The sequence below is a fragment of the Periplaneta americana genome, chromosome 14 (genome assembly GCF_040183065.1).
Source record: "Periplaneta americana isolate PAMFEO1 chromosome 14, P.americana_PAMFEO1_priV1, whole genome shotgun sequence".
Classification (NCBI taxonomy): Eukaryota; Metazoa; Arthropoda; class Insecta; order Blattodea; family Blattidae; genus Periplaneta; species Periplaneta americana.
Genome location: NC_091130.1, coordinates 137738620 through 137810708, shown reverse-complemented (window position 1 = coordinate 137810708; position 72089 = coordinate 137738620).

The window sequence follows — 72089 nt, the reverse complement described above, 5'->3', positions numbered from 1 at the left end:
TTCATAAAATATATTAGTTGCATTTGAATTATTCATTACTATAAAGAAATTTAATTACCAACTTAGATTCCAACATACTGTACATACCAAGTGCCAACGACAGATCCGCTGTCGTGATGAAGTTGCTCTTTCAAGACCGAGATAGTTATATATTTCGTCCAGTAATTAAAACAAAAGACGGAACGACTTGCGTCACAGCAGAATTTCTCAGAAGCTGAAATTCCCCCTTCGTGTGAAAGAGATCTCTAGGCCTTCGTGATCTCCTCTTATGCCATCGTATTTATATAAAATGCAGGATTCAAAGACTCATAAGACGTAAGTTTCCTTGGATTTTAATCTTACAGTCTTGTTACTCGGAGAGGTTTTTATTGAAATACAAATAAATCCAAGGCAATAATTTTGAAGTTAGACAAGTAGGCCATTTTCTCCTTCTTTGTAAGCCACTGAAACGATGAAACTAACCTCGAGCAAAACAGCAAAATTTAAAAGGAGAAAATTGCAGTTTTATTTTCAATTTTGAGGTTACATTTCAGCTTTCATTATGTAAGTCCATGAACATGTTGAGGCAATGTGTAAAAAATTTATAATCGTCATCATCACCATCATATTTCAAAGGTTAAACCATCAAGCCTTGTTCGGTCTCATGAATTTAATTTAAAAATTGTTTTTCCCGGCGCTCTCTCGGGCATTCTTCGAACGTGTTCCTGCCATCCATTTCTATATTCCTGTAATTAATTTGGTCTATGAAAAGTGTAAACTCCATTATGTTATATGAGAATTTGAGAGGTAAACTCGGTGAAACGTTTGGATTTAAATTGAACGATCGTGGAGAAGTGCTTGACAGAAAAAATTTTTTTCGTGTTTAGTGATGGAGGAAAAATTGTTACTAAACATAGAGCAGCACTTAATTTGGAGCATGTGAATGCACTCACAGGTTTAAAATCATGAATGATGCAGTATGAACTAGGTGATTCATCATCATCATCATCATTATCATCATCGTCCTTGCAGGTATTAGGCCTAGTGGCCTGTTACGATCTCCGTCCATCTTTTCAGGGGACGTCCCAAACATCGTCTTCCATGTGGTATATAGCGGAGAATTTGTCTTGGGAGTCTGGAACGGTCCATTCTATTGACATGGTTAAGCCATTTTTGTCTATAGTGTTTGGGATGTTCATAAATAGGTGTAATTTTCAATTCTTTTGTAATTAGTTCATTCCTTTTGTGGTCAAGCAAGCTGTAGCCGGCAGTCCTCCTTAGAAATCTCATTTCCGCAGTTGTTAGGCGCTGAACATCTGAGTTTCGGACAGTCCAGGCTTCACTACCATACATGAGGACAGGTCTTGCTAGAACTTTATATGCTTTTAACCTGATATGTTTTTGGGTTTTCGTGGTTGTGAAAACCTGGTTGATGGTTCTTAGGGCTCCATTAAAATATTGAATATTTTCAGATATATCAGTAACAGGTAAATATGTCAAATCATAACCTAAATATTTAAATGAGTTTACCTGTTCTAACGTATGGGTTCCAATGCAAATTTTACTCCTAACTGGCTGTTTACCTTGTAACGCCATAATTTTTGGTTTGTTTGGGGAAATTTTCATTTTGAGATTTTGTGCTGTTATATTCAGGTGATGTATTGAGTATTGCAGCTCGTCTTCATTTGTATCAAAAAGAACCTGATCGTCTGCATATAATAATGTATCTAGAGTACAATTTCGGAAGAGCGAGATGTTTCTCTTATGCTGTATCTTCTTTTTATATTGCTTGTATTATTTTATTTCTATTTCTCTTGTTTGGTTTGTAATTATATTCTTTATTCTGTATATTTAAATTTAAATAAACAAATTTAAATAAATTAAATTTAAATAAAATAAATTTCCATGAATTGTTAGTCGCCAAAGTCTGATGATGGAATTGAGTCTTCATACTTTTTGTTATTTAGGTTTGTCTCAAAAATTCCCGGAGGAATTGACACAATAAATTATAAGCCTCATAATAATATGTTAGTAAGTAATTAAAATAATTGTTTTGTAATATAACGATACAGTATATACAGATGTACAAAATTTAATACTTATGCTTATCACCATACACAAGTTAAATTTAACAATAGCCTAATTGTGTATTACAGTACATTAAAAAAAATTTCAACTCGATCAAAACTCGATTAATCGATTAAATTCAAATAGTTCCTGGATTATATATTTTGATCGATAGACAGCACTACTTAAAACCATGGGACATGTCAAAAAACTTATTTGACAAAACTTGTTTTCATTGATTTGATGTGTATCAATGTAATATATTTCCTTCAACCTTAGTGTGGTTGTTGTTTTCACAATATCGGCGTTTTCACATTCATAGAAAATGTAAAGCTCTTGTTAAGTCGCGATACGGATTTTGTTGTGGGCGCGCGGAAGAAACTGATCAGAGTATGTTCAATTCATTCCAGTAATCGGATAATTCCGCTAATCCGATTTAGCGTTGTAGCAGGAGCTGCGAATGGCGGATTTGCCTCAATTATGAAAGGAAGAAAGTTACGCCATCACAGTTGAAATTCAGATCTTCGTAAGTATCTTTGTTTCTCGAAGTAATATTTTACTTATTGATCGGTCATACTATAGAGTATTAATACAATTTTTCTGTTCAATTGTTCTTGATTACGTATTTGTAGCAGTGGTTCCTAAAGAGCGATTCTCGACCTCCGGGAGATCATGTAAATATCTGAGGGAGTGTTGCTAGGTGATTTACAAAATCAAACAAAAACATGTTATTATCGCTCATGTATTTTTTATTTAGAAACATAAGCAACGTTCAACATATGAATAAAGAAATATTTCAGTTGCAATGTGTAAAACAGAAAAGAAATGCACCGTGATAGAAAATGAGGCTATACAACTCTTCGATGAATGAAAGGGAGTGATATCCGGAGAGCGCGGTGGCCAGGTGATTGGTTCATCCATCTCCCAGGAAAATGTCTGCCCAGAATTTCCAAACATTATTAGACCAATGTGAAAATGCTTCGTCTTGTTGCAAAATCATGGCTGTCTGCAACTCCACCTGACGGAGTAGGTACTATTCAAGCATGTCGCATTAAATTGCCCCTGTAATGCTCTGCTCAAGAAAGAAAAATGGTCCTATCACACGATCGTGTAACAGACGACACCAAACGTTCAAGTTCTTTTCTTTCGGGATATGTCAAGGATTGTTTCTACCAAACTCCTGTTCAAGATCTTTTAAAATCATTTTGCAGACGGATAATTAAAGCTGTGCAAACTGATGTTCATATATTGTAGCGTGTATGGAGAAAAGTGGAATATCGTCTTGATATCCTGATGGCAACTAGATGGGCATACGTTGAGGTGGACTGAATGGAAACAAAACTTTGAGAGATATAGAAAGTTTTTCAAAAAACAGCATTGCTCTATACAAGGCATGAGCACTATGTTCCCACATGGGCACTGTTATATATCACGGCGCGTAGAAGATATTCAGACGAGTTGCATGCATCCCGATCCAAGCGTTCTGGTATCAAGTCGTATAAGGAATACGTCATTGCTATTATCGGCACGCGTGCCATAATGAGTCAATTATGAACGATATTCGATGTAGTAACAACCTGTTTATGGTGCTAGAATGGCGTAAAGGTAGATTATATTCTTGCCGCTTTTCTATCATTTGTTTGATTGTAAATATTATATTAATACACGATCTTCCTTTGCAAAATCGGCATTGTTCTTCTTGGAGTAAGCTATATTCTCTGCTATTGATTGTAATTTCTTTTTTATTATATTTCTATATATTTTATATAAGACATTCAACAAAGATGTTCCTCTATAATAGCAGCATTTAGTTTCATTTGTTTATTTTGATATTTATTTACTTATTTATTTATTTAAATATTTATTTATTTGTTTATTTATTTATTTATTTACTTATTTACTCACATATTTATTTACGTATTTATTTATTTATTCACTTATTTATTTATTCACTTATTTATTTGTTTATTTATTCACTTATTTATTAATTCACTTATTAACTTATTTACTGTATTTATTTATATAATTTATTTAATTAAATTTATTTTATCTATCTATCTATCTATCTATCTATCTATCTATCTATCTATCTATCTATCTATCTATCTATCTATCTATCTATCTATCTATCTATCTATCTATCTATCTATCTATCTATCTATCTATCTATCTATCTATCTATCTATCTATCTATCTATCTATCTATCTATCTATCTATCTATCTATCTATCTATCTATCTATCTATCTATCTATCTATCTACCTATCTACCTATCTACCTATCTACCTAGCTACCTAGCTACCTATCTACCTATCTACCTATCTACCTATCTACCTATCTATCTATCTATCTATCTATCTATCTATCTATCTATCTATCTATCTATCTATCTATCTATCTATCTATCTATCTATCTATCTATCTATCTATCTATCTATTCTGGTGGAGTTACGGCCATCAGGCCTTCTCTACCGCATCACCCTTCTTACGTATTTAGTAATAGATATTATCTTTGCAAACATTGAATGATATCATAATCTTTACATGACACTAAATGTAGGAAGTTCCTGCGAACATTTCGTCGTATCGCTCATTGTCTTTGCTTAGCACTGTCTGTGCTGTTTGAAAAGAGTAATTACGGACGTCTTTATTCTCAGAGTTCCGTTGCTAAAACCCCGCACGGAGATATAGAGAAAAGAATGCCTTGAATCGCGGAGTAAGGCTGCCGTGACGAAAACCATTAGCTAAAGTAAATGGAAGAGTTCGGGTTTCCTGTAGTAATTTTCTTTCACTTCTTTTCGGAAATAGGTGGGTCGATACTTTCGCAGGTGATACTTAACAGAGCCCGCAGTTAGAGACGACGTGATGCTACTGCTAAATGAAGTCTATGTCTTATTGAATTCGTAATCTTGGTAGATGTCCTTACATACACATATAATATAACATTACCAGGAAACATTAGGAGAAAGGGTAACGACAGAAGGTACTAGTACATTGAAGCCTCAATTTTAAGCAGGGGAAATGTCTTGTTTACACTTTCCTTATAAGGCAGCTAGGGGGTGGATAGTGAGTGAACGAAGGTGAGGTATTCGTGTACAGTTGTCTCTTGGTAGTAGTCGGGTGTTTCGTATTGAGCGCAACCACGCTCAAAAGAAAAAAAATAAATTCGTACTCGATGGAAACTAAGTTCGCAATTTGGGTTCTGTCCAGGTAAAACTACTCAGGATGCAATTGATGAATTATTGAGAAGTATATATACATCCTTTGAAAATAGAAATTATACATATATATATATATATATATATATATATATATATATATATATATATATATGCTATATTTAATGATTTAAGTAAGGCATTTGATTCCATTCCATATGATGTATTGTTAATGAAACTTGCATTCTATGGCATAAGAGGGATAGAACAAACATTTTTCCGTTCATATTTGCTTGGACGTTCCCATATTGTTGATGTAAATGGAAAAAGAAGTGCTGTAGCTCCAATTAAGTGTGGTGTTCCTCAGGGCTCTATTCTTGGTCCATTCTTGTTTCTTATTATGATAAATGACTTGCCATACAATGTGTCGGCTAAAACTATAATGTATGCTGACGATACAACTTTTGTTATCACACATAATAATACTGCTGTGTTAGATTTTATGAAGCAAGCTGTATTTGTTGAAATAAGAAAGTGGTTTTCAATTAATGGATTTATTGTTAATGATGGAAAAAACTAATGTGTTAACGCTAAGTTTGAAACAAACCCAAAATAATGTGATAAATGAATCTGTAAAGATGCTGGGTATGTATCTGGATCCTAAACTAAGGTGGAACAGCCATGTCAGTTATTTATGTAAAAGAATTTCTAGAGTAATTTATCTCTTGAGAAGTATCATGTACAAGATTCCCAACCATTATTTAAAACAAGTTTACTATGCACTATTTGAAAGTGTTATTAGATATGGATTACTTTTATATGGAAATAGTTCTGATCTTCCAAACATTCTGTTACTGCAGAAAAAGGCAGTTCGTATTTTAACAATGTCACCACCCAGACTATCATGTAGATCTCTTTTCAAAAATGAAAAGATTATGGCAATCTACAGTCTATATATTTTTGAACTTTTAATGTATGTAAACAAGAATATTACTAATTATACAAGTATAGCTGATCTGCATCGCTATGAAACCAGAAATAATAATCAATTAAACGTACCACATGCCAGGTTGCAAAAAAACACAATCAAGCTATGTAATTACTGCAATAAAAGTATATAATAAGATAGCAACAAATATAAAGACACTTAATGAAACACAATTTAAACTTCAGCTTAAGAAATGGCTACAAAATAATCCCTTTTATAATATGAATGAATTTTTTGAAAATGATGTAGTATTTTAGTTAAATTTTATTATTTTTTACTCTTTTAATATTTTAAATATTGACATATTGTTTTTTTATATTAACACATTGACGAGGCCTCTTGTATTATTGTACTTTCAGGCAAATAAAGAATATGAATATATGTATTGTATTGTATTGTATTGTATTGTATTTATTAACATTCCATGGTATTCATACATGCTTACAGCTAGAATATGGAACAAGTCAAAAAACTTAATACTATTATAAAATCTTAATTTATAGTCACAGTCTAGATGAAACATATACAGACGAGATTTACAATATAGTCTACTAGTACAACACATAGTTTTAGTATCAATTTCATGAAGTGTTATTGAAAGTCATGAATTCACCTACAGAATAGAAGGCGTGAGAAATGAGGTATTTCTTTAATTTGGCCCTAAATAATTTCATGTTTTGAGTTTAATTTTTTATATCGATAGGGAGGCTATTAAAAATGTTTACTGCCATATAACGCACTCCTTTTTGATAGCACGATAGACTTGCCGATGGAGTATGAAACTCATTTTTTTGACGTGTATTTATGCTATGAACTGTTGAATTAGTTACAAAGTTTTCACGATTACATACGAGGAAGACTATTAATGAAAAGATATACTGACAAGCCATGGGCACTATTTGTAGTTTTTTGAAAATAGTCCTACACGATTCCCTAGATTTGGCACCTACTATTATTCTAATTACTCTTTTTTGTAATAGAAATATATTGTTACTATCTGTGGAATTTCCCCAAAATATTATTCCAATACTCATTACCGAGTGGAAGTATGCAAAGTATATTGTTTTTAAGGTATTGATATTTACTATCTTTTGCATAGATCTAATAGCAAAACAAGCTGAATTTAGTTTGGGGGTAATTTCTTTAATATGATTTTTCCAATTTAACACATTATCGATTTTTAAGCCAAGAAATTTGGTTGTTGTTGTTTCTACTAGGGATCTATTGTTAATTATTGCGCTAGAAATTTGCGACGTTGAATTTGGACAGGATTTAAATTGAATTATGTTACTTTTTGTTACAATTTAATACTAATTTATTGACTGAGAACCAGTCACATATTTTGGAGAGAATTTCCTCTGTTGAAGATTGGAATCAATACTAAAGAAGGTGAAAGTGTGGCAAGTTTAGCTATAGAACTGTCCATACTAGAGAGAACAATATTAGCGAAGTGGAAGAGGAGTATTACTGGCAACAGTGATTTCGATACTATTTCCAGGTATTTTCTTGAAAATAGAAAAACAGTAGAGAGACTAACTATAAGCAATGGACGGATTATGTTCTTCCTTCGCCGTCTCAAAAGCATGAGTATGTACTGTGATATATAAAGGAAGTATATTTTATGCGGTGGCACAAGCAATAATTAACTTTATTTCTTTTAAAACATACCGATTTATTACATTCTTACGATCTAATTTACGAAATTGCCTCGATTCTCTGTTGTTAGAATTACGATACACAATGAGAACCTGAAGTAGTGAACATTGTTTTTGTGGACCCTGTAAGGTGGCTGAACTCTGTGTCGATGTGTTCTCTCTTAGAATCTAAGGGCCGTATTCATAGACATTTTTAGCGCGGGCTTCCGGTGGATGATCAGCGAAACTAACATTTTTCATATTCATAAACCAATGTTAGCGATATGAATAATTCGTCCCTCCTCTGGCGAAGTCGGGGCTAGTTCAGTACGCTCGTAGCGGGGCTAGCGAAATGTCTATGAATAGCACCATAATTGCCTAAAATCAAACTGCCTACAATTGTGGTCTCACTGTACATGATTATAATATACAAGGTGTTTCAAAAGTAACGCGGAATTGCAATTAAAATTGAATGATGGGATTTTGGACAAAAAGCTCAAGATACGTCAATCATTGTATTTAGAAAGAAATATTCTATTCTTGTGTGAATTCTCACGACATCGAAATAGTAATATACGTTACAAGAGCGGTATGTTGACGTTTTCATGGTCCAGGAAAAGACTGAAAAAGCGAAAGGTAGTTGAGCTTTTTTAATTTCCGAGAACATGAAAACAAACATACCGCTCGTGTATCGTACATTATTTCGTGCGAAGATCGTTTATTAGGCCTACATACCTGAAGGATGAATTTCTAATTAGTTGCAATGAAATCTCCTTCTTGGTTTCTGTTTAATGACGGCAACTTCGGAAAACCAAAATATCTTTCTTCAACATTGTTGCTATAAAATGTTTTCTGTGTTACTTATTTATTTACTTATTCATTTATTTACTTATTTATTTATCTATTTATTTAGCTATTTATTTAATTAATTATTTATTAATTTTATTATTTATTTATTTCTTGTTTGTTTGTTTGTTTGTTCTTTCGTTCGTTTGTTCGTTCGTTCGTTCATTCATAACACAGTAAAAGATGTGATTGGAAATCATCCTTATATTTTCTTAACGAGAATATATGAAATTGATAGCAAATACTTAACAGAATAAATTCATGTCTGCTACAGGCAATAAAAATACGGTTTTAAAGAAGCAAAAGCAAATATTGCAACATACAAAGCATTGCTCGACACCCTATTTTGTATTACAGTGAACTTGGCCACTGACAGCTGTAAATATAGATAGACTATCTGAGATGTTTGCATCTGACATATCAGAATGAGGTTAGAGATGAAATTCTGTAGAAGAAAGTGACTGTTACTGCAGGAATAAGAAATAAAATGGAAAATAGATGTTCTATTGGCGTCACCATGCTTAATGGATGGAAGAAAGATGGCCCAGGAACATTTTTTTGCCGTCACCGTCTGAAAGAAACAAATGTTATTAGTTTAAGTGATGAATCGAATTACTAAAATATATCGATGGTTGAGAGCCAGACTGCTCTTAGTCCAAATTTTTATAAAAAGGAGATTTTATTTCATCGTGTTCCATGTCCTTATCTGCTTATAACAATCGAACATAATTGTAAATATTCCTCCCCATAAGTTTGCTATGAGGCTAAATTACAAGCTATTTCATGTCGAGATTTTAAAGTCAGAAACTTAAAATAGCTGTCCAGAAAGAAAGTAGTAAAATAGACTTGGAACAGTCTGAATCTCCGCCATCGATATTATAAAATATGGCAAGCTACAGTGTGGATAATTGGACGACAGGAACATTTGGAAGTGACTAATCCATAAAGGGAGGAAGTCAAAGAAAGAAAAGAATTAAGAGGCGTTACTTATATTTTTTTCATAGGTGCAATAGTTCATTTCATTCAGTAATAATAATAATAATAATAATAATAATAATAATAATAATAATAATAATAATAGTAACAAGACACAAAAATAACTATAATAGACCATATGAGAAGCTCGGGCGTAAAACATGGTACCTGACATTTCAGTCAAAAATTAGGTATGTATGTATAATATGGTATCTTACATTCTGCGTCTAATGCAATAATTAATTTTGCAACATCTCAACAGATGACAGAAAAATCCAAATTTTACTTTTCTGGTAACTATACAAACTGCTGCATTTATAAATTTTTACTATCTACCTAATAACTTCATATTTACAAAGGTATACATTGTAACAATTTTGTAATAATAATAATAATAATAATAATAATAATAATAATAATAATAATAATAATAATATATGTATATACATATATATACTCTTACATCGAATAATAATAATACTTTAGTATTAGAATGTCAGAACACATACCATTTGTAACTGTATGCCCACGTTCATTAACAAAATAAGGAAAAGAAACGACATAATTACAGTAATTACAAAACATGTCACAGAAATGACTTCTATGAAAATAATGATTACATTAAAATAAACAATATTCGGATAAAGCTTTAGAAAATAATATGTTCTATTTAATATAAATATAACCCCCTTATGAATAAAACTCTTTACCAAGAAACGAAGGTAATAATATACTTAAATATAACTGAAGTATTTTATTTAGAGAGAAGTCAAAATGAAAGTTTTATAGGTTAACTTGATAACAATCTAGAGTAAATCGAGAATCAAACGAATTAAAATGAAGTACGGTATCACAAATTAACAATAATATTGTTATATATAAACTTATTTATATATCTATTTAAAATATACAGTATGTTAAATATATTAATATATATTATTTTAATGTACCGAAGTACATATGATATTTCCATGCAGATATTCTGTGTCACCATACGATGAAAGAGTAATGGAACGGAGAAAAATTCTCTCCGGCGCCGGGATTTGAACCCGGGTTTTCAGCTCTACGTGCTGACGCTTTATCCACTAAGCCACACCGGATTCCACCCCGGCGTCGGAAGAATCGTCTCAGTTTTAAGTTCCAACTCTTGGGTTCCCTCTAGTGGCCGCCCTCTGCACTACGTCATAGATATCTATGAACCTAGGACCGAAGTCCACACATGTGCTGAGGTGCACTCGTAATGAGTGACTAGTTGGCCGGGATCCGACGGAGTAAGCGCCGTCTTAAATCACTAAGTGATTTACGCATATCATATATATATATTATTTTAATGTACCGAAGTACATATGATTTTCCATTCTCCCGGCGCCGGAGAGAATTTTTCTCCGTTCCATTACTCTTTCATCGTATAATGACACAGAATATCTGCATGGAAAATCATATATACTTCGGTACATTAAAATAATATATATGATATGCGTAAATCACTTAGTGATTTAAGACGGCGCTTATTCCGTCGGATACCGGCCAACTAGTCACTCATTACGAGTGCACCTCAGCACATGTGTGGACGTCGGTCCTAGGTTCATCGATATCTATGACGTAGTGCAGAGGGCGGCCACTAAAGGGAACCCAAGAGTTGGAACTTAAAACTGAGACGATTCTTCCAACGCCCGGGTGGAATCCGGTGTGGCTTAGTGGATAAAGCGTCAGCACGTAGAGCTGAAAACCCGGGTTCAAATCCCGGCGCCGCAGAGAATTTTTCTCCGTTCCATTACTCTTTCATCGTATAATATATTAATACTAACTTAAATCATGTATTCTAAATATCTATTTTAAATTTGGATCTATAGCTTATAATTTTTAAATATAGTTACCGGTACTTCAAAATCATGTCATTACAAATGTTTAGTTCATAATTAAGGCTTTATTTTTTGTCAGTAAATGTGACATATTTTGCCATTTCGACTAAAACTACTTATTTCTACTTGTAAGGATTTTTTTTAAAGGAATTTAATAATGTATATTTAAAAATTTGTTCCAGCTGAATTTCGTTTTCGACATCGCAATGACTTCACGTAGTCCAACTGTTTCAGCTTCAGTGCTAGTAGACTACGCAAACCGGAAAAAGTAAACAACCCCTAGCCCGTTCCCCACCTCCCTCCAACACTCCGCTATCAGTCAACCTGTATCTCCCCGGCCTGCTCCTGAACGTCGAAGTCTATTTATAACTTCATTCTTAAGCGCCTTCCCTTTACGAAATCTTCTCGTGATCAATGGATAATAGTCTCTTTGAAATTAATCTTTTCTTCTTTGCTTCAAATTATATCCGAATTCTGTAGAAAATGTGCTCTTAATGAAACACAAGTTTCAGAATTCTACATCTATTCACGTATGTTTAAACTCATTTTAGTGCAAATCTTTCGTATCAGATCACAATATCAGTTTTAGTTTTCTCTTGTTACAATAGAGCAGCCATGGCGAGAACGTGACTCGCGAGACATTGTCGTTCGTAGTGATAGCTGTGCATTTCGCTTGCTTCTAACCTCCGCCAACTCCCACTCTCTCACTCACTGGAGTCAAACTCCGTTCCATTTGTATTTGTCTCTGACCTGTGAGTGGAATATGTCTCTCTGAAACCATGTACGAAAGTTCCAAGTAGGATGGGAGGACGCATTTTTTTGCTGTCAATATGATGAGAATATAAAATGTATGATTTGTTCACAAGTACTACGGGTTGTATAACATGAAACGTCATTATACTACATGTTACTGATGAAACATTAAAAGGTTAAGTGTTATTGTTGTTGTTATCATCATCATCATCATCTCTGCACGTCGACCCTTTTTCAGCAGATGTACCTACGAATAATGCGGTTAGCTCTTCAATTTTAACTCACTGATTTACTATGTGATGTCAAATTAAAGCTAGATGTAAGGACTAGACAAATGTTGAACTTTCAAATCTTTGCCAAAAAATAAATATCCGAAGCTTCGTTCTTTCGCTTGCTGTGTTGAAGCCATGTTCGCTACAACTTACGTTTGTGAAAAATTATTTTCAACAATTAAAATAGTAAAAACCAAATTTAGATCACGACTGACAGACAAATACCTTTATGATCAACTACGACTGGCAGTAAGTGACATAATTCCTGATTTTGAAACTTTGTTGCAGAGACATTCTGAAGACAGTTAATTTTAGGTTGTGATATTGTTCATTTCTTTCTTCATTACACGTACTAAACATTAGTTTGTAGCCTTGTACTGTATAAAGTTATATGTAAGTACGTGACGTAAGGAAAATGACAATCCGTTAATAAGTCAGACAATTGTTTCACTTCCCCTTCGGGTATCCGCCTCCCTCCATAGGTGCTATGCACGTTGCAGGTTACACAGTGGTTCGGCACACGATTACATTTTCGCCACCTCTGCAATAGAGGAATCAAAGCTTCAGCAGCTAACATAAATAGACAGTTTTTCTTTCCCAAAATATACACATGAAAGTGTTGTTTGAAACTCAATATTATATAATGTTAACCCGTAAAATCAATATTATACACAACAAACAAGAACACTATGAAAAATTGATACTTTTTTTAATATACGGTAAAATCAAACAATGTTCATCAAACAATATCTGATTGCATTCGGCAAGTCCGAGTTATTGAGTTGGCGTTTGCAAATGGTTTATCCTTTGAAGATGAAATGTGTGGGCGTTCTGGTGGAGAAGGGATGACAGAGCTGCCCCATTCTCTTCAGTATTGTGTGGTATGGTACAAATCAATCGTTTTGAATACACAGCGTTGTATAATTAACGACTCGATGTTTTGTTAATATCCAGATCGCTTCGTGATGAGGTTAACGACAATAGTACGCTTCTGACAGATCTAGTCAATGGAAATCTCGCTAACGTCAGAACACAAGCGGAATATCCTGTACAGTGTGTGATCTCACTTTCATTTCTCGTTATACAGGGTGTTTGAGAATCCAGTACACAAATTGGGAGGTAAACACTTTTTGCTAGACAACATGGCGTCGGCGATTAACCGATATGCCACTACGCGATTATCAAATCGTATTAGTAAAATAAAAATCCTTAGAACATTCATTAGTTCTAAATTCAGAATACAGTAGAACTTGGTTATAGCGACCTCGTTTTGTGCGACACCTCGCCTATAACGTCAAATATTCTGTGGTCCCAACTAATTCCCCATAAGACGTATGCTTTTCTCCCTTGCTTAATACGACAAACGTATATGTGTCTACCTCACATATAACGTCAGTTTCAACCTCAGTTTGGAATAAAATTTTCTAAGAACCAAAGTATTTTAAGAAATATTTGCTGAAATCTGGCAAATCCTTTACTGTTCCCTTCTATCATAGACCTCTGGAATGCAGGCAGATTCCCCATCCCATTGTAACCTGCCCGAATTCATGTGGTATTCATGGTAGCCTACGTGCATGCGGTCAGTTTCGACAGGAAGTTTTCACTGAGTGCACGCATTTTAACGCAGTATTGCCACTAAAAGAAGTGAGTGACACTTTAGAAGCCATTAGAATTGTGAACATTTCTATGAAGCTAGAGGAGGGAGTATGAAGCTAGGAGAAGGAAAAGTGAAATTGCAACTGAAATAATGAACATAGAATTTAATTTAGAAAGTGTATATTGGGCAAATAGGAGACAACAGAGTAAAATGACCAGTGGCGGCTCGTGATAAAATATTATGTGTGTTCACAATTTTGTGGTTCAAAAATCGAAAAGAATTTGAAATTGTACGTTTAGTCTAATATGAACTGTCATGATTCCAAACGACATATAATAATAATAATAATAATAATAATAATAATAATAATAATAATAATAATAGTAATAATAATAATAATAATAATAATAATAATGAAACTCAGTCTTTCTATTTCCAAAATTTCCTGGTAAGCCAGTTTACCCAGTTCTTTACTGTTCCAAATTTAATTGAACAGAGTTCATTGTTTACGTTTGTTAATAATGAATACATACCACAGTCCCGTTATTTACAAACGCGTGTGTTCAGTAATATATTTTGATTCACAACACACTGATACACTATAGCCTATACCAGTACTGTAATCCCATTCGCATAGATTGAGTACTATAAATACATGCCAGTAAATATTATTTTTAAATATTATACACTATCATACAGATACTTAAATTCATACCACCACCACAGTCAGCCAGCACGTGTTTGAAAGCCAAATTATGCTATTATGCCGACACTGAAGTATAGTAATTCACAAACTACACTCTCGTAGCAGCACTGTACATACACATCTACGTAAAGTAAACGTTCCTACAGTCAGATGCTGACATCTACAGGCTTTTAAATTTCCTCCTCGAGATATAGCACGTGAACGATAGGCACCGATGCACCTGATATCTGTAGGATAGATACTCATCATGTTCACTTAACGCTTTGTGCTCTTGACGAGTCATAAGCGGCCAGCTAAAAACAATTTTCTCCCGCGCATGCGTGAAATTCCTGTAACCATCTCGAAAAGAGCACGGCTTGTACGTGAACGGATATTGCCAAGTTTACATAAGAAGTTTATGCAAGATGCGGGAAGTTTAAAATACTAGATTCTGATATTATACATCCCCACTACGTCAATACGGTATCAAATAATAAAACTAGTCGTGCATTAATGGAAACAAGGTGTTCACGTGCTCTTGTGCTCTTATTGACGCACCGCCACTGAAAATGACTGATTACTTCACTCCTCAGTAAATAAGTTTGGTGAATAATGAACAAACTGTTTTAATACAGAATACTGTATTTATAATATTGTACATGTATTTTAGTGTGTTCGTGGTATGCTTAAAAGTGAATACATAAATCTAAAATAAGCCTAATTATGTTTATTATTTTTCATTTTCCACCTCACTATATTGATAATATGAATCTCGGTTACTACGACACTCGTTTATAACAACATAATTTTCAAGGTCCCTTGGATGTCGTTATAACCAAGTTCTACTGTAATTCTTCAATGTGTACTGCGTTTACAAGCAAACAAAATCACAACTACGCATCAACGATTGGTTTATTCTTTTCAAAACCCACCTGGAGTTATCACGAGTCCACACCTGTGGAGTAACGGTTAGTGCATCTGACCTCGAAACAAGGTGACCCGGGTTCGATTTCCGGTCGGGGCGAGTTACCTAGTTGAGGTTTTTTTCTGGAGTTTTCCCCCAACCCAATATGAGCAAATGCTGGGTAACTTTCGGTGCTGGACCCCGGAATCATTTCACCGGCATTATCACCTTCATCTCATTCAGAACACTAAATAATATAAGATGTTGATAAAACGTCGTAACATAACCTACTAAAATAAAAAAGTTATCATGAATTCTGAGGACTAAAAATAAACAGTGATATAATTCCATAACTATACATGTAACGAACTTCCTATTAAGCCCTAAACTGTAGATATATCTACATTTATAAATGTTTTGTATACACCGTGTTCTAAAAGCCACAATGGGGTTTCAGAGAATTATATTTGTTGAATGAATCGAGGTACAAAAGTAATATTGGTACCAGATGAAAATAAAACTCTCAACGTTTTTCGTCTGTAAGTTTGAGGTACTAAGGAAACAAAAGAAGGTAACAATCGAACAAGTGCAATGTATTTTGTGTCTGGAAAATTTGAACCTGTGACTTGTGTACGACGTGAATTTCGTGTTTTTTTTTTTTTAACGAAAAACCATCACACGAGAATAACTTCCGTCGTTGAGATAGACAGTTAAAGGAGACTGGAAGCCTATTGGAGAAAAAGCGTACTGGAAAACTGTCGACAAATTATGAAACGGTAGAAGCCATTCAAAGAGTCCAAAGAAATCAGTTCATATCATAGAGCCAATTGGCTAGTATATATCCATCGATTCATAGAGTCATTCAACCTAAGAGCCAACAGGCTAGTCTCTGATATTGAGACAACTCATCCTGCCTAAGGTTTTTCCGTGGTTTTCCTAAGGCGCTAAGACATGTCGGGATGAGCCCTAAAAGAAATAGGCCACGGACCTGCACTCATATCCCCATGAATCTCCCTAATTACTCTAAATTAATTAACAATTACATCTCTCCCCCTCTTCGTAATTGAGCCATCATATAGCCAAATGGCTGGTCTCTAAATTGAGACGATTCAACAAGGCTCATGACAACAATCACCTCCTACATAATAGCCAAATTGGCTAGTCTCTTATATATGAGACAACTCATCCTGCCTAAGGTATTCCGTGGTTTTCCTAAGGAGTAAGACAAATGTCGGGATGAGCCCTATAAGAAATGGGCCACGGACCTATATGCCCTTCCCCATATTTATTATAAACGACGTATGCCCTAGTTCAGAACCTATAAATTGTCTATTAAATATACGAGGTCACTCAATTAGTCGCAATTTGAAAGGACAGGGACCTCTCAAATTGCAGATTTAGATTTCTCGGCGCTTCTTCCGACGGCCTTCACATGCCTTGTCATCGAACAACAGATGACAGCGTCTCGCCATCCTAACGGCAAACACCAGCCATCTCCTCCTCGCCCCGTTGCGTGATCACTTGATCAAATCTCAGTCCCCCTCGCGTATGTGGTACCTAAGAGGTTACGTCCAATTTCGGCTTCCCCTTCAAAATTTTCTAGAGCTCCTTCAGCAGAGCAGCGTAGCCCGGAGTGAGACTAGTGGCCAACAGGCTTGGAGCTCACATATTTAGTTTTGTACAGCCCCCAACCCCTTGCAAGGACGCGTTTTGCGTACCTTTTAAATTTGTCCTCCCAATTCTCTTTCGATTTTTCGAGTTCATAATTGTGTCCGACGGTTAGGACTAAATCAACAGTTCGTAGAGCTATGAAAAACCCTCTTTTTCTGACTCATATAAATTTCAATAATTGGTTACTTAACAGTAAAAAGGTGCAATGTGCCAAATTTATCAATAGTATTTTATTAATAAAATAACTTTCGTTCTTGAACAATTATAAGAATAGGTTATATTTTTTTTAGAAATGAAGTGATAGTGCTAACGACAAATTTTCATCAATCTTCATCAATAATTTGATAATACTACTATTGAATAAGGTTGCAATCTTGTGTGTGGGTATTTTTTTTGTTTTCGTATGTTGGTATGATGTACTTCTTGTGTTCTCGTGTTTGTGTTGTATTCTTCTGTTTTTTTTTGTGATTATGTTTTGTCTTTGTTATTATGTTGTCTATTATGTTGGGGTTGTATCCGTTTTCTTGTGCTATGTATTTGATTGTGTTTAGCTCTTCTTTGTAGTCATGTTGGTTCATTGGTATGTTGAGTATTCTGTGTACCATTGTTCGGAATGCAGCCTGTTTGTATTGCGTGGGTGATGTGTTGTGTGTGTTGTTGTTGTGGGTTTTCTGTAGACTTCGAACACAGACACTCTTTGACTCCACATTACACTGCACAAACACAGCCTCACAGGAAACACAAACAAAAGGCGCCAAGACCAACAACAACCAGTTCTGAAGAAGGTCAATAGCAGGCTGAAACATGTTAACGAGGTAATGTAACGTTTAACACAAGGAATTCAAATAATACGTTTTACGAAGTAATAAATGCAATTTAAATATGATTAAATCAGGAGTGAATTTCTACATACGTAAAAATTATTTCCGTTAGATAAAAAAAAAACAGACATTTTAACCGAAATTGAAGGATCTTCCGCAAGTTTAAAATGTGGAATCATGGACGGAATTCTTTACACTTGCGATATGCAGACTTTATGAACGTTTATTCATTCGGTGGTTGTGTTTGTTCAGTAAATTAGTTCCTTCGCTCTAGTTTTAAAGTAAAATGATTGCCAGGAAAGAGAGATTGAAAAAGAGACAGACTTCTAGTTAATCAAACCGAGGTCTTTGAAATGTAGAACATCTAAGAGCAAAAAAATATATATATAATATAATTTTTAATGAACCGAAACTGTGTTAACTATCAAAAGAAGAGTAAGCATTAGTTAAAATCATAGTTTTTGAATGTCTTTCTTTTGTGTATCGTTTGAAAGCACGACCGAGTTATCTTTACCATCTACAAAAGTTGCGTACCGGTATAACATTATTAAACATCGCTGTATGGAGATAAACTCATAATTAGTGATGGAGGAAAGAAATTAAATACCTATATATTGATATTGCAATATATTGCAAATCTAATTTCGATAAACGATATATATCGTAGAAAATATATCGATATATCGAACGATTTTCGATATATCGCTATTCTGTAAGCAAATTGCATTTTCAGGCGTACATTTACTGTATTACAATAAAATTACTTAAATTTTAATATTCCTTTTTACCATTGAAATTAACATAAGTCAAAAGTAGAAATTTAAAATTATAACAATAAACAATTCATTTTCAATTCTATATAATAATAATTAATAATTTATTTATTTAATCTGGCAGAGCTAAGGCCAGTAGGCCTTCTCTTCCGCCCAGCCAGACTCTAATTCTAATTAAATACATTTGCTTACATAGTTATTACATTAATATCTAGATCATAAAACAACATGAAAGTAAATAATGAAAATTGGATAACTAATATTAGTGTGATAGTAATAAACATTGCACAGTGTTTCCTAGAGACATAAAAGCTGGCCAAAAATACTAAAAGCCACTTTAACACTTTTTTACCAATTTTTGGTACCAACTGAAAGATAATATCATATTAACAATACATCAGGTGTACTTGCTTATCTTAGGACAGTGTTTCTCAGCTGATGGCTCGCGTTCTGCTGGGTATACTTGAACAGTGAAGTGATAGACCCAGTTTTTTTCGTCCATAATAAAAGGCGCTTAATTTAACACGTATATATTAGTATTCACTGAATTAATCTGTGCATTAAGTATTACAAACATTTTACGATTATATTCATGACTATTTAATAGTAACTTTTTAATGGTTGTTACACGTTGAAGAAACTTCACTGTTTATTATATTTATTACGGAGGCACTTAATAAATAATAAATTGTAAGTGACCATGTACACAATACAGATTCAGAAACACTTTTAGCACTTTAGTAGGGTAAAGAATGTTCATTGATCACTGTTACTAGTATTGGTACTGTCCTCCCCTCCGAAAGTTCTGACTGCACTTGCAGTAGGCCTGAGCCGTCCCTTGTTTGTTTCAGAACTCAATAGGTTTATGACTTCCACATGTGGTATCCTTTTCTTGTATTTTGTTCGGTTCTCTTGGCAGAAGGATATTATAAAAGGATCAGAGGTGGCAAGGAGTCGATTGAATACATCCCGATTAGTGATGTAGGTCCTAACCAAAATCAAAATTATGGTGGAGGCAAGGAAGCTTAAATGATATAGTGGGAAATAGTTAAGTGAACTCTACATAGGTGAGTATTTGATATTGGAACGCGATTCAATTATTCTAATTTTATATAGGATTCAATCCAGAACACAGAAGAAATGCTCTTTTCTACCTAACAACGTAACCATTTTTAAATGCAAGTAAACAGAACTTGTAATAATTTTTAAATGTAAGTAAACGGTACATAGAATATTACAAGTTTTAACAAACTTCACAGTTGATTTGATACAATCCTTGTATAGTAAGTTCCCATTGCAAGTTATTGTTACACTCCAACATTCCAAATATCAATAGTGATGCTTATAGGAATATACTTTTTATGCACTAAAAGATATGTAATAAAAAAACAGAATGTCAGCACTAGGTTGTGCATAGAAATCATAGACGTAAACAAATGTCACATCGGTATTAAATCCTTGTTTCTCTTTCCATTTCAGAATATAGAAATAAAAGTTTTGATGCCATTTTGAGGTCTGACGGTTCCCTTTCAGGGTGGGAGTTGCTCCTGTCTTGGAGAACATTAATAACAAACCTCCCATCTGTCTCACGTTCGCACACGCTGCATTTTGAATTTTGTGCTGTATATTAAACAGTTTGAATTCGAATTCCAGTCCAGCCAATTAGAACGAGGTATTGAGTGAGGTTGCAAAATTATGTAACTGTCCACCTTCAGTAGCGCCATCTCTCGGGAACTATCGGAGTTTTCTAGTGTGGATTTTGTTGTTGTTGATAATGATAATAATTCCACAAAAAAAAAAAATTGATAAATTTATGAGAAAACCGATATACTATACGGTATATTGAATCAAAATTTCGATATCAATATATCGCTATATCGAAACGAAAATATAGGTATTTCGTAAAAACCAATATATCGTTCCCATCTCTACTCATAATGATATGCTGATGTAGGCAAAACTTGAGGCTCAGGGCCCCTGAGGCTTATCAAGCTACTTGTATGTGAATGAAACATGGCTGTAGGGGCTGAGGCAGGATGGACTAACTGTCGGCGTCGGATTCAGGAATGCCATCCAGGCCATCTGTCGAACTTGGACAATCATATACAGGTAAATCATTTTATTTTTAATAACATTTCTAATATTAACCTAGCTATATATTTGGATTAATGGTTGAGAACCGGAAAAACCGTTTGCTACCCTCTTCCACAACTGGAATTCGATGATACTAGAGTAAAATACAAACAAATTACTTTACCAGGTATACGAGGAAAGAAAAGTTGTTCAACCATTTACGTAAACTAGGAAATATCGCGATTTTCAGTTTGATAATTTTCATTAGGTTTTTGTTTAATCAAAATACAGTACTATATTAGCAATAAGTGTTTTTACTCACGAAGTAAGCTAGCCATTCGGACGTATTCATTATGCAGTGTATATTATACTGTCTACAGCACATTAGCGTACACTATAGAGAATGAAGTTAAATTAAAAAATAATCATAATATGGATATTTAAACACATTTTTGAAAATGGTGGCCTTTCACTTCGATATAGGGTTGAGTTCTTTTGTACATATTGTCGCACTATAGACTATTGTACCTAATTCCAATTACTAGCTTCGTCCTTCGTACTAGTAACTCATATTGAAATAATTCTGTAGGCCTACCTACTCTATAAAAGAGTACCTTACGTACTGCAAATCCAGTCTTCACTTGTGCCCGATCCGCACAGATAAAATTACTCAGACATACTATCTACTGTCCGTCCAAGTGGTTACGTCGCAGCGAGCGTCGTATAAAGGAAGGAAATCACGTTACAATTAATTAACGAGGCCCTTTTATTTAAGTTATTTTAAACAGTTGTATAATATTACGTACACTTCTAATTCTTAACAGAAATTAATGTTTTCAGAAAAGAACTAAGACAGCCCAGCCACTAGTCTTTACAAAGGGGCGAGCAGAAGCGAGTGGAGGAAACCGGGATGCGACTTGGGCAAACGGACAGTACCTGTGCGAAAATATGATTCAATATTGAAAGCACTTTCGTCACTGCTAAACGCGAACACATTTCTGGAACGTACTATACTCACTTAGTACTGCTTACTATGACTTTATACGCGAAATTGGTTCTGTGTGGTGAACGGTTGGAAGTTTACTAATAGAGGGGGTGGGAGTGAAGTACATTAAAAAATTCAGGTACAATAAAAATTGAAGTAAAAATAAAATGATGTCCCTGTATAAGGGTGCACAACGGCCAAAATATGCCGAAGTGTACGTTTCCAGTATTCAACAGACCAGGCACGGTAGATATGCAGTTAAGTGGATGTATCAACTCAGTGAAAGCTCCTGTGGAGTAACGGTTAGCACGTCTAGCTGCGAAACCAGGTGGCTCGGGTTCAATTCCCGGTCGGGACAAGTTATCTGGTTGAGGTTTTTTCCGGGGTTTTCCCTCAACCCAATGTGAGTAAATGCTGGGTAACTTACGGTGTTGGACCCCGGACTCATTTCACCGACATTATCACCTTCATCTCATTCAGACGCTAAATAACCAAAGCTGTTGATAAAGCGTCGTAAAATAACCTACTAAATAAACTCATTGAAAGCTACTGACGGTAGGCTCAATTTACATAAGAATCTGAGATCACATCTCATCTTCTCTCTACTATAGGGTGATCCTTTGGGTACGGATAAAATGAAAGCATTGTGAAACATTTACTACTTAACTTTATTTGTTGAAACAGTGCATACAACACTGAAAGATGGGAGATTCCTCAGAGCTCAACATGACCCCCATTGCGCACCCTGCAACGGTGATGCAATTCAGCCTATGTCCGTTGTAACGGAAGAGGGATAATTTGTTGAAAAGCTTGGGTAATTTTTACTCTCAGATTATCAATGTTCCTGGGTTTCTGTGAATAGACAATGTCTTTAACAAAAACACCACGAAGAAGTCAGGAATGGTTAGATCTGAGGAATTTGGGGACCAAGCCAAGAGATAGCTACTTCTCGTACTGGGTTTCGCCTGCGACCTCCTGCATGTTTTTTTTTTTTTTTAACAGAACCTGTTTCTACAAATGTTCGATACCACAACATTATGGAATCGTATTTAGGTACATTACGCACACCATATTCACGACGAAATTCCCTTTGCACTCTTTTAACACTCTCAAATTTAGCATACCAAAGAACACATTGTGCCCGCTGTTGATTTGTAATAGCCATTTCAATCATCTACGATTTTCATTTGTCCTTTCAGATTATGCATTGTTTATATCACATTTTCCACCGTCGTTGAAGTCCACGATTTTCGAAACGGGGTAAGAGAATTCCAGTTACTAATAATTAATAATCGTTGAGAAATGCTACAAAAGTTTGCCGAATAGATAACTTTCTTTGCGGAAAACGTTGACGGTACATCCTTCTTGTCACACTTGAATTACGACCACTTTTCTCCATAAATTATTAACTTATCATGATAAGTTAAACTGCCATTCGCTCGGCAGGAAACCAATGGACAGGGAATTTAACTAAGCTGATCTGTACACGTGTGCAGAGTACGTCAGCTGCAAGAATCCTGCTGAACGTTGCCACGTCTCTCACGCCAGAATAGTAACAAATTTAAGCATGCATTATTATTTAATTTTACAAAACGTAATGGAACACACAAATATTTATTTACAGTAATATTAACTCTTTGCTAGATGTACCTACTGATCTAATTATTTTCGTAACTTTACTGACGATATGAGCAGTATGACGCAAATAAAATAAGGACAGAAATACTTTTTTTTCTGGAAAAACTACAAAGTTTGGTCATTTTTTGATCCTGTAGACCGTACCCGACGACTGTGAAAAGGACGGCACATGTACCCCTTACTTACTTACTGGCTTTTAAGGAATCCGGAGGTTCAATGCCGCCCTCACATAAGCCAGCCATTGGTCCCTATCCTGAGCAAGATTAATCCAGTCTCTATCATCATATCCCAACTCCCTCAAATCCATTTTAATATTATCTTCCCATCTACGTCTGGCCCTCCCTAAAGGTCTTTCTCCCTCCGGCCTCCCAACTAACACTCTATATGCATTTCTGGATTCGCCCATACGTGCTACATGCCCTGACCATCTCAAACTTCTGGATTTAATGTTCCTAATTATGTCAGGTGAAGAATACAATGCGTGCAGTTATGTGTTGTGTAACTTTCTCCATTCTCCTGTAACTTCATCCCTCTTAGCCCTATGTAGTTTCCTAAGAACCTTATTCTCAAACACCCTTAACCTGTGTTCCTCTCTCGAAGTGAGAGTCCAAGTTTCACAACCATACAGAACAACCGGTAATGTAACTGTTTTATAAATTCTGACTTTCAGATTTTTTGACAACAGACTGGATGATAGAAGCTTATCAACCGAATAATAACAGACATTTCCCATATTTATTCTGTGTTTAATTTCCTCCCGAGTATCATTTATATTTGTTACTGTTGCTCCAAGATATTTGAACTTCTCCATCTCTTCAAAAAATAAATCTCCAATTTTTATGGTTCCATTTCGTACAATATTCTGGTCACGAGACATAATCATATACTTAGTCTTTTCGGGATTTACTTTCAACCCTATCGCTTTACTTGCTTCAAGTAGAATTTGCTCGTTTTCTCTAATCGTTTGTGGACTTTCTCCTAACATTTTGACGTCATCCTCATAGACAAGCAGCTGATATAACCCATTTAATTCCAAACCCTCTCTGTTATCCTGGACTTTCCTAATGGCATACTCTAGAGCAAAATTAAAAAGTAAAGATGATAATGCATTGCCTTGCTTTAGGCCACAGTGAACATATACCTCTTACACCCTGTATTTCTTCAAGACTCAAAATTCTAACTTAGTCCAGAATAGATTCTTCTTTGCTTTATCATTGGCAAACGACAGTGTATAATCTGTACCAGAGATACGTTTCACTTCACCCAGGTTTTTGTACGAGTTTCCACAAATCTGATGCCCTCTAAAACCTGCCATCTGGTTAAGTGTCCATTATTCCACCACTTTAATACGGCGCTGGTCATAATACTCGAAGCGTCGATCAGAATAGAATGCTGAATAGTTTTCAGTGAATAAATATTTTAACTCTAATTAGGAACTCGATACTTGTCATGTTTGACAGAACACTTGATAGTTGCCACTTCATTCATATTGACGAAAAAAATCTAATCAATATTTGTGACAGAGTGTGGTGTTATATTCAGTACAAGAGAAATCAATGACCTTGGAGTATTAATAATTTTGACTGTGGAGTTGTGTAATGAAATGACTCCCTGAGCGTTACTGGACGGGGTAGTTTCGCTGTAATTAGCTCTCCAACCCCTCGATGCCAATAACAGGCTGTTAAACTGTTTCTGAGCCGCTCACGATATTGACAACACACGCTCACTGCGTAATTTTATCGAACTACCGGGAGCAAGCTCTACGAAAAAAACTCGCACTTTATAGGTGTAACGACGCTTTGTTGCTTGCCAACAACAAACTAATTTTGTATTGCTGTTATCTCCATTGGTGTCCTCATCTGTGACTAAAACGGCAAAGCTTCCAGCTACAAGTTAAGCGCGATCAGGATCGATTCCTGGTAGAGTACTAGATTTAATCTCATACCATGGATCCTGTCACCAACGCTTTGTCATTAAATTGAACCTCAAAATCAGCTATATTTCGCTAAAAACGTAGGATCAAATAGGGATGTTGTGACTAGACCTCGGATTTTTAGGCAATTCAATAATAACTTTTATGCACCTAAAATAGGTTCCGAATTTATCACAATAGGCACTAAAACATAGATTTACTTACTTACTTACTTATTTACTTACTTACTTACTTACTTACTTACTTACTTACTTACTTACTTACTTACTTACTTACTTACTTACTTACTTACTGGCTTTTAAGGAACCAGGAGGTTCATTGCCGTCCTCACATAACCCCGCCATTGGTCCCTATCCTGACCAAGATTAATCCAGTCTCTATCAGCATATCCCACCTCCCTCCAATCCATTTTAATGTTATCTTCCAATCTACGTCTCGGCCTCCCTAAAGGTCTTTTTTCCTCAGGCCTCCCAACTAACTCTCTATATGCATTTCTGGATTCGCCCATACGAGCTACAACTTCTGGACTTCTGGACTTAAATTTCCTATTTATGTCAGGTGAAGAATACAATGCTTGCAGTTCTGTGTTGTGTAACTTTCTCCATTCTTCTGTAACTTCATCCATCTTAGCCCAAGTATTTTTCTAAGCATCGTATTCTCAAACACCCTTAACCAATGTTCCTCTCTGAAAGTGAGAGTCCAAGTTTCACAACCATAAAGAACAACCGGTAATATAACTGTTTTATAAATTAAAACATAGATTTAGGCACCTAAAATATAATTTCAAGCTGATAAAAATACTATTATATGCAACTAAAATGTAATTTCTATGCACACAAACTACAGAATCTATAAAAATACGATTAATTAGTGAGTATATTTTGGTACGTAATTTTTAATAAATTCATTGGTTTCATTGCACTAAGGCTGCTAATACATAAGTGCTGAAATTACTATAAAATTAATTTACAATTAACACATTATTCATAATTGACATTATATTCTGTAGGTGAATTCATGACAATCAACCACGCTTCATGAAATTGCTACTAAAACTTTGTGTTGTACTAGTAGACTATATTGTAAACCTCTTCTGTATATATTCAACTAGACTGTGACTATAAATTAAGACTTTATAGTAGTATTAAGTTTTTTTTTACTTGTTCCATATTCTAGCTGTGAAGCAATGTATGAATACCGGTACCATGTAATGTTAATAAATACAATACAATAACAATAGTTCAAAAATTAATATGTAATACATTTGCGTTAAGTTCATAACAGATCCTCGAACCTATTATAATACAGTTACCACACTTGTATCGTAATATACTATTTTGCACAATAATGTTCGTTTTACATACTTACAAATATTGGAAATAAGTAAATTACTTACAGCACAACTCTGTTCTACGTAAATTCTCTACAAATTGATATACAATCACTTGTAAACTAAAATTGAACGTGAAGTTTCTACAATTTGTGCTATGCATAGACATTTCGCTAGTCCGCGCTACGAGCGTGCTAAACTAGCCCCGGCTATCGACTAATTACTTGTACGGGATTGATATCATATCACTAACACTGACTGGTTTATGAATACCAAAAACGTTAGTTCGTTGATCATCCACCAGAAGCCCGCGCTAAGAATGTCTATGAATATGAGCCTCTATATTAAATGTTATGGGATAAAGACTGTCATTCTCTTTATTTATAGAAAAAAGATTCAGACTTTTCAATTTCGTATATTACAATTGCTTTTTATTTATTTCAACAATGCATACAAATAAAAGACAGTCGTATCCAACAAATAAAACAAAAGAATATAAAATCACGGTCACCTAGAAAATTACACATTGTCATGAACAAAATGACAAACGTTCAGTTCAAAACTAATACATAACTAAAACACACAATAAATAAAATAAAGATATAATTTATGATTGTGCAAAAAAATAATATGGAATGCACTGGCATTAAGCGCATAACGGAGTCTCGGGAATAAAAAACTGTGCAAGCGCCTCGTTTTTTCAAACTTTCCCTCGTCTCTATTACAGAGCACTTACCATCCTAGTACTCAATATATTATAATCCAATTATTATATTATATGACTCTAAGCATTAAAAAACAATTAACTACCACAATAAACAACTTACGTAATAGCATAACAACCACATGTCATTCTTGTTTCTAGGTAATTTTTCCTTTCAAAAGAATTGATGTTAATACTTCATTAATACGTCTCAATACAATGTTTTAATAATCTGTCTATTTAATTAATGACAATCGTCCAAAAATTAGTGTATAATAAATTTGCGTTAAGTGCATAACAGATTGTGGAAAAGGTCGTTTATTTCAAACTTTTCCTCGAACCTGCTATTACCAAAGCTCGGAACTTGGGGACTTGTGTCTTTGAACGTGGCTAAGCGACCGGACTTCAATGTCAACAAACTCCCGCTTCCAGCACAGAGGTACTGTAAGGTCTGCTATAAAAGTGGTTCCTGGCTGGAACAACATATTGATAATATTATGGTAGGTTGAAACAAGTAATTTTATAGCATATATATAAATAAACATACAAAATAGATCAAATTTACAGTTCTGCTCTGCATATTTTATTACAGTGTATGACTACATACATTCGAATATTTTTCGAACCCATACCTTCTTCGTCTGTTAGTTAAACATGATTTGAAACGAAAGAAACTTATTTCCACGTCACATGAAGTGACGGGAGCAAAATTAATTTTTTTATTTTATTTATTTCAACTAGCTACCTACTGAATACAAATTACATTTATAAAACAAAAATGTTTCTAGCCACTACCTTAAGAGCCAGGCTCGTGTACGGTGTGGTCTTAGTCAATAATATAACATAAAATTTACAAGGACACTTTACTAAATACAGTAAGTAACTCAATTCAAACCAATAAATACAACACAAAAGCAAGAATAAAGAAGAAAGAGGAAAAGAGAGATAAATACACATTTAATATAAATTGACAATTCGACAGAAGCCAGTGATATTCAATAAAAACAAGAATATAGTAGACAGAAATAAAAGGTAAAAAAAAAAATACATTTGTTAATATTATATTATATCGTGGATAATTTTACAAATTTATTTTTTAAAAGGTTCCATTTTTAAAAATTTCAAATTTGGAAAATGGTTTGTAATTGTATTATAAAGTCTTAGGCCGAAATAAAGCTTTGAATGTTTTCACTTTCACTGTTTCCTGTTCGATTTTCAGTAGTTGCTAGCTGATCTCGTATCTGAGAAAGATAAGTATCCTAAATTTGTCTCGAAAATAGTTTTCAATCTGTGTCACTACTAGGGAAGGTTCCACTACGACTTGATCCATGGCTATGGACAAATTTTCCAGCGATTTAAGGGACTGCAATGTATTTCAATGAATGCCCGTTTCCAATCTCTAGTTTGTGTTTGACACAAGTTACAAAATATAAACTCTCCATTCGAAGAAAATAATGTATCTCCTCAGAATTCCTCCACGAAATTCTGTACCTAAATTTTAAGAAATATATTTTCAAACGTATACAATACCCATTCGAATAATACGTATTTTCTTATTTTCAAACAGACCGTTTATCTCTAATTAATTATCTGAATGTCATTGGCTTCGACACGACACAGTTTCCTCGTCCGTCTTCCTGTCATTCGATGTGACCACTTTCTTAGTACACACGACTGTCCCTGAGCACTTGCAGCGTGAGCTTTGTGTACGTTGTACCTGTAACCTTACTCATGCACACGACACACAAGTCCCCAAGTTCCGAGCTTTGGTTATTACACACATACATAACATGGTGATTACGAAGTATATGAGGAAGTTCAATGTCTTTCTACGGAAGGATCTACACGGCGTGCTGACATCATAATAATTGACCGAGATAAAAAAAACTGGTCTCATTCTTGACCCCACTGCAAGGTTCGAAATTAATGAAGATCAACCAAAGCAGATACATGAAGAGAAACGCGCTATTTACCTTCCATGCTGTGATGATCTCAGTCATAAATATAATATTCAAGATTGGAATGTCATTGGACTTATGTTTGGTGCGCGAGGAATAATTCCCAAATTTACATTGGAGACCCTCAGAAAATTAAAGGTTCCTGATACGACTCTTCAGGAAATTGCATCAACCATTTTAAAATCTTCACTGAACATCATCAATCGCCATCTCTATTCATCTTTATAATATTCAATGTATATTATTTATTTTCAATAAATTTTTATCGTTTTGATAGCCGCCACATCTTATCGCAGAATATTCTTTTTTTAAATTTCATTGTGTATCTTTAACATTAATTCGCATTTTCTATTTTGTTCATTTGAATTGATTAGGATGCCGATATTTTAAATCCAAGATTTGGACGGCTATCATTTCGATTATATTCTCTCTACTATATTACATAACTCCAAGCATTAAAAAAACAATTAACTATCACAATATACAATTTACGTAACAGCATAACAACCACATATCATTCTTGTTTCTAGGTAATTTTTCCTTGCGAATGAATTGATATTAATTATTCATTAATCCTTAATATAATGTTTTAATACTCTATCTATTTAAATTATGACTATCGTCAAAAAATTAGTATATAATACTTTTGCGTTAAGTGCATAACAGATTGTCGGAAAAGCTTTTTTTTTTCAAACTTTTCCTCGAACCTCTTGTAACACATTTACCACACTTGTATTGCAATATTCTATTGTGCGAGATCGTGCGTATTTGCTTGGTTTCCGCACAAAACCAATCCGCGGAAAGTCTAAAATTCCACATTCTGTATTCACAACCTAACACACATAACAATTTCCCTCTTCTTACCGCTTAAGTGACATATTGATTTTACTGCTTTAGGCTTTTAACATATTATTCTTAGGGACGTTCAATATAGTAATAATTATAAATTGGAAACTTACCACTGCAATTTCACCTAAATTGCACTCTTAATTATTGTTTTTAAATGTTTGCAAAAATTAAGTGAACTCTACAACTCTACGAAAGTTACTGCATTCGTGATCCAAGTAACATTAAGGAAGTCGTGAAAAGATCAACAAGATTCCAGACTCATCATAGACTGGGGGGAAAAAAAGACAGACGTATATCACGGCCTGCTGGAGTATAGTAAACATAGAAAACATTTTAAAGCAACAATGTTGAAGATAGATATTTTTGTTTTGCAAATTTGCCGTCATTGAACAGAAACCAAGATGGAGAGTTCATTGCAACTAATTAGAAATTCCTCTTTCATGTATGTAATAAACGATCTTCGCACAAAATAATGTACGATACACGAGCGGTATGTTTTCTTTCAATTCTCGGAAATTAAAAAAGCTTAACTACGTTTCGCTTTTTCAAACTTTTCCTCGAACATGAAACCTTCAACATTCCGCTCTTGTAACCCATATTACTATTTCATACCTATTTGTTAAATCTCAGCTGCTCCTCAGAATATTTCAACACAGATTTTGTACATTTTTATCACACATTTCTGCATTATTCATACTATTCTCTCAATTTAAATTCTCTCTGAATAACCAGTGCAACTGTAAATTGTATTCGGCGATCTGTATTCATAAATACTAACTGACGCGTGTTCGTGGAATATTATACTTGCAGTTAGGGAATTAATGCGTGTGATAAAATTGTGGGCAACAACCTAGACCTTGGGCAAGCGCCGAATACATTAAATGTATGTTATTTCCCCTCAGAGATATCCTACAACATGCTAACATATGTACATTTAGAAGCCATTTTTTATGGTAGGCCTGTCTATACATGCCTATAGATGCTTCATCTCCACATTATTGACCTCTATAAAATATTGTATATCGATGAACTATTAATGGCTGAACCTGGAATATATACGTTCCATATTTAATGGTAACAGTGTATATGCAGTAGAATTTCACGTGGACGTTTTATGTGTGGGCCTGTGGATTTTTCTGTTTGTGATTTTGAAAGTGTGTTATTTTTAGTTTGCCTTTACGATGTAATATACCTCTAATATTATGCCTACTGAATGTGATTTTTTTTGTAATAAAGTATATCAACTCTTACAATCTTCACGGTCTATATTTGAATTACCTGAGGGAAAGAACGTTGTAAGAGGCAAAACTTAAATTGTTCAGGAAAGATAAAAAAAAAACTATTTTGACAACATTTTATTGACACATATTTTCAATGTCTTTTCTTTGGACTATATAGACCTTCTGTAACAATATAGAGGCATGCAATAGTAATATGCGTTACAAGAGCGGAATGTTGAAGTTTTCATGTTCGAGGAAAAGTTTGAAAAAGCGAAACGTAGTTGAGCTTTTTCAATTTCCGAGAATTGAAAGAAAACATACCGCTCGTGTATCGTACATTATTTTGTGCGAAGACCGTTTATTACATACCTGAAAGAGGAATGTCTAATTAGCTGCAATGAAATCTCCATCTTGGTTTCTGTTCAATGACGGCAAATTTGCAAAACAAAAATATCTATCTTCAACATTGTTGCTTTAAAATGTTTTCTGTGTTTACTATACTCCAGCAGGCCGTGATATACGTCTCTCTTTTTTTTCCCCCCAGTCTATGATGAGTCTGGAATGTCGTTGATTTTTGCACGGCTTCCTTAATGTTACTTGCATCACGAATGCAGTAACTTTAGTGGAGTTGTAGAGTTTACTTAATTTTTGCAAATATTTAAAAACAATAATTAAGAGTGCAATTTAAGTGAAATTGCAGTGGTAAGTTTCCAATTTATAATTATTACTATATTGAACGTCTCTAAAAATAATATGTTAAAAGCCTAAAGCAATAAAATCAATATGTCACTTAGGCGATAAGAAGGGGGAAATTGTTATGTGTGTTAGGTTGTGAATACTGAATGTGGACTTTTAGACTTTCCGCGGATTGGTTTTGTGCGGGAACCCAGCAAATACGCACGATATCGCACAATAGTAATATATGTTACAAGAGCGGTATGTTGACGTTTTCATGGTCGAGGAAAAGATTGAAAAAGCGAAACGTAGTTGAGCTTTTTTAATTTTCGAGAACATGAAAACAAACATACCGCTCGGTATCGTACATTATTTTGTGCGAAGATCGTTTATTACATACCTGAAAGACGAATTTCTAATTAGATACAATGAAATCTCCATGTTGGTTTCTGTTTAATGACGCCAACTTCGGAAAACCAAAATATCTTTCTTCAACATTGTTGCTGTAAAATGTTTTCTGTGTTTACTATACTCTAGCAGGTCGTGATATACGTCTGTCTTTCCCCCCCCCCCCCAGTCTATAAATGCGAACTTAAAACAAACGGTAAGGTTATGTAATGATTTATTTTTCATTTTAATATTTTAACAATATTATTTATATAACATATTGCAGTAAGAACATCGGCATCTGGAATCTCGCTGATTTTTTCACGGCTTCCTTGATGTTATTTGTATCAGGAATGCAATAAGTTTCCTGGAGTAGTAGACTTTACTTAATTTTTGCAAATATTTAAAAACAATAATTAACATTGCAATTTAGGTGAAATTGCAGTGGTAAGTTTCCAATTTATAATTATTACTATGTTAAACGTCTCTAAATTAATATGTTAAAAGCCTAAAGCAGTAAAATGAATGTCGCGCTTAAGCGGTAAGAAGAGGGAAATTGTTATGTGTGTTACGTTGGGAATACTGAATGTGGTATTTCATACTTACCACGTATTGGTTCTGTGCGGAAAACAAGCAAATACGCACGATCTCGCGCAAAAGCCATTTGTAAGTAAGTAAGTAATCTTTATATACTTTCTTCTAATACAGGAGTACAGTGAATCCGATTTAAGTCTAAAGTACATTGAATTCCTCAAGCATACCTTAGGATATCAAAACAAGTAATTACTTAAATATAAATTTACAGGCGAAAGAATCGAAGTCCAAGGAAACAAAGAGTTTATGATACCGGAAAAATTTTCACAAGGTTTTGTTTCTATTTGCTGCAGCTACTACTATTGCTGCTACTGCTACAGCTACTAGTGCTTCTGATGATGACGCATACGTACTATTCTATGCATTACCCATATATTAGTTGGCAGATGAGCGAATTGTTGATGTAAATTTACACGAGTAGTGATCATTCTCTTTTGGCACGCAGTTCCTGGGTAATGTAAATGGTGGAAAAAAGTAGTGTAATTTGTTTTGTAAATCATAGTAATCCGCAAGGTGAGAGAGAGAGATTGAATCCCATGCAGGGATTTTCATTTCGTTTGCAGCTGAAATTCCCGGATACAGCGAGACGTATGAATTACGAGGCCCGCTACACTTACCGTGGAAATATGATATATCAAATTTTCAAGGGGTGGTGCGCTGGATCTGCTAGAAGTTGAGAGCGGGCGCATTTAATCTTGTTTGAACACTTTTGGATACCTTCCATTTCCTGTGTGCATATTTAATAATTGCCAAATGTTTCGTGAGTTGGCTCGGCGCCATATTCACGTATTAGCCAGGACCGTGTAATGAAGCATGTAGTAAGCATTTCAGGACGTATGATATGGGGATGATAATAAATTTATTTTCGTCGTAAGCAACGTGTATTGAGAGCTCACAAATTGATATAAGTAGGGAACGTACTTTGTCTCAGGAAACTACAAGATTAAGTATTACTCGAAGGAGTGCCCTCATGAGTCTTATTTGGTCAAGGTGGACAGAACAAAACATGCACCACTTTAATAATCACACTAATATTTACAATTTAAATTTTTTACAATATATGTATATACCTGGTTGAGGCTTTACCTGCAGACTTACTAAAGGCTTTACCAATAACCAAAAATGTATTTAAAAATAGGCTTAAGGACTTCACTAATAGACGGTAGTATATTATACACACTACTTAAAGAGTGTATTGATATCTTGTTATTTGAAGTGTTCTACAGACGTGGACAAATTATTAGACTAAAACTTTTTCTTGGAAACATAATATAATTCGTCATATCAACTATCAGTATAATTCACAGAGTCTCTATTATTGCAAATATGATTGTTTTCATCTTCTGGTATATTTTTCCGATGGTTAAGTATATTTTTTTCTGGCTATGTTGGTACTATTGGTGTTTTAATTATATACTGCAGAAGATATTCTCCCATGGCCTGCAAGAAGACCGGACATGAACGAAATTCAAAATCTGTGATCTATACTGAAGAAGAATGTGAACAAAAATAGGCTTACAACAAAACATGGACTCATTTAAGCACTGTCTTATATCTGGCTACATGATGCTGATATTCAAAGAAAGTGTCAAACTTTGGTTTCCAGCATCCCTGACAAAATCAGCGTGTTAATAAAGAGTAAGGGAATGTTCACAAAATATTAATAACCTCAATACTCAATTTTCTCTTCATTATATCTGTGCAAAATACATTTTTGTTCACTATTTCTACCGATAAATACAGCTTCGTTGCACATATAATTAATTTAGTCTAATAATTTGTCCACGTCTGTATCAGTGAGGAAGTGTGTTGTGTCAGTGAAGTCAATTGCGTAAGTGAAGTATGTTGGTGTCAGTGAAGCGGCTGTGCAAAGTATTTGAACAGTGAAATGGTTAGAAGTGTTAGTGAAATCAGGTAGAATCAGTGCAGTGAGTGAGTTGACAGCGAAATAAGTGTAGTGCCGAAAGGTACTTGTGCAGGTATGACTTGTCACACTCGTGGGTCTTAGTTCGAACTTAGGGTTAAGATACAAATTAGATTTATTTTAAATGTTATTTTAAGTGATCATGCTTCATATAATTTAGGCTGCTCCTTGTTATTATTATTATTATTATTATAATTATATTATTATATTATTATTATTATATTATTATTATATTATTATTATTATTAATTATTGTTTTTTATTAGTTGTGTTTATTATTGTCATTATACAGTGTAATTAGTTACAACTGCCACCGGGTATACACCCATTTGCAGTGTGAATAAATACATACATACATACATACACACATAGGCTATGCACACTAGAATTCGCTGTTTATAATATTTAAACCATAATAAAGAATAAAGGCCTACATTGATAAATCAGTCCACAACTGTGGAGTAACGGTTAGCGCGTCTGGCTGCGAAACCAGGTGGCCCGGGTTCCATTCCCGGTCGGGGCAAGTTACCTGGTTGAGGTTTTTTCCGGGGTTTTCTCTCAACCCAATATGAGCAAATGCTGGATAACTTTCGGTGCTGGACTCCGGACTCATTTCACTGGCATTATCACCTTCATTTCATTAAGACGCTAAATAACCTAAGATGTTGATAAAACGTTGTAAAATAACCTTATAACATAAAAAAATTAAAAACTGATAAAAATTATTTATAATATGAAGAGTCCACTGCAAGATGATGGATGTCATTTTCTTGTCGAAAATGAACCAAGACTGTCAATGCACAGCTTTAGACATATAGAATGTACAGCTGTCAAAAAAAAAGTGGCCGCACTCGTGAACAGCGAATATTTTCAAAGTGCACTTCGGGTCGCGGCGTTGTTACACGATGCATGTGCTTGGACAAGCAGTTCCGGAACTATGAAAGTGTTCCATATCTACGCCTCGTAGACCAGCGGTAGAGTGCTTGTTTAATGATTCAAAGGTCGTGGGTTCGGGCCTTCTTCAAGTTTTCATTTTATTTTTTAATCTTTCTTTAGCGATGTAAATGATATTCAAATTACCATTTATATCCAGTTATCGTTCTTTATGGATATCACGTTATTTATATTTTGTTATCGTTCTTTAGAGATATGAACAAAATTCAGGTCATCATTTGTATTCTGTTATCGTATTATAACGATATGAATAATAATTATTATTGTATTTCCAATGGGGGTTAGCCGTATTTTACATATGTATGTTAGGGCTATAGTTTTATACACAAAAAAGATAAGCATAAAGAGAAATGGAAAAGAAAATTAAATTAGCTTACGCGATGTAAACAAAACGTAAACAATCCGTAAATTAGGCATTGCGATTGCAAAACAAATATCAGGTATCAATTTGTAACATGCAAAAACATTAACAACACACATACGTAACACTTCTATAACACAAAAATGCAGCTTTCCGTACCATACATCATAAATTAATACACAATAGTCACACAAACACAATCAAACCATAATTACGACATTGCGACGACATCAAGCATCACATAACTGACTCACATACATAACAAATCAAGCATCCGTTACAACACATACACTTCAACATAGTAACCACACTTTTAAAAGTTACAAATTTGGCTCCAAGAAGAATAAATAGGACACTGTTACTAATTACTATTCTTCTACAATTTCTTAAATACATCTGTAATAAATCTGTGAAATTCCGATATGAATAATATTCACGTTTTTTATATTGTTATCGTTCTTTAGCGATTTAAATAATATTCAAGTTATCATTTATATTCTGTTTTCCTTCATTAGCATTATAAAACAATATTCAAGTTATTTATATTGTTATTGTTCTTTCGCAATATATTAATTAAACAAACCGATATTTATCATTTATAATCTGTTATCGTTCTTTAGTGAGACTGTATAAATAATATTCAAGTAATTTATATTGTAATCGTTCTTTAGCGATATAAATAATATAAATATAATATTAGGTTTGGAAAAATCCAGTTGCATAATACTGGTATTAGTTTTTCTTTTTGTATTATTACATACAATTGAACCACAATAAAATGAAAAGGAGTAACGAGGAATTGAACCTGAGACGTTGACATCTAAATTCCGACGTTCGTCCGCTGAGCTACGAGAGCAAAAGTGTGGAAACATTTTTGGAAAAATTGGCCCAATCACACTCTAAGATCTTCTGATGATTCGTAGAAGCTAGTCCAGGATGCTGGGGGCAAAGGCTAATTGAGATTTCCCGGTCTCTGATCGGGTCAAACATCCTGATAGAATTAATATTTAACCCCTGCCGTGACTTTCGGTGAAGTCCGGAGGGCCCAATTAGTCAAATCCACTCTCCTCATCTCCACGCTTGGGCCCCTTGGAATTTAATAAAATGCGAAAGAGATTGTAGTGTGCGGAAAGCAACGGGATGTTACCGCATTTAGGCCTATCCTTCCTAAGAAAACTGCAAACATGAGCAAAGGAAGCTTTTAATAGAAGAAGAAGGATCTTCTGCGGACCTCTGGAAAAAGAACTAAGGAAGAGAATAGTGAAGTGCTTTGTGTGGAGTGTGGGATTATATGGGGAAAGAACATGGACATTACGACGAAATGAAGAGAAACGAATTGAAGCATTTGAAATGTGGCTGTGGAGAAGAACGGTGCGTGTAAAGTGGACAGGCAGAATAAGAAATAAAATTGTGTTTGAAAAAGTGAGTGAAGAAAGAATGATGCTGAAACTGATTAGAAAGAGAAAAAGGAATTGGTTGGGTCTCTGGTTGAAAAGAATAATAGACGACATTAGGATATGTGGATCATATGCGGAGACTAAGAGGAAGGCAGAAAATAGGAAAGATTGGAGATTGCTGGGTTTGCAATGAAAGACCTGCCCATGGACAGAACACTTCAGAATGCCTGGAATATCGTGTCTAAGAACAGTCGCTATTTGCAAAGACTAGTCAATTCCATGCCCACTCGACTGCAAGATGATCGAGATAAGAGGAAGATAGACTAAATATTGAATTGTGGCCTTTTGTTTTGTTTTTTGAACGATTAATTGTTTGAATGTTGTAAGGCCGACGCCAGTAAATTTGTTATGTTTATGCCACGAAAGATATTTTATTGAGAATAAAATCTTTTTTCTTTCCATTTGCAGCCACAATATCATAATGATAATGATAAAGTCATGGCATAATATATTAATGAACCTGATGTTAATTACTAAAATAATCGTAAAAGAAAAAGGAGCCATTATGTCTAGTTTGTCTCTCTCAAAAACAGAACGAAAAAGGACATAAAAAGCACGAGGTTGTAGTCGAACGCAGGACCTCATGAATAAGACGCCTGAACGCTACCATTATGCTATCGAATAACACACAGTATACTTCAATTATAACTGTAGATATCAGGCAACGTGGTCCAACAACATGTAACATCGCCTGTCTCCGAATTGTAGCGAAGATACCCGAAGGGAACATTGATACAGGAGAGCGGCCACTTTTTCTTTTGACAGCTGTACATAGAGAGTTATATGGCATTAACACTGATAGTCTTTGTCCAGTAATGATCGGAAAATCACAGTTAAACTTTGAGCACTAAGCATTTCAAACTTTCAATTGCTTCTCCTGCAAAATATATTCCAAATGACTTTTATCATTCTTGCAGTGGATTCTTCATATTTGGCATTTTTGTTCCCACAAGTTAAACGTAGAATAATTAAATGTAGATCCTTCAATAACTGTCACAATATGTTAGGCCTAATATTGAGGCCTATATAAAACAGTCATTTTACTTGTTGTTGCGAAACTTGGACTCTCACTTTGAGAGAGGAACATAGGTTGAGGGTGTTTGAGAATAAGGTTCTTAGGAAAATATTTGGGGCTAAAAGGGATGAAGTTACAGGAGAATGGAGAAAGTTACACAACGCAGAATTGCACACATTGTGTTCTTCACCTGACATAATTAGGAACATTAAATCCAGGTTATTTAGCGTCTGAATGAGATGTAGGTGATAATGCCGGTGAAATGAGTCCGGGGTCCAGCACCGAAAGTTACCCAGCATTTGCTCATATTGGGTTGAGGGAAAACCCTGGAAAAACCTCAACCAGGTAACTTGCCACGACCGGGAATGGAACCCGGGCCAACTGGTTTAGCGGCCAGACGCGCTAACCTTTACTCCACAGGTGTGGACTGTTTTATCAATGTAGGCCTACATTCTTTATTATGGTTTAAGTATTAAAAATAGCGAATTCTAGTGTACATAGCCTGCACACATATTGTAAAAAATTTAAATTGTAAATATTAGTGTGATTGTTAAAGTGGTGCATATTTTGTTCTGTCCAACTTGACCAAATAAGACTCATAGGGCACTCGTTCGTGTAATACTTAATGATGGGCAGGGCATGTAGCACGTATGGGCGAATAAAAAAATGTATATAGTGTGTTAGTTGAGAGGCCGGAGGGAAAAGGGCCTTTGGCGAGGCCAAGACGTAGATGGGAAGATAACATTAAAATGGATATGAGGGACGTGGAATATGATGGTAGAGACTGAATTGGTCTTGCTCAGGATAGGAACCTATGGCGGGCTTCTGTGAGGGCGGGAATGAACCTGCGGGTTCCTTAAAACCAGTAAGTAATTATTGGACCAATGAATGCCTGAAGTTGTTCAACCCAGAAATCTTATCTTCATGTTGTTATCTGTATAAGCTGTTTGATCATTATTAATTTTTGTCTCGAAGGACTGGACTCTTATACGTTGTCTCTGAAAACTTTCGTGGAATAGAAGCCAACATCAGAAAGATAACGAAAAGCTTAAGGACTCCTGTTTATGCGACAAATCTACGGAATGGATACACACACCCAAATCCCAATAAAATTTCTCTGACGGGAATCAAACACAATCCAATGCTTTTATAGCTAGAAAATAATGTTTCGTGTATTGATAAGGCAAATTTATTACATGTGGCTAGAACGTAATTTGAAGAAATGTTCGACTCTTTCTCCGCGTATTAGCCTTCTTTCGCAGTTCTCTTACTACAGTCGATTCTAGAGCAGTTTTATGTTCTGTTTTCCTTTCTGTTAAAGATCGTAAAACTGTCTTTATCGCCTTCAGAGGTTAAGCAATTTTGTTCTTTTTCCATCTTAGGGTTTATGCACTATCTCTTGAAAATAGGGAATTTCCTCCTCATATAAGAATATTAAGAACTCTCTCGAAATGACTGAACTGTGAAGATATAATATTCACTGAGGATATTATATTCTCGAGGAAAGGATGAAAGAACTCTAACCCGTGGGTCACTTGTATCCCACCCAGAAGTAGGAGATGTCATTATTGCATTTGAAGTGTAAAATACGTATGACGTAGAGACGTATTGCAGAATTTTGTCAAGTGGGATTATTATTAAAATTGTTTACAATTTACATTATCGGTATTTTAAAGATAACAGAGAGGGTTTGAAATTGAACGGGTTACATTAGCTTCTTGTCTATGCGGATGACGTGAATATGTTGGGAGGAAATTCACAAACGATTAAGAAAAACACGGAAATTTTACTTGAAGCAAGTAAAGCGATTGGTTTGGAAGTAAATCCCGAAAAGACAAAGTATATGATTATGTCTCGTGACCAGAATATTGTACCAAATGGAAACATAAAAATTGGAGATTTATCCTTCGAAGAGGTGGAAAAATTAAAATATCTTGGAGCAACAGTAACAAATGTAAATGACACTCTGGAGGAAATTAAAAGTAGAATAAATATGGGAAATGCCTGTTATTATTCGGTTGAGAAGCTTTTGTCATCTAGTCTGCTGTCAAAAAATCTGAAAGTTAGAATTTATAAAACAGTTATATTACCGGTTGTTCTTTATGGTTGTGAAACTTGGACTCTCACTCTGGGAGAGGAACATAGGTAAAGGGTGTTTAAGAATAAGGTCCTTAGGAAAATATTTGGGGCTAAGCGGGATGAAGTTACAGGAGAATGGAGAAAGTTACACAACGCAGAACTGCACGCATTGTATTCTTCACCTGACATAATTAGGAACATTAAATGCAGACGTTTGAGGTGGGCAGGGCATGTAGCACGTATGTATGTATGTATGTATGTATGTATGTATGTATGTATGTATGTATGTATGTATGTATTTATTTACACTGCAAGTGGGCAAGCACCCGGTGGCAGTGGTATATACAATATTAACAATACACAGTTAAAATGATAAGCAATACACAATAAAATTTACAATAGCCTACATAATAAAATTTACAACACATATACAATTTTATACACAATACAATAAGAATACACAATACAATTTAACACAATAATAATTAAACATAAAATAAAACACCTAATTTTACAACACAACCTACATAATTATGTATAGGTCCTACATAATTTTCAATAGTCTTTCACTTTACTCTCATCTCATTCCCTGTAGTGGCACTATGACGCATTTCACTGACACTTTAGCACACATTTCACTGACACTATAGAACACATTTCATTGACGCTATAAATTATCACTGATCGGAACTGTTCACTGCACTGTAAAACCATAACTTCACTGACTCACCTCGCTTCACTGATACAATAGTTCAAATAAGTCAAATAATTGCATTCTTATGCATACTTATAAACAGAACTACATTTAAACTAAACATTTCTAGTGTAAGGCCCTCTTACACGCTATTTTTAAATAATTTACAATTCAAACCAAGGAAGTAAACTCGTCAGGCTAGATAAATACATGCCACCTTAAAAAATTAAGTGTTGAATGTCACCTTAATTTTAATTTTCACTTTATACATAACTCTTTAAATTATTCTTGAATCTCCTTAAGGAAGGACAGCCCTCAAAGACCGCTGCAGGTAGGTCATTCCAAAGCCCTCTCCCGTATGGGCGAATTCAGTATAGAGTGTTAGTTGGGAGACAGGATTGAAAATAGACCCTTGGGAAGGCCGAGACGTAGATGGGAGGATAATATTAAAATGTATTTGAGGGAGGTAGAATATGATGACAGAGACTGGATTAATCTGGCACATTATAAGGACCGATGGCAGGCTTATGTGAGGGCGGCAATGAACCTCCGGGTTCCTGAAAAGCCATTTCTGAGTAATTATTATTATTATTATTATTATTATTATTATTATTATTATTATTGGTAGTAGTAGTTGTAGTAGTAGTAGTGTTATTATTAAATCTGAAAGTTAGAATTTATAAAAGAGTTATATTACCGGTTGTTCTGTATGGTTGTGAAACTTGGACTCTCCCTTTGAGAGGGAAACAGTAATTAAGGGTGTTTGAGAATAAGTTTCTTAGGAAAATATTTGAGGTTATGACGGATGAAGTTACAGGAGAATGGAGAAAGTTACACAACGCAGAACTACACGCATTGTATTCTTCACATGACATAATTAGGAACATTAAATGAAGTCGTTTGAGATGGGCAGGGCATGTAGCACGTATGGGCGAATCCAGAATTGCATAATAGAGTGTTAGTTGGGAGACCGGAGGGAAAAAGACCTTTGGGAAGTCCGAGACAGAGATGGGAAGATAATATTATTAAAATGGATTTGAGGGAGGTGGGATATGATGGTAGGGACTGAATTAATCTAACCCTAGATCATGTATACCCCAGATAGGTCGAACCTATAGGCTTAGACGTTAACAACTTTTGTCAAGTTTACTACGCTGCCATCTAGTACTTACATAAGGAGTCACGTAATAATTCCCATTTGAATTGCATTAGCGACTGTATTGCCATCTCGTGTTCGTTTACGGCGAATGGGTGGCGATCTTGGCGGTTGTTCTCTTCAAAGTGCAAACGATTTTAAAATAGCGATGACCTATCAGTTACATATATGATCTAGGATATTATCAGGATAGGGACCGATGGCGGGCTTATGTGAGGGCAGCAATGAACCTGCGGGTTCCTTAAAAGCCATTTAAGTTATTATTGTTATTATTGTTATTATTATTATTATTATTATTATTATTATTATTATTATTTAAGTAAACAATTTTTTTAAATTGTAAAATATGCATTATTATAATGATATTGCCTAAATATTACGAGAGTATCCAATAATATATAAAAACATGGAGTATAAAATTGATTTTTATTGTCCGTAAGCACTACATTAGTGATAACGATAATAATAATAATAATAATAATAATAATAATAATAATAATAATAATTACTCGTATTATTAATAATTACAGTAGAACAAGTGTACTGTAAGCAGTAAAATGAGGTGCTGTCTGAAAGTCAAAAGCAGGATACCATCGACAAATATATGTATTTATGTATGTATTTATTTACATTGCAGGTGGGCAAGCACCCGGTGGCAGTGGTATATACAATATTAACAATACACAATAAAATGATAAGCAATACACAATAAAATCTACAATACACAATACAATTTACAACACATATACAATTTTATACACAATACAATAAGAATACACAATACAATTTAACACAATAATAATGAAACATAAATAAAATACCTAATTTTACAATACAACCTACTTAATTATGTATAGGCCCTACATAAGTTTCAATAGTCTTTCACTTTACTCTCATCTCATTCCCTGTAGTGGCACTATGACGCATTTCACTGACACTTTAGCACACATTTCACTGACACTCTGTAACTCATTTCACTGACACTATAGAACACATTTCATTGACGCTATAAATTATCACTGATCGGAACTGTTCACTGCACTGTAAAACCATAACTTCACTGACTCACCTCGCTTCACTGATACAACAGTTCAAATAAGTCAAATAATTACATCCTTATGCATAGTTATAAACAGAACTACATTTAAACTAAACATTTCTAGTCTAAGGCCCTCTTACACGCTATATTTAAATAATTTACAATTCAAACCAAGGAAGTAAACTCGTCAGGCTAGATAAATACATGTCACCTTAAAAAAATTAAATGTTGAATGTCACCTTAATGAAACTTTTAATAGAAAAGAAGCATCTTCTGCGAGCTTCTAGAAAAAGAACTAAGGAGGAGACTAGTGAAGTGCTTCATTTGGCATGATATAGGGCAGAAACATGGACATTATGACGAGAGAAGCGAGTGGAAGCATGTGAGAAAATAATGCATGTAGTGAGAGACGTCGTAAGTTCCTTCATTGTAATGCTGAAATCTCTGACAGATTGCACTAGTAGTAGCTGTCCATAAAGTATTTAGTAGTTGCTCTTACCCGCCACTTGCGGCGCCAGTGTAATATTCGTTGGACATTATATAAACATGTAGATAACGAAATGCAACATTGATTAAGTCCATCCGTGTTACATTCATTAGAGGATATATTATGAGTCATTAGCCTTAGTTTGTTTCATTTTGAATGTCCCTTGTAGTCAATCTGTTTGACAATTACCAATTAATGGAAATCTAATAAACACCATTCTTCATCACAATTCTAGCCAACTGGCTGATCCTCCCCCCGTTTCAGAAATTGATCCATCAATCAGACCTGCTTCAGTGACATGTATTCGGTGCTCGAGCAGTGTACGTCTCACAGTTTGTCACGCGGATGAAATGTGGACATGCTTTCAGCGAGTTGAATCTGAATTTTGAGTATCATATTGTGTTACAATCCTATGTTTGTATTAGCTGTCCGAATGTTTATTTCTGTTAAAATATTTCGTCAATTAAGGCGTTAGGTTACAGATTACAGCAGTAAAATGTTTGGAAATATTCAACATTATTTTCCTCCATTACTGTATCTTGTACAATAATGAAATTTTGTGTGTGTAAAACACTGTCCTCCTATATGAAAAAAAAATAATTTTACGATTTAAAAAATATTTATATATATTTTTTCCAAAATTCAAAATTGTGTCAGTTCACTGTGCAGTGATGAAGCGTTTCTCTCATAACGCAAAAAACTTGTTAACTTTTTCACGGTCTCTCTTTTATTTTATTGCTGAAACTCATATTTATAATATCATGCTCTTTCAACTACATTCCTTAATAAATAATATTTTTTTATTTTGTATTAGAAGAAAATAATAATAATAATAATAATTAATAATAATAATAATAATAATAATAATAATAATAATAATAATAATTCTTTATTTATACTGGCAGAGTTAAGGCCATAGGGCTTTCTCTTACACTCTACCAGGTCACAAAGTATACAAGCAGTTAAAATTTAACAAAAAGTTAAAGAACAGAATACTTACATATTACAAAAAAGAAAAAAATAATAATAACATAATAAAATCGACACTAAACAACATGAAAATAATACCATAATAGAAAAAAAGAAAGTAAAATACATTGGAATATAGTGAAAGCAACTCTTTTAGTACAAATGGTTAATATGGAAAAACGTAAGGAAGAATATATCAAAATGGAATGTAATAAAATAATAATAAAAAAGAAAATTAATACGAAAATTATATAAAATTCACGATAAAAAGGCTATGATAATAAATTCGTCGGCTGATAAAGAGAGCAAAAAGGGGAAAGGAAGGAAAAAACAATATATAGCCTATATTTTTGACAAAACTATGGCAGAGAAAAGGGCTTATAACTGAAAGGAATCTAAAATTCAAAAAGTGTACTTTTAATTTATTTTTGAAACTAGACAATGTCCGACAGTCTCTGACATGTTGTGGTAGAGAGTTCCAGAGATGAGCTGCAGAGACGGTGAAAGATGAAGAGTAGAAGGATATTCTGTGTTTAGGAATGGAGAGTGTGATATGGTGTTGTGAGCGAGTATCTATTTCGTGATATGAGGAGAAATGTTGAAAACGAGAAGCTGATATTTGACCATTTTTAAAAATGAATTTATTTTTTAACAGACAATCTATCAAAGTTAGAGGAGTGATCTTGCATCATATTGTTGATATGACATGTACAAATACACACAAAAACAGTGTAAAACACTGTCTTTCTGCTATATGAATATATATATATATATATATATATATATATATATATATATATATATATATATATATACGATTAAAAAAATATATTTTTTGTCAAAATTAAAAATGGTGGCAGTTCACTGTGCAGTGATGAAGCGTTTCTCTCATAACTCATAAACTTGTTAACTTTTTCATGTTCTCTCTTTTATTTTATTGCTGAAACTCATATTTATAATATCATGCATGCTCTTTCAACTACAGAATGTAACAAAAGTTTTTGTAACAGTATGTTAAAATTATTCACTTGTTCATTTCCATTTTCTCAGGAACCATGACCAAATGTTATGGTGTAGGCGTTGGTACTACTTGATTGTGTTGCGATGCAATCCTTTATTATTAATTTGGCTGAAAATGTGATATTTACCAACAAATGTTTGAAAAAAACTAAAATTTTCACTGTACCAGAAACTTTTGTTACACTCTCTATATTCCTTAATAAATAATATTATTTTTATTTTGTATTAGAAGAAAATACTGATATTTGACTATTTTTAAAAATGAATTTATTTTTTATCAGACAATCTATCGAAGGTAGAGGAGTGATCTTGCATCATATTGTTGATATGACATATATAACTACACAAAAAACAGTGTAAAACACTGTCTTTCTGCTATATAAAAAAAACATATTTTTAAGATTTAAAATATATATATATATATATATATATATATATATATATATATATATATGCAACAAGTGAATAATCTTGATTGATGATTATGACACGAGTGAATTTTTTTCACGAGTGTCATAATAAGATTATGAATGAATGAGAGGGGGATGTAATTTCGAATTTTATAATGTGGGTATATTTATGTACTATTGGCGACACTGACTGCTATCTTCATGTAATTTTGTTATTGTATAGTCGAAAGTTACTTTGAGTTTGAGGAGTTTTTTTTTTAATTATTTTGAATTTTATTCAGTTTCCTCCAAGTGAAGTCTGCCTAGAAGACAATACTTACCAAAAAATTGTTGTTTTTTTGAGTAAATGGTAGGTAAACAATTATAATGAAAAAGAAACAATGGAGAAGGAAAAGAAAAAGAAATAATAGAATTAAAATAATTGAAGACGACTAAGCAAAGATCATTAATTCCAGAACAAACATAAAATTTCCTAAGAGAATTGAGTTTAATAGTAAAAGACATATGTAATACAAAGTTACCCAAATTATCCTTATAACATTGTAACACCATTAAATATGAAATTTCACCTATTTAAAACATGATTTTGGTTGTTCATTATGTCTCAACCCATAAAATAAGTAGTTTTATTAAATCATTCACTTTCAAACATCAACTTCAATAGACACCAGAGGTCTGCTTCGGACGTTTTTGCTCGAGCACCAAGTAGTTCATAGCACACTCCGACAGGTAGCGCACATGCATGTTGGGTAAAATTGTCGCGAGCGATAAATCCTCGAGCGGTATAAGCCGAGCGTTAGACATTCGTTCTTGTTACAGTGATGAACTGTGTAGTAACATCATAGATGTTTATCATTTCAAAACTTGGCAGTGTTTAATTAATCTCTCCATAGTACAACTACAAAACTTGCTTTAAAATGTATTATAAATGTTGTAGGTACGGTAAATGTGAGTGATTTTGATTCTGCCATATCTGACAGATGTTATTGGATGTAAATGTAATTATTATAAGCGGAGAACACAATCACGATATCGCAAGAACCGCATCAAGTTTTCTAGTAATAATAATAATAATAATAATAATAATAATAATAATAATAATAATAATAATAATAATAATAATCTCTAATAATTAGTGTATCAATCTTTCCGTCTGTAACAGTTGTGCAGCATGATTATTCGTTTTATTATATTTTCTGTGACATTCTCTGTACTAATGTTGTTATTAATCTACTGCTATATCAATAATATATTGTAAAACGTTTCTACATTGTCGCAGTATATAGGCGGAACACTATGTATGGACCTATCATATTAAATATGTGGTAAATCAAATATTGAATAATTATTAATTAGCAATAATAACTTTATATCGAAGTTTTTCATACTATTTTATTTATAACTTCATGTTCCTGTTTTGGTACGTTGCATTGACTGTTCCATTAAACGTTTGTCATAAACGCAGAAAATAAAGCCTTATTTTTACCTGTGAACGAAACATATGTGTATCTTATCTGTCTCCTTCCATACAAGATAAGACATGTCGGTGAGATGACCTTGTACTGTGCTTCTATTTATTACGAGCGCATCACAACCGATCGTATCTCACTCGAGGGTGCGACACTCGACCGAGTTCAAGCGAGAGATTTAACTCCAATGCAGCACTCTGATAGACACTATTTTAGGTAAGTATAAAATTATGATAGAAGAGGTACAAAATTACCCCAAAGCCTGTTGTTTAAAAGTCAGTATTTCGTGCTTGTATTAAATACAAGAGCATCTTCATCAAAAGCAGTGGCGTAAATATGAAGTAAAGCTTCGTATGGTAAGGGAAGCCAAATACGAAACAAAAATCAATCGCTTTGGGTGTGCTTCTCTCGCATGGAGACGTCCGGGCTCCAATAACTCGACGCTATCATCTCATTTTCCAGCGATCTGATTCGTAGATTGTACTAATTGCTTTATTAAATAGGGACGGAAGCCGGGAGATGAATCTTGCCATTCACGAGATAATGAATCGATTCCGCCAGGCTGTGTCGGTGGGATGTCAGATGACGGATCGCAGTGTCTCGTCAGAGATGAATGGGAGCACGGCCAGGTACAGGAGGCTGCGTAACCATGGAGACCCAACGCTGCTGCCCAGATGAGTGACATGTTGCCGGGCAACTGGTAGGCCTGCACAGGCTCGTTCTATTGGCCGGAAACGTCGATTATCTTGTACCATTCGGCGATACTTATTCTATCATCATCGTAAAATATTAGACGATTTTTTTCTTGGGTTATTTTGCGACGCTGTATCAACATCTAGGTTATTTAGCGTCTGAATGATATGAAGGTGATAATGCCGGTGAAATGAGTCCGGGGTCCAGCACCGAAAGTTACCCAGCATTTGCTCCTATTGGGTTGAGGGAAAACACCGGAAAAAACCTCAACCAGGTAACTTGCCCCGACCGGGATTCGAACCCGGGCCACCTGGTTCCGCAGCCAGACGCGCTGACCGTTACTACACAGGTGTGGACTATATTAGACGATTATTTAATTAAATTCAGAGGCGCTTAACTTAAAGCCACTGGCCTATATGGAACAGAAAAATAATAAAAAAAAAAAATTATCTTCGGAATATGTCTTTCTCGTGTTAAATTTTATCGTACCTGATTAACATGTTTCGGCCTGCTATTGGCCACCTTCAGAACTGGTTGTTGCTGGTCTTGGCGCCTTTTCTTTTGTTTCCTGTAGGGGTGTATTTGTGTAGCGTAATGTGGAGTCAAAGAGTGTATGTGTTCTGAAATTGAGTTGTGTGTTGAGAATTTCATTTGGATGTGTTTTCGTGTGTCTGTATATTTCGTATCGTTCTAGTATGTTTAGTTTCTGGCATTTTGATTGGATGTGTAGATTTCCATGTCTGTGTTGATGTCTCTGTAGGTGTGGTTAGTTTTATGTGACGTATTCTGCAAATGTGGAAGAGTTTTGTAATTTTGTTATGGCTGTGATGTGTTCTTTGTAACGTGTTTGAAATGATATGACTCTCTTATTCTTTGAAAAGGTGGAAAAATTCAAATATGTTGGAGCAAAACTAACAAATATAATGCCACTCGAGAGGAAATTAAACGCGGAATAAATATAGGAAAAGCCTATTCTTATTTAATTGAGAAGCTCTTGTAATTCAGTCTACTCTAAAAAAAAAAACTGAAAATTAGAATTTATTAAAAGAAGGTATATTACCAGTTGTTCTGTATGGTTGTGAAACTTGGACTCTCACTTTGAGAGAGAAACAGAGACTAAGGATGTTTTAGAATAAGGTGCTTAGGAAAATATTTGGGGCTAAGAGGGATGAAATTACAGGAGAATGAAGAAAATTACATTATGTAGAACTACACGCATTGTATTCTTCACCTGACATAATTAGGAACATTAAATCCGACGTTTTAAACGGGCAGAGCATGTAGCACGCATGGGCGAAATTCATATAGAGTGTTAGTTGGGAGGACGGAGGGAAAAAGACCTTTGGGGAGGCCGAGTCATAGATGGGAGGATAATATAAAAATGGAATTGAGGGAGGTGAGATATGATGGTAGGGACTGGATTAATCTTGCACAGGATAAGGGCCGGTGGAGGGCTTATGTGAGGGCGGCAATGAACTTGCGGGTTCCTTAAAAGCCATTTGTAAGTAAGTAATTATTATTATTATTATTATTATTATTATTATTATTATTATTATTATTATTATTATTCAGGAAAATTCAAGAAGATTACACATTTAGCCTATATCTTAAGCTTCTCTTCTGCTGAGCATAGAAGCTACACTCTTAATTTCTTCGTCCATATTTCGATGCTGTATTTCAACCCAGTCCTAAAGTTGTAGGAGTATAATTATCGCTCCTATTTTGTTAATAGCTATACACTAATTTAACGTTTAGTTTTAATTGTACCAATTGTGTCAAGGGCCAGTGATGTGGGAGTGTACTCGTCGAAGCTTCCAAAAAATCAATAGCAGCTGTATAACCCATCACGTGAAGTCTTTTTATACTCCTCAGATGAACTCATCCCAAGTCAGGCTGTCCTTATCCCTCCTACTTAAGCACAGACCTCGACGAGCTGGTTACAAGACCTCAATCACGACTGATCACGCAAACTTGTTTTGACATGGTTCTAAATTTTTAACTACGTAAATCAATATTTGGATTGCAAATCACGCGGCTTTCGTGACATTGTGGGGGGGGGGGATCTCTTTCTAGGTTTCCACTGGCTTTGACCCGATCTCTTTAATGTCCTTGAACTCAGTCAACTATACCCCGAGAAGTAGTTATACAAAGTTCGTCTTACGAAGTTTTACGAAATAGGTTAAGTTGCTGCATATTCAAACACAGAGTGAAAGAAGGGGAAAATTGGTAATTGAAACTAGTTCCGTGTTATGTCAATAAATTTGTAATACAGGGTGATTCACGAGGATTTACCGTTCCTTACAGAGCTTATTTCCGCAGATATTCTGAGCAAAGAAGTCATGTAAACATTTGTCCTAATCTCAATATTTTTAGAATTACACTAATGTTTACACTAGTGTTTTTTTTCTCTCTGTGTCTCTCTTTATTTCTTCTGTAGCTTTACTTTTTATATAGTGTATTTTTCTTCTGTTTCTTTCTATTATTGTATTTGTATTCCTGGTGTTGTGGAAGAGAAGACATGATGGCCTTAACTACACCAGAATAGATAGGTAGGTAGGTAGATAGATAGGTAGGTAGGTAGGTAGGTAGGTAGATAGGTAGGTAGATAGGTAGATAGATAGATAGATAGATAGATAGATAGATAGATAGATAGATAGATAGATAGATAGATAGATAGATAGATAGATAGATAGATAGATAGATAGATAGATAGATAGATAGATAGATAGATAGATAGATAGATAGATAGATAGATAGATAGATAGATAGATAGATAGATAGATAGATAGATAGATAGATAGATAGATAGATAGATAGATAGATAGATAGATAGATAGATAGATAGATAGATAGATAGATAGATAGATAGATAGATAGATAGATAGATAGATAGATAGATAGATAGATAGATAGATAGATAGATAGATAGATAGATAGATAGATAGATAGATAGATAGATAGATAGATAGATAGATAGATAGATAGATAGATAGATAGACAGTCGACAGATGAAGGATAAATGTATCCAACGTGACCTTAAGTAGGATACGGAATAAATCGTCTATCGATATGCGAAACAGGCGAATTTGAAGCACAAATTTTCGGGTCGCGCGGCAGCCAAGGCAGTGTAACTCAAGAATGCGATGTTCGCAGTGATGGCAAACGATTCGTAACGAACCAGACTGCAATCTCACTTGAGCAACAATCAACAGTCGACAAGTTAAATTGGAAAACTTCGCGAATTATTTGGAGTGAACAGGGAAAATTCACAATATGGAGGCACATGCAGCGCAAATGGGAGCAACAGGTAGCAAATGATATAGCACGAAGGTTATTACAGCAAGCGACATGTTTATCTTCAGTACATACAAGGTAGTTACTTCCAGGAGTCCCAGCACAGCAAAGATATACCTGTTTTCAGGGCATCTGGATAGAAGAGACGTTGATTGTCAATGCTGAAGTTCACCTTAAGGGTAATTAATCACTGATGCCACAATTTTTCAGCTATTCATCTGAAATTTAGTACAGGTATTTATAATGACAGACGCTATTATGATACTTAATTACAATACCTTATCATGTCAGGAAGCCTAATTACGAACCCACCTAACCTAACCTGATATCACAAAATATAAGGAACATTTTCTGATGATCTATTAAAGATATGGTTCCGAAATTTTGTACACATTTGCTCTTCATTATATGAAAGTTTTAAAATTTCAATTGATTTTTTTCAAAATAAATTTAAAAGGATGTAATAATACACTCAGGGACAAAAAAACCGGACACTTTAATATTTGCTGGTATTTTGCAAAACATTATCTTCTCACACAATATTATGGTAGCCACCTGTTGTTATGGAGACGTGTATACATTGTTGATTGTTTTTTGTTTTATAAACTAGCCATTACAACCAAATATTCCAATTTTGCTTTCGGAGTCTCAGCTATAACAATTTTGTCTCAACCATTTTGTGCTTCATTATCGTTATCATTCGTTATTTCTTTAATTTTACATTTTCTGAGTTTAAGTGGGGTTGTAACATTTGTCTTAAAACAAGATGCGACCTGAAGATGTGGCTCGAGCTGTAGCCCTTTACGGTGATGGACGCAGTATACGTTACATTGCAAATGTTATGAATATGGCTAGAAGCACAACCCATGATGCCATAAAACGGTATAGAGAGACCCTAGAAGATACCAGAAGACCAGATTCGGGTCGTCCAAGAGCTACAAATCCAAATGAAGACAGGTATATGGTGTTGAGAGTTCTTAAGGAGCGCAACCTGCCAGCTACTAGTGTAGCCCAGCAATTTGTTAACATGCATGGACGCCCAATTTCGGCCAAAACAGTTAGAAGGAGGTTGAAAGCAAGTAGACTGATATCAAGTAGACCTACAACTGGTCCCAGACTTCTCAGGATGCATCGTGTTGAACGACTGCGTTTTGCAAATGATCACAGGGATTGGAGAAATGAACAATGGAGCTGTGTTCTGTTCACCGATGAGTCCCGTTTCAATCTGTGCTCACCAGATGGACGTGCAAGAGTTTGGAGAAGGAGGGGAGAACGATTTTCACAGTGTTGCATTTCCGAAAATGTGCCGTATGGAGGTGGTGGAGTGATGGTTTGGGCAGGAGTGTGTACGGATGCTCGTACAGAGTTGGTTTTTGTTGAAAATGGAAGACTAACAGCTGATAGGTATATAAATGAATGTCTGGCTGATCATGTTGTGCCATTTGGCCAATTTATAGGCGATAATTTTGTTTTGATGCATGATAATGCACGGCCGCATATTGCCCATGCGGTCGGAGATTATCTCCAAGAAGTGGGAATCCACGTTCTTCCATGGCCAGCAAGGAATCCAGACATGAACCCAATTGAACACGTGTGGGGCATGCTGGGACGGCGTGTTAAAAATAGATGACCGAGACCAGAATCGTTACAAGAGTTGAGGCGAGCACTTGGCGAAGAATGGGAACTTATTCCTGAAGAAGACATTGCTAACCAAATTGAGAGCATGTCAAGACGTATTGATGCAGTTATTCAAGCCAGAGGGGGTAATACCCGTTACTAAAAAGAGTTTTTAATGTTTAAGGCACCAGAAAATGAAAAAAAAAAAAACAGTTAGACCAAACGATGCCATAGTCATACGCCCTTTGTAATTTTTTGTAAATTTTCTCGTCAGAGATTTTTTTTTTCAAATGTTGTCGTATAAGGTGCTAAATGAAACATTATTTTGTTTAAATGGGTTTTGTTTCATTTTGAAATAATTGGCAACAAAATACAAGGAAATATATAAGTGTCCGGTTTTTTTTTTGTCCCTGAGTATTTATGTATATATATATATATATATATATACATATATATATATATATATATATATATATCACTGCTTTGCCAAAGTAAAATTCTTTAAATATTCACCTAAAACAAATTTTCCACATAGAAATTTGCATTATGCAATAATAAAGAAGTGTGCAAAATTTCATCTCCATCTCAAATATAGTGGATAACTTCAAATACATGGGTGTACTATAAGCAGTAACATGAGCTGCTTCCAGGAAGTCAAAAAGAGGATAGCAATAGCGAAGGAAGATTTTAATAGAAAAAGGAGCATCTTCTGTAGACCTCTGGAAAAAGAACTAAGAAAGAGACTAGTGAAGTGCTTTGTGTGGAGTATAGCATTGTTTGGGCAGAAATATGGACATTACGACGAAGTGAAGAGAAGCAAATAGAAGAATTTGAAATGTGGATATGGAGAAGAATAGAAAGTGTGAAGTGGAGAGACAGAGTAAAAGATGAAGTTATGTTGGAAAAAGAGAGTGAAGAAAGAATGATGCTGAAACTTATCAGGAAGAATAAAAGGAATTGGTAGGGTCACTGCCTGAGAAGAAACTGTCTACTGAAGGATGCACTGGAAGGAATGGTGAACAGGAGAAGAGTTCGGGGCAGAAGAAGATATCAGATGATTGTCGACATTAAGATACATGGATCATATGAGGAGACAAAGACGAAGGCAGAAAATAGGAAAGACTGGAGGATGTTGGGCAGAACGTTGAATGAATGAATCTCAAATAGTTTCTGAGAAAATGTTCCTTCTTTATTGAAAATTGTGTACTGTGAATAACAAGTCGTAAAGTTTTAATATGCATGTCGCATGATTAATTACTTATTTTACCTCTTGTGACCCACAAGAACAACAGATACTGTTTATAGCACGCGAAATAATTAATAAATCATATATTCCAAATTCTGAAAAAGAGTCATTTTTACAATTATTAGTTTCTAGTCCAGGTCCCTCTCCAATCTTTTTTCTAGAACTAATCTGTGGATTTTCCTGATTATTAAAACACCCATTTAGACTAAAATTTGGGCCGTAAATTTTTTGAGGAGAGATTCCCAACATTACGTAATATTTTTTAGACTATTATTTTATAAAATGTGATTTTTGATCAGTTTGGACCTACGTATATCTCCCCTTAATAACAGTTCTATCTGCGATGTATTAACGCATAAAACTTGCGACCGTCCCCAAACCAGCCTTCTCTGAATTTTTCTAGTGATTTAATAGGCTACTATATGATTCATGGTTGATATCGGATTTTAATATTTTGTAAAAAAGAATTCTCTAGAGTTACGAATAATATTCTGTCTATATTGCTTTTAGTTGCTGTGAAACACAGATTTGTTTTTTGAAGTTCCTGCGATATTATGAAATTTATTACATGAATTTTAAAAGCGAAATATTGAACTCTTTACTGAAAACAAATGGGATCAGCGAACAATTCACTAATTAAAAAGTAATACGAACTCGCCATTATCACCTGGCAATGAGTAAGCGTTCGAATTTTACTTGAAACATCATTTTTGTACACAAATGGAATCAGATAGGTTGAAATTGATGTGTAGGAAATTATGGTTTTCTGTGAGAAACATCACTAATCAAAGTCTTTAACATGTGATATCGAGAGAATTATACGAAATGTGAGAAATATCCTGAAGACGCGAGTGATATTACAGGTCCTATTACAGCAGTATTCCAGCTTGTGAACTTACTATATTGCGTAAGTTCGGAAGCAGTAGCCTATATTGAACTTAGCTTATGCCAATAGCGCGCGAAGTAAGGGCCAGTAAAAAAGCGGAACCTTTCGGTGGAATACATTAGCTATCACGTGCATTTGTTTACGTTCACTTTTTAATAAGAGCATAGCTGGTCAATTTAATATTCCCGGCAAGGAAGTGACGTTAATCTTCCACAGAGTTGGGTTTGGCCTTCTTAGTTTACCTTGGTATGTGTCGCGTATTGTGTTAAGCGGCAACCTTCCTTCGCACTCGTCATACGACAAAGGAGTCCAGTTGTTTTTGAATGTTCAATTGTAACTTCATTATCCTCACCAGTGCCATTGTGATGAAACGGTCTGCTGTTGATATCATTAAGATTGAAGAGAATTAAAATAAAATGTCAAAACTAATATTTACAAAAAAAAAAAGTATCTCCTCTTCAATAAGGTTGACCAAAAAGATTCAGAAAATAAATGCATATGCAGAAGTTCACAATAAAACAATGAAAATACATAAAATATATTTCAAAATAAAATTAAATTGAAGGTCAAAATATTTAATTTGAAATAGAAATGAAATTTCAAAAATTGAATTGAATTCTTCAGTATTTCTCTAAGGATCTTCTCAATGTTGTAAAATATGAACCCCTTTGATTTTAAAGGTTTATAGTTGTATTTGTAGATGGTATCACGACCTCCAAAAAGAAGTCCGTGGCCAACAATTAGCCATGATGTTATAGGGTAAAGGTGCCTGATGTAACCCATTCAATTCCAAACCCTCTCTGTTATCCTGGACTTTCCTAATGGCATATTCTAGAGCAGTGGTGTCAAAGCAAGCGCATTTTTCTGACATCATCAAGCGCTAAGTATGGAAAGAGGAAGGGTTGTGTATATGAATAAGCAGCCTGTTGGATTAAGAAAACAGTGGTGCACAAACTTCAAACGTAACGTGAAATTTTATGTCGTTATTTTTATATGGCTTCTTTCTGTTTGTTATTATCTTTATTGTCTGTAAAATAAAAGTACTAATACCAATTTCTTAATATTGCAGTTGTGTTTTAAACGTTAATAATATAATAAAGAGTAAAGAAGGAATATTCACATACATTCCATAATAACTACAACTATACTGTACTAAGTGAATGAGACACATCATTCATAAAGAAAGTGATATCCCCCCCCCCCAAAAAAAAGGAGATTTATTGTGACATGGTAAGTTGGAATTGATATTGATGGTACTTTTAGCCTTATAAAAGTAATCAATAAACTAATCAAAACAACATTACAGTACAAAGCAAAGTTACCTAGGTGCTGTGTATGTTTTAAGTGTAACTAATATTCCATAACAAAACTCTTATCGCATTATGCTTTTAAGGTGATATTGGTGAGCAACTTCCTATCATCAGAATATTAAATTATTTTTTTGGAAATGTGCTGAAGCTATAGAGCTGACATTTTTACAACACATGGGCACGTATCTTTTGCTTATGATGTAACAGTAGTTGGTTTGTTAATTCATATTCTTACAAACAATTTCCATGCGAATATTTTCAAAATGTTCAATACACTATCTTCAGTAATACTTATTTACTGTATATTAGATTTACGAAAACATTCTGTAAGGCTACTAAATAAATAGGTCTATGTCTGAAAATTTCACTTTTCTATAAATAAAAATTGAGAAAAATGTTTCTTTTGATTAAAAAAAATCAAACTTGTGAAAAATGAGCATTAAAATTAAAACTTACATTCTTATAACGTACTTACACTTCTCAGACAAATGTAAAAATTAACATGGATACAGTTTTAATAAGTTCTCTTCCCTTTATTTATTGAATCAGTGCTGGCCATCCCTGAATATAGCTCGACCAAGCGGCATATACTACCTCTTTCGTCTGTGTCTTTCCTTTCGCTGTAAAGCGCTCAGGCTCTCCTGAGCTCTAAAGTGCGCGCTTGCTCCTATGGGCATCAATTGACATGCCTGTTCTAGAGCGAAGTTAAAAAGTAAAGGTGATAGTGCACTCCTTGCTTTAGCCCGCAGTGAATTGGAAAATAATCAGAAACTGACCTAAATAAAAGAAGTCTACTATCAAAAATGAAGTTCCTTTCTTGAAATTACAATGAGTTATTTTAAATTACTTCTTTTTTTGGGTAATGTGATTACATGGAAATGAGAGACTTTGCAAATATACTCTTCGCTTTGAAATCGTCAATCTCGGATCAAATGGTAACCCTTAGCTCTTTCGAGAAGGATTTATGTTTAATTTGTGGGCCAGATCAAATAATAGATGTAGAAAACCAAATACAGCTACATACGTGATCTTCCAGCTTATTGTCAGTTGCTGGGTAATGGCTGCCATGTGCCAGGAATTGGTCACCACGTACTGGCCCCCATTAACAGCAGCTCGGAGGTTACTGGACGCAATGTTGTTGAATGAACAGGCCGTGACCCCACGTGCACGAGGGCTGTGTGTGGTACAATGAAGATAAGCCTCATGTTTGACATGATTTGCTGAGTAAACTGTCGTAAAATCTTATGAAGTCTCTGTCGACTTTCTTCCAATGACTCACTGCACAACAACGATGTTTGCGCGTCTTGTGTAGTTTTTTCTTTCATAATAAGTCTTTCAAAATCAGACAAATGCTTATGCGGCAATAGTGGAGCAAAGATAGAAAAATGGAATGAGAGCGACATACTTGGAAAAAATCTGCATTACAATGAGTTTGGCAACTTTGGTCGGTGGTAATAATAATAATAATAATAATAATAATAATAATAATAATAATAATAATAATAATAATGACAAATATAAATGACACTCGGGAGGAAATTAAACGCAGAATAAATATGGGAAATGCGTGTTATTATTCGGTTGAGAAGCTCTTATCATCCAGTCTGCTGTCCAAAAATCTGAAAGTTAGAATTTATAAAACAGTTATATTACCGGTTCTTCTGTATGGTTGTGAAACTTGGACTCTCACTCTGAGAGAGGAACATAGGTTCAGGGTGTTTGAGAATAAGGTGCTAAGGAAAATATTTGGGGCTAAGCGGGATGAAGTTACAGGAGAATGGAGAAAGTTACACAACACAGAACTGCACGCATTGTATTCTTCACCTGACATAATTAGGAACATTAAATCCAGACGTTTGAGATGGTCAGGGCATGTAGCACGTATGGGCGAATCCAGAAATGCATATAGAGTGTTAGTTGGGAGACCGGAGGGAAAAAGACCTTTAGGGAGGCCGAGGCGTAGATGGGAGGATAATATTAAAATGGATTTGAGGGAGGTGGGGTATGATGATAGAGACTGGATTAATCTTGCACAGGATAGGGACCGCTGGCGGGCTTATGTGAGGGCGGCAATGAACCTTCGGGTTCCTTAAAAGCCAGTAAGTAAGTAAGTAATAATAATAATAATAATAATAATAATAATAATAATAATAATAATAATAATAAATTTATTTATTCTGAAATTATAGATAGGTAAACATTAATACATGCAACATTTTAATGGATAATTAATAACAAAGTAGTATCAACACCACTAGGGTTTTGCCTACGCATAAATGAATAAATTATTATTGAAAGGTCACATGTCCACTTTTTCGAAAATTTGAGTTATGACAACCATCATATCCTTCTTATTGTAGAGCACCCTTTGCTGAAGAAAAGGCACAAGTATGTGTACTCTGCCGAATGTTACAATGTAAAGAAGTTTCCGTTTAGTATTGAAAGAGCACGTGTCCAGGACATGTGACCTATCAATAACGAACTTTCTTCTTTTCCTACCATTCTTTGCATAATGTATAATATAAAATCTCATGATTCCATTCTTTGTTTACAACAGTTACAAAATGACGAGTAGTTGAATCATTAGGGAAAGGACTGCCTAAAGATCAGAAAATATACTTTCAAATTTCACAGTATTCAGTTATGGTTTTTGATGCCAAGTCTCCGGGTACAGTGGTTGCATATGAATATATTGATGGAATAATGACACATACCTTCAAGTTACTTCATAGAACTTATGCGATGTATCCTAATGACATGGAACTACTTGAAAGTAAATCATATTATGGAAAAGTTCAAATAAATAAGAAGAAAGTTGAAGATGTCAGAAAACTTATGCACTATGTACTTCCTAAATATCTTCAATTTTATGAGGAAATTTTCCAGTGGCTGATAGAAGAAAAAAAAAACAATGAAGATGGCTGAAAACTTCAGAGGAAGTGTTTAATGAAGGAACATAATAACTTTATGCTTTTAAGAGTTCTTGAATTAGCTAAATAATGTTCTTAACAGTTAAATTCTTAAATATTTGTTAGTAAGTAATACTTAAAACACATTTAAGAACATAAAAATTCAATTAATTATGTTTTATTTACTGTTTATTATTAAAAGAGCACAAGTCCATCATAAATATAATTTTTTTACAGTTAAGTTTTAGTGATGTTACTATTAGTTTATGGATGTAATTGTAACTTAACACCTTTGTCCTCGAATAAAAAATATCTGATTACATTACAAAGTACCATTTGCAAAATAAACAGATTTTGTGCGAGATCGTGCGTATTTGCTTGGTTTCCGCGGAAAGTCTAAAATTCCACATTCAGTATCCCCAACCTAACACACATAACAATTTCCCTCTTCTTACCGCTTAAGTGACATATTGATTTTACTGCTTTAGGCTTTTAACATATTATTTTTAGAGGCGTTCAATATAGTAATAATTATAAATTGGAAACTTACCACTGCAATTTCACCTAAATTGAACTGTTAATTATTGTTTTTAAATATTTGCAAAAAGTAAGTAAACTCTACAACTCCACTAAAGTTACTGCATTCGTGACAGTAACATTAAGAAAGCCAAAAAAAAAACAACAAGATTCCAGATGCCGATGTTATTACTGCAAAATTTTATATATATAATATTGTTAAAATATTAAAATGAAAAATAAATCATTATATAACCTTACCGTTTGTTTTAAGTTCGCATTTATAGACTGGGGGAAAAAAAGACAGACGTATATCACGGCCTGCTGGAGTATAGTAAATACAGAAAACATTTTAAAGCAACAATGTTGAAGATAGATATTTTTGTTTTCCAAATTTGCCGTCATTGAACTGAAACCAAGATGGAGATTTCATTGCAACTAATTAGAAATTCCTCTTTCAGGTATGTAATAAACGATCTTCACACAAAATAATGTACGATACACGAGCGGTATGTTTCCTTTCAATTCTCGGAAATTAATAGTAATAATAATAATGTTTTATTTTCGCTGGCAGAGTTAAGGCCATAAGGCCTTCTCTTCCACTCAACCAGCCTTAATCAATACAATACATAAATTTAAATTACAAACATTTTCACTACACTTAAAAGGTTCTCCAGCAATAATCTTCACTACACATTTATTTAAATTTAGATAAATCTATAAGGTAAAGTAGTAACTTAATTTATGAGATAATTTAATTCAATGAATTAAAATTAATTTAATATTTGAAATAGCTAGTAAAATGATGAAAATTAATTTAATATAAGCTTACTAGGACTATGTTAGAGGGAGAATATATATATTTCTATTTCTATAATGAGAATATTAATGTAATTGCCATTAGAGGTTTTGTAAATCTATTTAGAGAAATTAAAGATAATATTAATAAGAATGGACAGATGTTAGTTTCATTATAAGTAACAAATATTAATCAGCAATTCATCTGTTAAGTAAGAATTTATGTAATTTTGACCTAAATGAAGCAATTGTCCAACAACCCCTTATATCACTCGGAAGCGAGTTCCAATTTCTAGCAACTGAAACTGTATAGGATGAATAATATAAAGATGTCTTGTGGTAGGGTATAATGAGTAAATTGTTATAATGAGATCTTGTACTTAGCTGATGATATGCGGATAAATTTTGAAAACGAGAAGCCAAATATATTGGTCAACTACGTTTCGCTTTTTCAAACTTTTCCTCGAACATGAAAACTTCAACATACCGCTCTTATAACGCCTATTACTATTTCCTTCTCTTGTAAAATTTACAAAAGTGGACATATGACCTTTCAAAAATAATCGGTTCAAATATTTAATAACATGAGATGAAAACTAAGTGAAACAAAACCACTAAATCAAACTTCTGTGGTTATAACATCAGATTTAGAATAAAGAAACACCAATCAATAAAATAAAAGCCTAATAATCAATTATGGATTTAGGTGTCCTGAATTTAGTGAACTGCCGAGGATCATAGTGATGAGATGAAAGGAATGAAGTTTCTGGTATTAGTTTCTTGTAGCTTGCAGAAGATGAGTGTACAGATAGTCAACCTGTAGATCTTCATGAACTTGTATATTGCTTGTAAATCAATCGCAGGCATGGATGATCCGGAGAGCTCTATTTTGCTTTGTTTGTCGTGGCTTGAGGGTAGTCCGAGGTGCATAAAACCAGGCAGGAAGAGCATAATTCGGAATTAGAAGAATTAATTGTTTATAGAGATTTGTCTTCTGTTTCAAACTGAGGACAGGATATCGTAGTAAAGAATAAATTTGAAAAGTGCAAGCAGTAGCTTTAACAGCAGTAGATTTGATGTGTTCTGTCAAAGTAAGCGTTTATCAAGAATGACTCCGAGATATTTAACTTGATCGACAAATTGTAGAGATTGACCACATAATGTAGTTTTACTATCAGGTATTTTGGTGCACTTGGTAAAAATTAATGATTCGCAGTTGTCAGGGTTGATTTGTATTCTCTAGCACAGGAACCGTCGTTCAATGAAACTCATGTCGTTGAATGGGAGCAATAGCTTCATTTGGATGAGATTTGGTCCAGTAAATTATGGTGTCATAAGCGTACATAGATGATGTTGTTTGTAGAAATGTTCGTAAATCAGAAGTGTATAATGCAGTAGAGGATAGGGCCAATCACAGAACCTTGAGGAACTCCGCCATTGATGTGATACACAGTAGAAAGATGGCCGTCAACTTTAACACAGTAAGTCCGTTGATGAAGATGTTTGTATAGTTACCAGGAAAGTGAAATTTGTTTACTTATGCCATCTGTTGAGATGTTGCAAAACTAACTATTGTATTAGACGCAGAATGTAAGATACCATATTATACGCTACGTATATCATTTTTGGCGAAAATGTCAGTTACTATGTTTTACGTCCGAGCCCATCAAATATTAGACTTGATTTTACACTTACTATATACCGGTACCTCCATTTTATGCTTATGTCTTACGTGGACACTATGGTGAAAAATGTCATGTAAATTTTTTCGCAGTTTTTCAGAAGAGTCTTTAATATGAAGAGTCCACTGCAAGAATGCTGGATGTCACTTTCTTGTCGAAAATTAACCAAGACTATCAATGCATAGCTTAAGACATATAGAATGTACATAGAGAGTTATATGGCATTAACACTGATAGTCACTGTCCAGTAATGATCTGAAAATCACAGTTAAGCTTTGAGCGCTAAGCATTTCAAACTTGCAATTGTTCTCCTGCAAAATGTATTCCAAATGATATCCATCATTCTTGTAGTGGACTCTTCATATTTGAATGACTGCATAAAATCATAATATCATATTCCATAACAACAGGCTACAGAGAAAAAATATAGAAATATGCATACCATCTCTTACCACAATGAAGATAACATAGCATGCACAAAATATCGTAAAATCTCATTTTCGCCAATAACTGGTACCGCCTTTTGCCTTGGAATTACAGAATGAAGAAATTACAGCTATCAATAACTTTATTTTGGATATTATCTGAATGTTATGTTTTGTTTTTTCACATTGGAATTTTTATTGATTCAATTGTTTTTAAGTTTTAGTTATGCAGTCATGTTTCTTCCTTATACAGTATGATTGTCATTTTAGGTCACACATGTCAATTTAATTGACGTTTTTACCGTGAATATTACTTAAACAAAGTACTTGCAGCACAGGAAATTAAGTACCGTTTTTTATTCTTTGATATTATGTAATTTTTCGCCCAATCAGTAAGCCTATTTGTTGTATAGTTAACTGTCCGAAGACAGGTCTGAACCTCACAAGTGATACCAACATGGCATCACTTACGAGGCAACTAGGCCAGGAGATAAGATGGTAGGGTGGTCAGTTCGTTTCCCTCTCCATCGCATACGTCGCCGACTTAGATCAGATACATACAAACAATTGTTCTTCCTCTGACACATATCGTCAAGTGTACTGCCTAATATTATATGTACTGTACATATCAGCCAGAACTTCAATCAGAGATAAAACAGTACTTAATGTGCTGTTAACAATTTAACAATATCATGAAGTCCACACCTGGTGGCCCGGGTTCGATTCCCGGTCGGGGCAAGTTATCTGGTTGAGGTTTTCCCGGAGTTTTCCCTCAATCCAATATGAGCAAATGCTGGGTAACTTTCGGTGCTGGACCCCGGACTCATTTTCACCGACATTATCACCTTCATCTCATTCAGAAGCTAAATAACCTGAGCTGTTGATAAAGCGTCGTAAAATAACCTACTAAAATAAAAAAAAAACAGTATCATGAAAATAGTTTCTGTGACAATTGAGGATCGATCCTTTGTCTTACAGACGTAGAAGTAGTGAAAGAAGTTGGTGAAAGTTGTGGTTAGTTAGATGTCACGAAAGCAGAAATTTAAATTTCATGCTAATGTAAAAATTACTCCCATGTCGGAACCTTGCGTGAGAACTTCCCATTACCTATGTCACACGTGGGTGTATGGTTCCCTGTAAGTGCTATGAAACATTACCTCGGCTAATATTCACTAGCTATGCAGTCAGATGTACTTTGGCCCATGTCCAAATCTGGAGTTTCTGTCAATGTTGCACTAGACCAGCCATCGTCCACTGGCCTGCATACTAGTTCTGAGCGCCGAGACGCTGGCTGAGGAGGTAGTACTATGCAGTGTATCGAGCCAAGCCAACGCATCCCATCACAGAAGCCGACTTTCTGACCATAATTTAAAATGCCTTCTTCGATTGTGTTCTACACGAGCATTGATACCTAACATAAACCAGTTAGTGAGGGAAAAACGAATTTAAAAATCCAGGAAAACCAATGCTAATAGTCAGCGAAAATAATTTTTATCATTTGTTATTTACATTGTAATAAAATAATTTAGGCCTACTTCAGTCTTGTAACAGAAACGACAATATGTTTCATATGTTATACAAAATAACAAATAATTGGTTTTGTGATATATAGTGTCAGATAAAAAGTGGATAATTAATTTTATTAAACAAAGAAATAGGATGACAGGATTTAAATATTAGTAATGGATTAGATTTGTTTGGCGGCCGGGTAGCTCAGTTCGTAGAGCAGCTGGCTACGGACTGAAAGGTCCGGGGTTCGATCCCAGGTGGTGATAGGATTTTTTTTCTCGTTGCCAAACTTTCAGAACAGCCCCGAGGTTCACTCAGCCTCCTATAAAATTGAGTACCGGGTCTTTCCCGGGGGTAAAAGGCGGTCAGAGCATGGTGCCGACCACACCACCTCATTCTAGTGCCGAGGTCATGGAAAGCATGGGGCTCTACCTCCATGCCCCCCAAGTGCCTTCATGGCATGTCACGGAGATATCTTTTTTACCTTTTTTAGATTTGTTTAATATTTTTTAACAGTGAAAATGCGTTATAGGTCTGTAAGTTCTCAATTACTTGCTTTCAAAGCCGTTGCAATACATAACGAAAAAGTACAACTTGCTTGTTGTCTTAAACTAAAAAGTGATTTAAAAATCCAGGAAAACCAATGCTAACGAACAGCGAAAATAAATTTTATAATTTATTATTTACATTGTAATAAAATAATTTAAGCCTACTTTAGCCTTGTAACAGAAACGACAATATGTTTCATATGTTATACATAATAACAAATAATTGGTTTTGTGATATATAGTGTCAGGTAAAAAATGGATGATTAATTTTATTGACGACACTTGAACAAAGGAATAGGATGACATGATTTAAATATTACTAATGGATTCGATTTGTTTAATATTTTGTAACAGTGAAAATGCATTATAGGTCTGTAAGTTCTCAATTACTTTAATATAAAACAACTATTTACTTTCAAAACCGATACAATACATAACGGCAAAATACATATTGTTTCTTATCTTAAACTGAAAAGTGGTTTGCTTATTACACAGCTCCTCTTAAAATAAATTAAGTACATGCTTCTTCCGTATTTATTATAATTATTAGAGACTGATTAAAGGGGTTGAACAAGTGAACGGCCGCCACTGCCATCACCCGATTCCTCCCCCCACCTCCTGCTGCACAGTTGATGTCCAAGGGATAGAACTGAGCAGCCAGCAAACTGTGCCTGCACCATAGTGCACTGAGATGACGACTACTGATCTAGATTTTAGGTTGACAGAACAAGCTTAAAATATACACCACAGGGACGACGCTCTGTTAGAAGATCAACATTGCGTCACAGTCTACTATATACAGTCGCGAAGCTTGAGGTGTTTTTTTTTGCAAATCTCGTGTTAAAGCGCTCCAAGCGGTTAGCAACTAGAAACAATAGACTGTCCATGGTCGACTTTGGACTGTGTCGTATTTCTATCGAGAGCTAGCTCGTTGCGTATTTCACATTGATGCTTGTGAAATGTTCGTTATTGGTTGTAATGAAAATGTTAATGACTAAAATATAATAATTGGAATAATAATATGGGAAAAGGAGGAGACGTTTGTAGTGCTATAAATTGTAGCAACAGTAAGAGAAAGAGGCCAGAGTTATCCTTTTTCCGATTTCCGAAAGATTCAGAAAGGTTCCTGGGTTTCCACAAGAGTGCTGTGCAGAAACAAAACTGTTAATTTTGAAGTTCTTTGAGACTGTTAGAATACATTACTGTATATCCTTAAATTTCACAATGAAATGTTTCAGTCTAATCGAAAGGACATTAGATACCGGTTAAAGTTCTGTCACTTAGGCTGCTAAATTTCCAGAGAAATAAAGGTTAGGTCTACTTTTTTTTTCAGAAGATATATTTTTAATTGTAGCTATTAATTTTGTTATTATTTTTATGTGTTATTTTACTAAAGACATAGAAAAATTAAGTTTGTTTTAATGTAATTTATTTATCACGTTTTATTTTCAATTCTGGTGGGATTATTATTGCTTAGGCCTATTTTTTTTGTCAAAGGATATGTTTTTAATTATAGCTGTTAATTTTGTTGTTATTTTTAGTTGTTGCTTTACTAGAGACGTAGAAAAAGTCTGTTACAATAAAATTTATTGATCACGTTTTATTTCCAATTCTGGTGTGATTATTATTGCTTAATCTCATCCTACTTTGTTAACTACGTAAGCCTACACTACAAGCACCCGTACACATAAGTTACTCCATTAATTCATATTTCCATTATTATTGTTGTAAAGAGAAATGCAAATTAATATTTATTGGTTTCATAGTTAATTATCGCTATAATCTTGAATGAGTGAAGCGATTATAGTAAATTTCAGTTCGTTTTGCACAAACAAAAATTATATTAACTTATTTCTTGCAGGTATCTTCGAGTTTATGGTGGAATTTAATATACTTCATTAGAATAATAAATTAACTTTATGCATTTAATATTTCAATAATGGAAGGAAGGTGTTAATTTTTCCAAAAGAACACGACAAGGAAAGTGTAACATATTTTGTCTTCTGCTAGGAGTGAGATCTGCGATGATGAGGCGATAGTAGCGATCCTAGTGGTGGGCAACTACCCATGTTTGCATTTTTACTACATATTGAGCTTCGCGACTGTATATAGTAGACTGTGATTGCGTTGGGAAGGTAGTGTAATCTTTGAGACGGAAGATACTTTTAGCACAGTTTAGTATATACAGTTGCGAAGCTCAATACTTACTAAATATGCAAACATAGACAGTTGAAATATGCATCCATAGATAGTTGCTAGCCACCAGGATCGCTACTATCGCCTTATCACAGACTCTTTCCCTAGCAGACGATAAAATGTACTGTACTTTTGATATCGTGTTCTTTTGAAAAATTAACACCTTCCTTCCACTATTGAAATACGAAATACATTAGGTTTATATATTATTTTCATAAAGTATTTAGGGTAAACTAGGGTCTGTTGAACAGTCGGGCATGTTGGACATTCTGTACTTTAACGTGTTACCACGCCACTTGTGGGCACCACATTCAGCTAGAAGTCAATGACGGAAGTAGGCACGAGTGGGGCTACTTCCGTCATTGACTTCTAGCAGAATGTGGTACCCATAAGTGGCGTGGTAACACGTTAAATTACAGAGTGTCCAACATGCCCGACTGTCCAACAGACCCTAGTTTACCCTATTATATTTTATAAACTCACCTTCCTGGATCTTTCGGAAGAAGGATAACTCTGACCTCTTTTTCTTAGAATTTATAGTGCTACAAACGTCTCCTTGTCCCATATCATTATTCAAATTATTGTATTTTAGCCATTTACAGTTATTACAACCGATAACGAACATTTCACAGTTTACACAACTTTTCACAACAATGCGAAATACGGCACAATCAATGCCTTTTTGATCTATACTAGGCCGTAATATATGTTCGGGTTTTCTATTTCAGTGTATGGAGCTGAGTGAATTATTATATTATAACTTTATTGCGTATCATTGCTAAGTTTTATTTAGTGTAATGTGTCCATAAGTTCCCTTTACTTCTTGTTGCATAATATGGTGCAGAAATAATTATAGAACTGTGTTATTTTAATGTGAAGAGAATTTTACGTGTTAACATAATCTTTTCGCATCAATATTTTAAGTTTAGAATGGAAGCTATTTTGAGGTTTAATAAAAAAGAATTTATATTGTGATTTAATATAGCACATCTACCTTCCTTAATAAAGACAGAAAATTTTTCATACCACTCCTATGAAATTAGTGTACGTACGATTATTACTTCGTGTCTTAGGTAGTAGATAAATAATTACAATAATTCAATACTCAATTGCAGTATTAAAATACAGACAAATTGAATGTGCGGAATATCATCATGACATTATGCTTAATTATAATGTATAATTGCGAATTTAGGAATATAAGATATAGTAAACATAACCTATAATATTTCCATACTAATGGCAGGGCATTGGAGACCACTAAAATTAGACAGAAAGGGGCAACTGGGACAGTAAAGTCTTGTGAGGCGTTGATTTTAACGAAAATGTGATCGTGTACAAACAGCTCAGGTCATGTACTGGATTCTAAACTATCTTTGGAACTGCACAGCAGTCTCTGCCCACTCCACCCAGAGAGACGCTAGATTTGGTTGTTTCAAGTAATGCTGGTAAGCAAAAGACACTTGCCAGAAGATCGATATGTGTGGTGTATTATTTCATTCCGTTCTTGTTTTCGCAGTCGGAAATAAATCTGCATAAGGAAGGAAGTCCCCGTCTTGTAATTCATATCATGCATCACAAGTGTTCTCGAGTGGCTTGTCGTGCATGACTTACAAACATTCAATGTACCTCGTGTTTCACTTTCCCGTCACATGGTCGCACTCATATAGAACTCTATGGATTTTTTATGTTACTACTCCATTATGAAGTTCATTGCTGTAGAAGAGCCTTGGCCTACTAAATGGTCAGGAGTTAGGACTCTTATAATGTGGGGTGGACGTAGCCCCGGACCCCAAACTCAAAATAAATGGAAACTTATTTTAAGAATGAAATGTATTTCCTAGACGAGGTCACCATCATTCACGACGGGAACATAAACATAACCGAACTTTCATGTTATCGTCTAACGGTAGTGTTAATGTCAGTGTTTATGTGAATCATTGCATCATTCCATTTGGTAACATGTGTTTATGTTACGTTTCGTTATGAATGGACGGTTAGGCTACTTTCTGAACACCTAAACCATGAACATTAAATGTGTAATCTGGCTGAGGTGGTAGAATGAAGAAAGTTTTATTTTTGCTGGCAGAGTTAAGACCAAAAGGCCTTGTCTTACACTCAACCAGCCTTATGTATATTGATTGCACAAGTGCTGTTTCATCTTATTGATAATTGTACGGGCCCGAAGAGTTAGCGAAATTATGCTACTACAATGACACCACGAGTGCAATTTAATAAGATTATTCAACGAATAAAATTAAATAACTTGAAAACCGAATTATTTACGTAAATGATAATCCATATATATAATTTGAACTGGTAATAGAAATTACGGGAAAACGGCTCAACGGATTTTAATGAATGACCCGTCATTTTGAAGCTTGGCATCCAAGGATTTTCAGAAAAATTGTACCTTTCAGTGAAGCGTTAGTTTTCCCACATCATTTTCCTATTTTACAAAATCCATATTTCGTCAGTTTTGTGAACTAATTGCATTTCAGAATAAAACAAAATGCACACTACAATAAACAATAGGCTATTACACGAAGGCCATGACCTCCACGATTGCCGACATATTTAAAGTTCAAATTCAATTGGTTATTAAAAACTTCAAGACTTGCTAAAAATAATTCACAGGTCTGATTCTACGGTGTGTAATTTTCTGATTAGAGCTGTGTATTGGATATTAAAATCTACGAAACTTGAGGTGGTTTGATGACATTATTACCATTAGAAATTAAATATTATTATAGTTAATGGCATGATGCGACTATTTTTCATTAATTATACATATTAATGTTATATTGATGATATTAAAGTGAAACGTTTTGGGGTTATATAAGTAAATGTAGAGAATGTTTTAAATTAAATCTTAATAGGATGATAATATTGGGGTTGAGTCTTTTTCATATACTTAATGGTGGTGTGATGTAGATATTTATATGTGTCATTCAGTATTGGCTCAAGAGAGCGCTAAAATTACAGTTCCTAAGGAAAGATCAAAAGGTATAACTTACTGATAAAATAAGAGGCCTACAACATTTTTTTGTGCGAGATCGTGCGTATTTGCTTGTTTTCCGCACAGAACCAATACGCGGTAAGTGTGAAATACCACATTCAGTATTCCCAACCTAACACACATAACAATTTCCCTCTTCTTACCGCTTAAGCGCGACATTCATTTTACTGCTTTAGGCTTTCAACATATTATTTTTAGAGACGTTTAACATAGTAATAATTATAAATTGGAAACTTACCACTGCAATTTCATCTAAATTGCAATGTTAATTATTGTTTTTAAATATTTGCAAAAATTAAGTAAAGTCTACTACTCCACGAAACTTATTGCATTCCTGATACAAGTAACATTAAGGAAGCCGTGAATAAATCAACGAGATTCCAGATGCCGATGTTATTACTGCAATATGTTATATAAATAATATTGTTAAACTATTAAAATTAAAAATAAATCATTACAAAACCTTACCGTTTGTTTTAAGTTCGCATTTATAGACTGGGGAAAAAAAGACAGACGTATATCACGGCCTTCTGGAGTATAGATATTTTTGTTTTTAAAAGCTGCCGTCATTGAACAGAAACCAAGATGGAGATTTCATTGCAACTAATTAGAAATTCGTCTTTCAGGTACGTAATAAACGATCTTCGCACAAAAAATGTACGATACACGAGCGGTATGTTTGTTTTCATGTTCTCGGAAATTAAAAAAGCTCAACTACGTTTCGCTTTTTCAATCTTTTTCTCGAACATGAAAACGTCAACATGCCGCTCTTGTAACGCATATTACTATAATCTGTCGATCATTTCAGCAAGATCTCTTAGCAGGATAAAATGACTTTACCCTCTACATTTCAAGCTCTACATGAAGCAGCTATACCAAGATGCTATGTCTGTTGTTCGAAAGTATAGCAAACCTGACTTCTTTAACGTTCACCTACAATCCACAATGACCTGAAATAGCTATTTCTTTACTCCCACATGAAAAACTCACTTGATCGTCCTGACATTGTTACTTGCGTTTCCGCGCTGAAGCTCAAAAACTGAAGGTGGATAGGTTCAAGAAAAAGTATTTGGGATA